General features: G+C 46.9%; 4 protein-coding genes; 2 read left to right on the top strand and 2 right to left on the bottom strand.

Moving 5' to 3' along the window:
• Positions 1-1,656: 1,656 nt before the first annotated feature.
• Positions 1,657-3,394, top strand: GSTUM_00000095001 (uncharacterized protein). XM_002835340.2 has 2 exons: positions 1,657-1,961; positions 2,018-3,394. Exons 1-2 carry the CDS (start codon positions 1,795-1,797, stop codon positions 3,075-3,077), a joined length of 1,227 nt encoding a protein of 408 aa, XP_002835386.1. The 5' UTR covers positions 1,657-1,794; the 3' UTR covers positions 3,078-3,394.
• Positions 3,395-13,175: 9,781 nt separating this feature from the next.
• GSTUM_00000097001 (uncharacterized protein) lies at positions 13,176-15,308 on the bottom strand. XM_002835341.2 has 2 exons: positions 15,103-15,308; positions 13,176-15,018 (listed from the first exon to the last, which is right to left on the bottom strand). The coding sequence occupies exons 1-2, from the start codon at positions 15,125-15,127 to the stop codon at positions 13,652-13,654; spliced, it is 1,392 nt and encodes a 463-aa protein (XP_002835387.1). The 5' UTR covers positions 15,128-15,308; the 3' UTR covers positions 13,176-13,651.
• Positions 15,309-17,648: 2,340 nt separating this feature from the next.
• Positions 17,649-18,699, top strand: GSTUM_00000098001 (uncharacterized protein; the record flags this gene model as incomplete). XM_002835342.2 has 1 exon in its annotated part: positions 17,649-18,699. Exon 1 carries the CDS (start codon positions 18,499-18,501, stop codon positions 18,697-18,699), a length of 201 nt encoding a protein of 66 aa, XP_002835388.1. The 5' UTR covers positions 17,649-18,498.
• A 47,674-nt stretch (positions 18,700-66,373) lies between these two features.
• GSTUM_00000105001 (uncharacterized protein) lies at positions 66,374-70,428 on the bottom strand. XM_002835343.2 has 7 exons: positions 69,626-70,428; positions 68,896-69,057; positions 68,625-68,829; positions 68,382-68,492; positions 67,832-68,300; positions 67,551-67,717; positions 66,374-67,475 (listed from the first exon to the last, which is right to left on the bottom strand). The coding sequence occupies exons 2-7, from the start codon at positions 69,000-69,002 to the stop codon at positions 67,281-67,283; spliced, it is 1,254 nt and encodes a 417-aa protein (XP_002835389.1). The 5' UTR covers positions 69,003-69,057; positions 69,626-70,428; the 3' UTR covers positions 66,374-67,280.
• Positions 70,429-72,089: the final 1,661 nt, after the last annotated feature.

The raw sequence follows: 72,089 nt of genomic DNA on the forward strand, positions 1-72,089 counted from the left end.
TGTTAATCCGCATAATAATCTCTGTCTTGTACTAAGTACTCGTACTGTACGAAAACATATTCCTAAGTGTTTGTACGAGTACGGTACCGTACTCGTAACGCTCCACTGGCGCAAAACCGGATACACCAGAAAATGGGGTATCACACCTAAACATGTAAAGTGTGATCTAGGTCAGCAGTCATGCTCGGGTACTCGAGTGTCCTTGGATGATTGGCCAGATGTCGCGCCCGCATAATATGGTGGCTGAAGGTGAGAGGGTGAGTTCGTCAACCCCTTACCGGTATCCCTTGTTACTCGGAAGTGTGCCCAAGAGAGGTGAGGTTAAGAAAATAACGAGATCTGGAGGGTATCCTCCCCTAACCGGAAACAAGTGACCAGGAGAGCTCAAACTGTGTGATCTTTAGCGCCGATTTCTTGGGCCCCGCAGTGGGGCTCAGGGATTCACACCACGACTCGCCGATCGTGGATGCCGAACCCTCGATTAACTCAGCTGTCAGAGGAGCCACAGGAGGTAGGAGTATTGCGGGCTTGGGCTGCGGCTTGCGTGGAGGAATGAATCTCAATGGTGTGTGAGTTGACAATTCTTTGGGGTTTGGTGTAGTAAATTGTACTAATACGGGTAAAGTGCATCGTGGAATTGGGAGCAAAATACTATACACAATGTGTGATAGCAACAGTCGGCTTCGATGATCAAGGACGGCACTGTATGCAGGATCTGTGCACTTTCCCGCAGGCTTGGTATCTTTCCTGCAGGCTTGGTATCTTTCCTGCAGGCTTGGTATCATAACAGGGTGGGACAAGTTGTGATCACCCCTGTTCACATAATTGTACTTGTACAAGTACGAGTACATTCATTTGATATGCAACAGAGACATGGCCAGGCTGATACAAGTACGAGTAACTTTTTGCACTACGCAATCTCCTGCGAGTGCAGTAGTGAAAAGTTCTATCCTAGCTTCGCCTGCAGTGCTTAATGGCGATTAATCCGTAAGCACCGCATGATTGGCCAAACTGCCATGGATACCCTTTCGAGCAAATCCAAAATTGCAATGCGTTCGCTGCGTTACAATTTTGGAGTTCCCCCCCAAAAAAAAAGTTAGTAGGTTTAGTTAGCTACGCGTCGGAACTGGTCATTTATTGGGGCCTTCACGGGTTATCTCTTGCCTTCGAGGGATGGTACTTGTGCTCTTACAATACTCTAGTACTATACTGTACCAGTGCTCATAGTCCTCAACGGGGCCATGAAGAACAGGGATCAGCAATAGCTATCTTATGGTTACACAGTAATACCGGTCCGCTACCCTACCCTATCATACTCGATCACCGGTACCGTGCGGTACTTTTGACGGCTTTTACTTTTTGTTTTCTTCCAAACGCCCCTACTCCTACTGGTATTGGAGTAATTTACCAACCCAGGATTACATTTTTTAGAAGGTAGGCAAGAAGAGCCTCACACCAACTGCAGGCCTTCAATTTGTGTGGCCCGATTTGGCAAATAATTGTACCCACACTTTTTTATGATTGGTGGGTTGCTCATGGTGCGAACAAGGGTGGGGGGACCGGAAGAAACCTGGACCAGATCACTAAATTATTTCTGCCTGCAAAAACCTTTTTCAGTTGGCCTCCCTCCAAGGAGCGCCAAGCTCCTGACCCCCTCTGCATTCTCCAGGAGGGATCACACTAAAACGACACACTCCGATTCAGTTCCATCGCCTCTCGGAGTTTATTTAGTCTCTGTACGATCGATATAACTCATACCTTCGACTCCATCATTTACAACGCCCCTCCTCAAACATGCGCGTCAAGGATACCGGTTCAAGTGGACAACCTAAAGTTTGCGATACGACCGAGATTCACCCGGGTTTTGTGGTTTTTGCTTCCTCCACCTTGCCGGATGTCCGACAGCTGAGGCCACGGCCTTATGTAGTGCTTTTTCGCAAACAGAAATATATTATAAGTTTGTGAGTAACCCCCTGAGAAGATGTATTGCCCGCAGTCTGTTGATACATTTATACAGGCCATTCACCTCGCCCAGGTTATGTCGGTCGTTTGGCGATGCTCGTCGCTATTGCGAGAGGGAACCGGATACCTACTACCCAATAGCACCCAACGAAAATGGCGGTATTTATGAGCCGATAAGTGTTGTGTTGGGGTCTTTTTCAGGATACATTGATCTCTTATGCCCAACAACCCTTGGGAAGCATACAATCGAGTGGGGTAGGAATATGGGCAGGATATCGGGCGAGGATCTCACCAAAGTCATTCGTGCTCACAAACGACTTGCGTGGGGCGTAGAGGATGTTCCCCACAAACCAAGGATCGCCCCGCCTTTGGCGGACATTTCTTCCGCAATGCCCTTGTCACAATCTGAGCCGGGTTCGACCCAGGGTGTGGATAGCGACCGCCAAAGCCCGCGGCGCCGCCACTTCCCTACCAAAGCTAGACCCCGTAATCGTGGCTCCCCAGACGACGAAAGTGACGGGAAGGGCGGGGGGGACAATCAGGACTCCAGAGGCCTCACGCGAGGCCGGCGGGAAGCCTGTCCCCAAGATAGCACCGTGAGACATAAACGAAGGTGGCAGGATAGTGGTCAAAAATCATTGAAGAGAACACGCCATCTGAGTCCCAGTCCAGTAGATACCATCCGAGGCGCAGAGTGCCGTACTGGAAGGGGATATTTAGATTGTTATACGAAACTGGAAGGGGCATCAGAAGAAGTATCTACACTATCCCCCACAAGCGCCAAGTCATGGGTCTGGTCAGGCACCTCGAGCGAGTCGGAAGAAACCTCGGAGGCAACGAGAGAGGGGGGGATAGGCCAGGAATGTATAGCAGGCCCGAATATGACTTCCCCATGGGCTCCCCCCTTCGACGGCCAAGCATTTCTTCCCCACTGCAGTCAGTCATCACGATGTCTACCATCACCCTTGAGTACTAGACGCCCGTTCGACGCCTCGACCTTTGTAACCATTGATGCCGCCTCCCCAGGAGCCCGAACTTCCCCACCAAATCCTGACGTTGACGGGCGCCATGAGTTTTCCCATCGCTATTCCGTCCAGCCTTACCGTCGCTTCTAGTAGTGCAGCCATGCCTACCGAGCACAGCGTTGTGACGAAGACTTGACTGGGCCAAAGGGGGGTTGCTTTTTCCCCATGAGTACAGAACCTGGAGTTCGGCTTGGAACCACGGGCTCATAGACATGTTGGTTTGGCGGGCGAAAAAACCATTTTCTCCAGCACTCCCGCAATTGTCTGGTGTAGGTGGGGATAGGTGGGCAGTGGTATTGAGGGCGGTGGAGGGATATGCCCTGAATTCGGCTTGGACCAAGTTCTTTATTGTTTTTTGCCGCCTACGCTGCTCCATAATCCCAATATATTGGAATTTTCTCCATAAATTTTTATACTCCGTGAACCCCTCCAAGCGTCTGAGGGTTGATTTTAATCAACGCCGTATTAGCTCGCCAAATTGAGCAACACATGCAGGGCTCTAATCTCCGTTTTGAGACAAGCTCGTAGGACACCTGATGCTACCAATTTTTATTTTTTATTTTCAACATTGTACAGTAGAGAAGCAGGAAGATTTATTCAATTGCGGTTGAGAAGTCCTAAGCTCCCGCTGCGAACCAGGCATCGGGATAACCCAAAAACTGGGGGGGGCAAAATTTTGGAGAAAGTCCGGGTAACAACCTGTGAAAGTGAGTTAGAATCAGTGACAGCAGAGCCTGCTGGACAAAGACTTGTGTTACTGGGCCCCAAATAATGCCCATACTCGTAATTTTCTGACGTTTGTGGTCACAAACGTCAGAAAATTACGATTACGAGTACCGTCGCATGCACAGAAAAATTAAGGGTCCTCAAAGTAGGACAACGGTGGTCTTTCAATTTGGGCTGGGAGCTGATTGGTTAAGAGCTCCCAAGTCGACCGAGAAACAGTAACCACTATTTCTATTTTTTAGGCTTGGTTAGGAGAATGGCTCTGTGACCAGGAATCCTAGAGTATTATGGCAACCGTTGTCTGCGCATCTGAGCGCGCATGCCGGTACTAGATTCGGCCTCTCACCATTCTAGTTCATTATGGCTACTAATCCTTGGCGATCTAGCCGGTCTCATGAAAAGCACAGAAAGCTTTCGATGCGGAGATGGTCATTCAATCTTAGGACTACACCGAGCAAGCGGTAAAAACCTTTCCGAACCGAGAAGAAGGGACGACATGCTTTTTGCAGAACCTCCGCCCCCCCTCAAAGGTTTTTTTCGCACTTATCATTCGCAACCATTGTGGTGGGCCCTCGAATGCGACACCGAATTTATATGTGACAGCATTTGTTGCCGTTGATATGCGGTTATGTAGTCTAGCACTTGCTCGGAAGCCTCATGGGAAATATGACAGGTGCGTCAGCCAACGACGAATTATCTTTTTAGAATATGAGCCTGTGGCAATTAAAACCTGACTCTCGTACATTGGGGGTGGGAAAAAGTATGGCGAAGTCTTGGCTGCCAAGTGGTGCGGTACTCCGTTAGCCACATTCGCCAGACTTTTCTCGACCCCCTTCGTACAAGCACCTAGTCGAGTATATAATTCCTTTTGTTTTGATGTGTGGGCTGAGGTCTGAGTTTTCAGTGTCCTCTCTCCCCACGCTTCGTCGAGAAAGAGAATTCAATAATCAAAGACATGATTACCCTTCTACCAGTACCAGTACCCGAGTACGGTATTCCAGATCCTACGACACAAGTCTCGCACCGAAACTGGGCTGGTGGCGAACAGAATCAACTATGATATCATAAACCCTAACCTTGGCGATTTCTTTCCTTTCCCACCAAATACCGCCACCCAGTTTCGTCGCGGGTATGATACGGCGAAGTCTTGACCGGCACTGACGGCGTCGGGTGAGAACCAACCCCCCCCCCAACCAACCAACCTCTCCAGATCAACAGCCACAACCCTTAAGCTCAAGAGCTTCTGTAAAAAAAAGTGTTTTTCATTAATTTTCACGATCGTTGGGTGGAATAAGTACCAAAAAGAAATTTGCACTGCAGTGATGCTGGGGCGATTCGGAGTTTTGTTGATTGTGCACTCGTGCAAATGTGAGCTGTCGGGTTAAGACGGCTAGAGGTGGTAACATTATCCAGTAATATATACCCGCCAGATCACCCAATGAGGTATTCTGTTCATCGGCTTTTGATGCCAAAGGACTAATATAACCCAGAGAGGAAAGGGATTGTCAGCTGAATTAACACAAGTGTCGATTTCATGTGTCTGTCACTATGGCACCATATGGTGATTCATTTCCGGCGTTTAGGAACACAGTTGCTATTGCATACTGATAGGGGAAAAAGAAAAAATGACCAGGCGAGGATATGTGTACCGGTACTACTCGTATAGGTAGCATAAGTTACTCGAGTACTCGTACCGTAGACCCGGTCACGTCCGTTCCGTCAGAAATCAGGGAGCACCCCACCGTAAGCTGTCTCTCCCTCAAAAGGCTAGCTATCGTATGCAGCCAAGACCCTTTCGAGTTTTGGGGTCGTCGAAGATCGGAGAAATAGGACAGGCCTTTGATGGCCGCCCTGAAGATGCCACCCATCCCGGACACTTTATGGATTGGGTGGACCTACCGGGGGGAAGAAACAGAAAATACCATCCCACTGGTGGAAGCTCCGCATTGGCGGCCTTTACTACATTAAATTTACGAGTTTGCCCACGCAGCTGCTCCTCGGGGCGGCCAGGCCCGCCTACGGATGGCCGGCAGGTTATACGAGTATACTACGGTGCAGGCCGGTCAGGCCAGATCAAAGTGAGAAACCGACCTGGGTTCTGTACGAGTATTGTAGGCCAGGTTGTTGGACAGCCTGGCAAGGGCCGGCAGGCAGGGTTTTGGCATATGCCGTCTGATTGGTAAACATCCCGTAAGTGGTGGCAGACATCTTCGGGTGCATGCTAACATCTGGAGATAGGGTATCCCTAGACCACATGACTACAGATACCCGAAGATGCTTGAAGATATATATACTAACATCTGTGCAATATCTAGAGATATCTTCCTCTGGGTTCTTGCCCCCGGGACGCACGAGATGGGAAGGGGAAAGCCCTCTCGATACGTACCATGCATTTCGCATCAAGCCTTTCGGATATCATACCATCTGCCAGGAAATATACCATTCAAAAAGGGAAAGTCTTCACCAAGAATTACTTCACCTTTTCACCCATCGCAGGATGGGGAAAAAATAAAAATAAAAGAAAGTAAACCGAAAACAGGAAAGACCAATCAAATCGACTGCTAAATTTTTAAATCTTTTTCACAGTCAGAAAGGATTTGTGTGTTGGCCCACCCTTGTCTAAAAGTGGGTCTGTTTCGCGCGATAAATTGCGCCAAAAATTCCATGAAGGTTGCTAAAACTTTCACACTAGGTCCCAGTCCATCTTCGAGGCTTCGAATTATTCTTAGTTTTTATTTTTTTGTGATTTTCTTAAATTTATTTTTGAATTATTTGAGGAATAGAGAGACTGTGGGTATTTTGTGCTTCGCCGTTATGCGAAACCCTACGGATGGTATGCGCGGGAATGCACGGTACCGAAAAGGTTTACCCGAAATGGGAATCAAGAGGAAATTCTGATAGCTTCCTGTCTGCCATTTGGGCGGTGATCCCGAGCGGCCAGCCCGGACCCATGGGTCAGTCCGGTCGAAATTCTCAGTGGCAGCCCAACCGCGGGGTCGAATCTCGCGGCAGCCCGTGCCAAAGCTACTAGATGCTCGGACAATCCAAAAAAAAAAAACCCAACTTTGAGCTGCCTGCATGCTTTTCCATAACGTGGAACAAGAGAGCAAGAGCAACATGCTCCTGGTTCTGCGGATTTCGCTCAAGACAAATCTATGGCATTTACCAAACAACTAAATTACCACGATACCAACATCTACCCAACCCTTATTACCGTCCTCAATATCATTCTCCACACAACTCTCTGACCACCCCGGGTGAATACATATATTAACCGAATGATTTTGTCACAATCAATTTATCCTCCCGAGTAACAAAATCTTTTTTTAGCGATGGAACACAAGTGATCACCGGAAACCCCGGGCCGGAATTGACTTTGGTTTCGAAAAACCGCTTTTCCGCAGTCCCACCGTACAGTGCCCAAAGCCGGACGGACTGACTGACCAGTTGGGTCCACTGTAAATAAATTCCAGCCAAGCATCAAGAGTAACGCAAATGCTGTGGGGTTTCCTATCACTCGATGTAGACAAACCACTCACACACCAAACCAGAAAACATTATTTAGTTATCGTGTCGTGCTACCGTATTCCCCCTATCGCATCAGTACCAGCGCAAACTTAAAGTACTCGATGATCTCCCTTACAGCCTCTCCTGCCGCCCCGAGCACTCCTCGCCCCCAACGATTCCGGACGGCGAGCTGTTTCTCTTCTTCTTCTCCATCCTGATTTCCCGGGCTGGACACCTCTATCCAGGCGACACTATAAGTGCGAACACGGATCTCTACAAAGTTGTTCACAGAGCGGTCACTTAACTCCCAGGGGCATAAGCGGTGAGCGGTGAAGATGGCATATCACCCATATAGGTACGGGGGCTGTTGGCGCATATGCTCGTGTTCCGTTCAATCCATGCGGATATATACACATGCCATAAAAGCTCCCCAACGTTATAGCAATCGTGCCACCCGAAGAGAAATCCCAGGCCGGGAATGGCCGCTTGCCAACACTGGATTTAACCTCCTATAGTTTCAATTTTTTTTCACGTAATTTTCGTCTCTTGCGGTGGCGGGGTAGGTGTGTTTCCATACTGGTAATCAAGTCCATCATATAATCTCACTCGGTGCACTACCACCCACATACCCTGCTAGATACCGTCATCCAGCTTATCCTAAGTATCATACCAAAGGGATTTCTATGCCACCTACGAGACAGTACACATGCACAGGGCAGGTGCGTATCCCACCGAGAGCGTCAAACAAGTACTCTTATATTCCCAGAGCATTGCCCTCCCCTCCCCATCCGCCCGCCGAGCCTCACAGCTCGACATGAATATCTCCGGACCTAAGAGCGGGATCTAACTAACGGTGGGAAGGTGCTGGATGCCCCTCACAAGATAATACTATTTCACACCCTTCCCACAAATGTTCACCCGATTTGTATAAGTGTGCTTACGCTATGGCAGCCTAGATATCTCCTCGAATACACCACTCACACACCCCCTCTGGCAGTCAGTCCCACCGGGTCGACCAAATTCTTGGGAAAAAAAGGGAAAGAGGAATACGTAGGGTGAGGGGCACGATAACTTTGCTAGCTCTGGGTTCCTGACTGGGGTGGGTTTATTAGTTTCCACGGGGGACCTTGCTATCATATCAGCTGCCTAGGCTCCTCCGTGTCCTTGCCGCATAGAGCTAGAACTCGTGATTGCCGGTGGATACTTGTATGCTTGTTTTGGTCCGTAGGGTAATGGTAACGAGCGATTCAAAGAGTTCAAGGATGGGTTGGTATTTTTTGTTCAAATACTGCATCACATCATATCATTAGGGATCATAATGAATGACTTCCTCCAAATATCCCAGATTTCAGCTGGCTGCATTTAAAAAGGCATGTCTACACTAACGCACCGCTGTTGGAAATGATAGCTCACCTTTTCCCCCGCCCCGGGTTAGAAGAATATACTAGTTAAACATCCTTCCTAAATTTCTCGTTCTGCTCGATTGGCGCAACCCCCCCCCCCCCCCGGTGGTTCCTTAGTTACTGGTATCAAAAAAAAAAAAAAAAAAGAATTTTAAAAAGTACGTACGATATCAGTTTCTGCGCAAGATCTAGATATTATAAAAAACAAATGTTAATTTTGGTGACTCAAGGTGACCCCATTCTTGTATGATATATACGGTCTTGTGGTAGAAATTCTAGCTGCTTTTCTTCCCCTACTTTTTTTTCCCTTCTACTTATGATACCTTCTTAACAGCCCACCGCCGTCAAATTTTTTTTACTATGATACATACACATTTCGTAGTAAGGGAGGGGGGGGGTTTACCGGGGGGAACAAAAGTGCAAACCAAAATACTAATATCAGCTCATCAGCATATTACTATTTCGAGAACAGTAGAGGAGGTTTTTCGGGAAGGGTGATGGTCTCCAGCACCACACTTTTGAATGAATGAATAAATAAATAAATGCACGGGAACACAGGATTTCAGTATGGTATGGAAATTTTGTAAAGTGTGCTTGTCACAATCGCAATCACACAATGAGACTTCATACACCAGCTTATGGCATTACATCTCCCGGGTATCGGAGCCTCAAGGTGAGCCTGGAAGACCTTAAGAAGCGCATTTGACTTTCCGCGCCTTCCGCCCTTTGCTGTTCCGCGGACAGGGGCATGATACCGAAATATCGGTGGGATCGCTTCCACTTCTCACGATATTTAACGAGCAAATTGCCCGCTCTGAGCACGATAATGCCGGATACGCGGGGCGTCATATCCCCGCGCGAGCTGCGGGTAGGCATGCGCTTTCCAGCGATAACGGGAGTCACGAGCGAGCGCAGGTTCAGAGCGAGCCCCTGATGCGGCGTGACACAAGCAAACATCGAAACATAAAGACATATGATATATATTTTATCGGTGCATTTCGAGCACTTGACCGCTTTGCATTTTTTTCTCATTCTCTGGTTATATCAACCACTTGACCGTGATACGGTAGTAACCCACGTGGCTACGGGTACTTTATCGGTGTGAGGAAAGATGCACGGGGGGAAGTGATCTCCCAGCCCGCCGCCATATTCTGTAGGATACTCGTATCACGGATGACAGAAAAGTATGGTGGAGTGGGGACCGGAGTGGAGTGTCCGTAACCCAAAAGAGATTACACGTTAGGAAGGACCGCTTCCTTCCCCGCGAAGCCATGTTTTCTTCACGTGAATACTAAGGTATCATACAACTACAAATTCCTTACATGTACAGTACTGTACTGTATGATACTTTCCTCTGCTCCCAACTGGTGGTGAAACAGAACGTCACTCGGTCATGCTTCGATCCCTGCTCTGCGCTGCCGTCGCCAAGGGTAGCCCCAGCTGGCTTTCGATTTTTGGGACCAGACTATAAGCTGGCTGACAGGGTTTTCGGCCACCCCTAGTTTTCGGCCACCATCAACCACATATTCTCATACTTCCCCACAAGCACATCTCTCCTGACTATCACACCAACACAATGAATAGTCGTGAAACTGCCATTGAACAAGCACTCAGAGCGATAGAAAATGGTGATTCTAAAAGGAAAGTAGCAAAAGACTTTGGAATTCCACGGTCTACCTTAAATAGCCGACGTACAGGTACCTCAAATCCATGTTCTGGTCACACATATCAGCTGCACTTTTTGCTGGAATAAGAGGAGAAATTATCAGATTGGATAATAGAACAGGAAGCTCGCGGCTATGCTCCCTCACATAAACGGCTTCGGGAAATAGCTATCCTGATTCTCAGGGCATCTGGAGAGATGGAGCCTCTTGGTAAACGATGGGTTCCCAACTTCCTCAAGCGTAATCCCTGTATCAGCATCCTATTGGGCAAGCCAATTGAGTCGTCTCATATCCATAGTACCCAGCCAAAGCAAATTCAGAAGTTCTTCGAGAACTTCAGTGTAATATACTGTCAGAAAAACATTCAACAAGAGGAGGTATGGAATACGGACAAACATGGGATTGGTCTTAGTATTTGAAACAACTTGAGAGTACTGGGAGCGAGTGGAAAACGACAAACATATATCCAATCACCTGAAAACCATGAGTGGGTCTCTATACTTGAATGTATTAGTACCTCAGGTAACTCCATCCATCCTCTTGTCATCTTCAAAGATAAAGCCATTCAGACATCATGGTTTACAGATCATGATATTCCAGATTAGCTAATTGCCATCTCGTCTAAAGGCTAGACTGCAAACTGTATTGCTCTCCACTGATTAAAGGAAATATTTCTTCCCAAAACAGCTCAGACTGATTCTACAAGGAGGGAAATGCCAAGTCTTCTCATGCTAGATAGACATAGTAGCCATGTTCATATTGAGTTTATGTAGGAATGTAAACAAAATAATGTGTCTCTTCTCTTTCTTCCTGCTCATTCAAGCCATGTTCTCCAGCTTCTCAACCTGAGAACATTCTCTACACTTAAGTTATGTTAACAAGGAGAGATTATGGATCTTGCTTTGTTGGATGATGCAGCACCTGTAACATGTTTGCATGGTAAATTTCACATTATCAGTAATAGGTATGATAGTTGGCAGGTGGCCTGCTCTACTGTAACCGGTATGGGTACTTGGTTATTGGTTTTGTTTTATGTTTTGTTTTAAGTATCGCTTTGATACTTAAGGAGTTTTACCAAAGTGTATTGATTGATACCTTTGATTAGTTTCGTTCATGCTAGACATGAACAGATTTGTGTATTTAAAAGACCGCCTGTTTCTACGATAGAAAAGGCAGACTTCGACCGACAGTATTTCAATATACTTGGTTGAACGGTTACTTCTTTGTTTCCCAGTACGCCCTCGAAGCCTCCTTTAGTTCTCAGCTCTCGCCTCCTCTCTGGAAGAGCAGGCCACCTGCCAACTATCGTACTTAGTACCGATAACGTGATTAGCACCCTGCGAACACGTTACATCTACCATGGAAGAGGCAAGAGCTGAGAATTAAAGAAGGCTTCAAGAGTGTACTGAGAAATAAAGAGGTAACCGTTCAACCAAGTATATTGAAATACTTTCTGTCAAAGCCTGCTGTTTCTAACATGGAATCAGGGGGTCTTTAAATACACAAATATGTTCATGTCTCGCATGAACGAAACTATTCAAAGGTATCAAATGATACACTTTGGTAAAACAACTTAAGTATTAAAGTGATACTTAAAACAAAACATTAAACAAAACTAAGTAAAACAAAACTAAGTATCAAACAATACTTAAATCAAATCAAGTATCAAAGTGATACTTAAAACAAAACATAAAACAAAACTATTAACTTAGTACCTGTACCGGTTACAGCATTGGTCAAAAAGCATCACTTTGTCCAATGTTATCAGAAAGCACGAGCAGAGACCTTTACCCTTCATCTACTGAGATCAGGATGGTCTGCAACCGGCCTCTATCCTGGGAACCCTTCCAAAGCCCTCAATTCCTCACAAATCCATATTACAACTGAACCTCCACTACCTACTACACCAAAGCGTACCAGATAGGAGTTTAATGAGTATAATACGATATTTCCTACTCCCAAGCATCCCCGGGACCTTCATTCATCAATAGGGAAGCTTGGCGATATGAGTCGGGACCAGCAGATTGTATTGCAAAAGGCTAGTAGGACAATTGGCAAGCTAGCGACTGAGAAAGCTTTGGTTCAAGCCAGTAACCATCGGCTCTTGGTACAGCTAGAGGAACTGCAGAGTAAAAAAATGAAAAGAAAGGTGGCTACGGACCCAAATACTCTTTTCGCCAATGCAGAAGCTATTAAGAATACGATGGATGAGGCATCCAGGGCTGAGCGGGCTTTGATAAAGAAACGTCCAGCACTGGAGGCAGAAGTGCCGCAAACTTCCTGGCCACTTCAGAAAGCGAAAATGGAGTCCTGTATGTTTGAGTGGCAAATGTAAATATGTTCAATTTTATAAGATTTATTCTGTTTTCAATTTTTATTGCTCCTGTAGACTTAGTTTAAAAGTTGGGAGTTCATGATACCGGGCCCGTTGTGATGGCCGAAAACTATGGGTGGCCGAAAACCCTGTCAGCCAGCTTACTGCTTTTGAGGAGTGCTGTCGTATCATGATACCAGCAGCGTGGGCTCCTCGAGGTCTCCGGGAACCTGGAAACGATTTCCTCTTTTCGTGTTCGTGGATAGATATTCGGAGATCTCCCTCACCCAGCTCCCTGCCAATGCGGATATCTGATAGAACGCTTTTTCTTTTCCATTTTCTACAGAGCCAGAGATGTCTGCTGATTCCCGCTCAAGCTCTCTCTCCCTACTGCAGGGCTGTCTAAACTGGGGTGCCGAGATCAGATCAGGTGGGTTATCGGATGATCGGATCATATGTGCGTTACATCACACGGCATTGCTCTGGCGCTGTACAATACTTGTACTAGTACAGTACTGCACTGTGCCGTGTATGTACTCGAGAATGTGCCCTCGATGGTATTTCTGCTTGGCTATGATGAATGATAATTGTTTATTTACTACATTCGTTCCTTCAAATAATTTCGGTCTCTCAAATACCGATCATCTTGACTGGCTTTTCACGACACACCATTGCCAAGAGTACCCAGCCACCCAACCAGAATACAAAACCCACGATACAGCATGCGGTATAACAGGCAATTTGTGTTGGCGATGCAGAAGAAAATGAAAATAAAACAGGAAGCAAACCACGCAACACTAGAATTTTTAAAAAGCGCAAAAACAAACCGAGGGGGAAAATAAAAAAAAAGTATGATATAAGAAAAGGGAGAGAAAAGGGGCAGATGAGGCTAATAAAAAAGCAACGCAGGGTAAATGGGGAAATCAGAAATGCGCCCGGTCGTATTATGAGTATTCACATCGCTACTTGTGCATACCATCCGAGACGGGACGGGGGGGGGAAGGAGCGTACAAGTAACCCTTCCCCAGCGCTCGCTCTCGTCCCAAACGATCAAAACATGGTGGATCCCTTCTTGCTCAACTTCCCCCCTCTCACTTTGACTCCCCCGGCCCCATTCGCTCTGTCCCCTGTATCCCCACTACGCCCGCCACCACCAAACCTCAGTCCCAAAAAGCTCTTTCGAGAGCTAACCTTCTTGCCTTCTTGAATGGGCTTCAGTCCACCTCCACCTCCAACAATTGGCGGTCTCCCACCCCCCCAACCTCCGACGACAGGCGGCCGCTGCCGCTGCTGCTGCATAACGGCCGCGTTCTCCCGCTCGTACAGCGTCCTAAGTCTCTGCGTCTCCTTCTCAACCTCCATTTCTTGCCGCTGCCGTTCACGCGCTTCCTCCTCGGCAAGCATGCGGAGCGTTGCTTCCTCCTCTTTCTTTAGCTGTGCTGCGCGGCGCGCTGCTTCCTCGGCTTTGTGGGATTGGTAGTCCCGCTGTTGCGGAGGGGGGGCATGCTGTGGGTACGAAGTTCTGTGACTTTGCGGATATGTTGGACGGGGAGGATGTTGCGTAGTTGGCGTCACGGCCGCCGGTGGGGGGATGCTCGAAGTGCTGGAAGTTCTCCTCCTCTCACCATTCGCGCTGGCTACGGCTGTCGCTGTCGAGGGGGACGAATTCGAAGTAGGGGTGAGGTTGAACATCACGCTCGTCGGGAAAAACCACATATCACCGATCGCCATAGCACTGAGCACCAGCGCCACCTCCAACCCCTTCAGGTCCTCCACCTCGACCCTCTTGAGATTGCTCTGGTAGATGGTGATGTCCCCCATGCCCTTCTTATCCCCCAGTCCCTCAAACGTGGCAATGGGAATGTCGGGCTCGTTCGCGCCGGCCTTCTTCGGCCCGTTGCCGAGGTTCGCGGGGGACACTAGACTGCACCTTAGCATACTCTTGGATAGCACACCGCCCTCTTTGCGCCATCGGAAGGTGGCACGGGGTAGATGCGATAGGGCATTCCGGTGCGCCGCGCTAGCAGCGTCCAATCTCGAAGCGGTGGGGGGCAGGAACGAAGTCTTTGGCAGTGAGAACTCCCAGAAGTTGCCGCGGAGGGTGGAATGGTTGTGCGTGACGGTGATGGTGGAGTCCGGGTTATACAGTTGCAGTGTGAATTCCTTGGGTAGGAGGACCTTTGGCAGTGGTGGGGGTGTCCCCGGTGAACTCGGCAGCAGCTGGATGATCTCGGGCGTTGCGATGACGGTTGCGTACAGGATGTCGGGGACGAATGCGTCGTGGAGGGTGGTGGAGTATGTTGCATCGGTGTCCGGTGCCCGGGTTTTTATGTATGAGGCGGTTGGTGGAGAGCCGTTCACGGTGAATGTTAGGGTTGTGATGTGGGGCTCCCTAGCTTTGGGGGTCAGGTGGAAGACTTGGGAGGATCTTGATCAGTATGATAAGGAGGCAACACACCCAACGGCAAGCGAGCGAGCAAGAAGAAGGGTGGATCACTCACTCGGAAGACCATCGTCAATAGGCATCTTGCTACTACGCTATCAAACTTTTGGAAAGCAGCAACAGGGGGAGAGTGAGGAGAGTAAGGACAGATGTGCAGGTGTTGGGTGTTCAAGCGTAGTTTAAGCTTCAAAAGCTCATGTACAGTACTGTACTCTACTCACTTGCCCACTAACTCAGAGACTCGCGGTAGAATTGGGTTTCAATAGGAAGAAGGAAGAAGGGAGAAAGGAAGAGAAAGGCCAATCCGACCAAGCACTGCCCTCCCCTCTGTGTAAGCCTCAGAAAAACGGGACTACGCAAGAGCCCCAGCGCTAACCCGTCTCAAAAAAGCACATTCGGATAGCGGTACTCGTATGATACCAGGGTTAGTTTGGTGGGCATTTTCAACGGGTGAGTCGCTTCCGACACGCATCTACCGGTAAGCCTACTGACTGTCAGGAGAAGTGATTCCGTGAACGCTTCGCGCTTTTTGTATTTGCCAGAAGGGTTTTATCTACGACGGTGTTCACGGATTAACTCTCCCACCCGAGCACAACTGGGATTTTGGTCAGACCCCTGTTGATTGTCTTTCGTGCCTGACGATGAGCTCGCAATTACCCGGTCAACAGAAAACCACCAGATCCTGGGAAGTGTGTGATTAGTAATCGGATGGATTCTGTGTTAAATAAATGAAAGATATGAATAGGGTGACGAGTGAGTATCGGAATCCGGGGATTGGGTCTACGCATCCGCGTAGCAGAAGTGAGGCTTACGAAACTGCCGACTGACGGTGAAGCGGAGCCCAAGTAATCAATCACCGGCGGAAAAGGCGAAATGAGATCCCATTCACCATATTCCTCGAGAGTCACGTGCTGTGTTGTGCGAACGCAGTGATTGACTACCCGGTACGAAGTAGAGGCGCAGAGGATGTGATACCGGTACAGGCATCATATCATATCATAATTTATATTGTCCGCACCCATGCTGTAGCCTCACCCCTATCGGTAACACAGTGGAAGGCTTGCGCAATCTACCTGTACGAGTAATTCATGAACGAGTCGGGCCTCCAGTACGAAGTGACGGGAGCGGACGCGGGGGGGTTGCGGAGAATCAGCCTTGGAGCACGAGTACTGTATCGTACCGCTATTCTCCTCATACGTACCGGTACTCGAGTACGTAATCACCCCCATCGGAGGGAGGGATAACTTTACCGCCAACAACTCCCCTCAAACGTCCGGCGAGATTCCCACTTTTTAAGATGCCCGCACCCCACATAATGTTACCACCGTATGGTTCATATATATCATACAATACTGGGTGAAGTGCTTACCTCCTCGAACACCCGCCAGATCCCTTACTCACCCCTTCTTGGTCGTAAACAACCCGGCCGGAAACACAAAATACGAGACGAACAAAATCCTGCTCCACGGATTGGTCCGTCACCAACCTATTTATGCGGTCCCTGTCACCCCAACTGAAAGCCGCCGAAACACTTCAATATTGCTGGCTAGTAAAAATAACTGAACGCGCCTACCGTACTCGAGTGGATACTGGGCCGTTGGCAAGGGGGCCGAAACTGTTATTGTTTTCTGTTGCTGCTTGGCGTGTTCGCTTATTATTCTTGCTGACTAAAACATTAACAAGGACGCTTTCGACCCAGGATATGCGGTACCCACGCATGCCCACCCAACTCCTCGACGCGGAAACCATGATATTGCGCCCAATAAGCGCACACACCTCCTCCCTTATCACGATGGCGCCTTCCAAGGCTATCCAGAAATCCTGACACGGGTTAGGCTTACGATGCGGTTGGGAAATGCCAAGGTCCAGTTACCCCGGGGACGCGTGGATGCAAAGGTTCTTTCATGGCTGGGTAATGACGGTATGATACATCCTATTACCGGTCCAAAGTTCCTAGGGCGGTGCAGATGGTAACTTGGGTCTGTTCTACAATCGAGATGGTATGATATAGGTGTTTGTGGTTTCCGGGAGTGAACCTGGAAGGTGTTGTCCCGCATTGGCCGATTCACTGTTTGGGTGAGAACTCCCTGGCAGCAGGTATACTGGTACTTGAAGATAAAAAAGTGTCCTGGGTGACCCTATAGGTACCCGGAGCATTCCAGCCAGATATCCGAAAGCGTACGGCCAGAGTGCCAGTTCGTCGGACAGATCGTCGCCTAGAGTATGGCGGTGGACCCCGGTCCATTAGCAATTGGTAATTCCTACTAGACATGTCTGCGCCTCTCTAGTCCCCCCCGCTACGCGCAGTATAGGTAGCTGGTCAATCCGGCTATTTAAGGCGCCTACGGGGTACCGGGGATGGGCAGATTGGACGCTTGAGTTCGATGGTTGTTGGACCAATTTGTTTTTCCGGATAGCGTAAGATAGTCTAGTTAGTGAAGGTGAACAACGTCAGGCTGTAGTAAGTATGCGAAATGTAGTGCGTAGCCCGTGAATTTCCGACATCGCTGCACTGAAGCTTTGATTCTGGGAATCTCCATTTGAATCGGCGGCTCAAGTGCTGAATTGAACAGAATTGATGGGGGTTACTCTGGCTCGGGACGAGTGATGTTTAACCAGGCAACCACGATACAAAGAAATTGTATTGCGCTTACAACCTGTGGATTGATCAATACTCGTAGTTCCCATCCCTGACCGCTTTAGTCCCCTTGTGGTCACCACAATGCGGAGGCCTTTCTATCTAGTGTTCGCATACTACGGTACTATAAGTCATATGATAGTATTGTGCTGTGCTCGGGGAAGCCATTGACAAGATACTGGGTTACGGGTGACAGCTGTGGGGTATAATACTCGAGTATCATACCGGAAAAATAAATCTCGCATCGTAAAGTCTGACAACCGGTAACGCCATGTTTTGCTATAGTAATTCAAGCCACCGGGGCACAGGTAAATTATAATTAAGCTTCTTAATGACAAGCAGATTTTAGATCACCAACTGGCAGAGATTAGAAGACGGTTGCTGCGGAAAAAAGACTTGAATATAAGGTTTTGATAGCGTACGAGGAGGGGTGTGTGCAGGAGGAGTCAAGTTAGATGCTCCATGTTCTTATCCCTAATGCCGGGGGTGGATGGGGTTTCGCTTTCCTCCCATCTACCGTACGCCATGTATGGACACCTTTTGCGTCTCTGGTGGAACCTAAAGTCGTTTTTACGCCAGCCCGGATAACGGAGTGTTATATGTTTACGGTGAGTTGCCGTCATGCACTGTATCGTATTGGGTCGTATCGTGCTCTATAGAGACTAGCCGTTCGAGTCCTAAGCTTAGAAGAATGAGGATCGGAGAAGGGGTTGTAAGATGGAGGAGTGGGGATGACAAGGTTGACAGCGGAGATAATAGCGCGCGAGTGAGGCGGTGTGTGCTGATAGGGAGGAGCAGATTAAGCTCTTTTTTTGCATGTACGAGTACGGCAGTGTACTGATCGTAATTTTTGTTTATGCTAGGGGTAAACTATTAAGAGGTACGATGTCCGATATTGAAATTTGTTTTAGGGTTCAGCGGACATTTACTTTAGTCCTTCGATATACCGTTATTAGGGTGGTAGTAAGATTTGTATACCGAGTTATCCTGGGATCCGATAAGGTCACTCATCACTAATATTTCTTAGTGAGGCGTGGTATTTCTTGCTACTCGAGTACCGATGCCAGAAGGATGAGCAGGGGGATATTGTCGTATTATAAATTTGGGGGGATTGGTTGGACGGTCCTGAGGAAGCAGCGAGGTTCCACGAACGACCCCTCTTTTCTTGAGCCCTTAGGAATTTCATCATTCGGCTAACTCCACCATCCATTCATCATCTACCATACCGGTATCCCGAGAAGCAAAGATCAGAAACACGACTATTGTCAACCCTACTGTTGCCGGTGACCGATCAGATATCCTTGCTTGGCTATCTCCACTAGATCCGAGGTTACGGCATCATGAAATTCGAGACCGCCGAGTGGAAAATGTAGGGGAATGGCTCCTAGAAACCGGGGGATTTATAAACTGGTGTGCCGGTAGTGGAGGAGATGAATCCGATAAGGGATAAGGGAGCTTTGTTTTGCTACGGAGATCCGGGGGTCAGCAAGACTTTTATTAGGTAAGAGGGACGAATCGCTGGTGAGAGGAAATGAGCAAGTGCTGACAAACTGCAATGTTAGTTCATTGGTGATAGACAGCTTGTGTGCTCAGGCGGGGGGACGGGATGCCACGGTCGCTCGTTGTTATTTTGATTTCGCTGCTGAAAAGGCGCAGACCCCGACGAGCATGCTGGGAACCTTGCTGAGACAGCTGGTTTTTGGGCTGGAGGAGACCCCGGAGGAGATATCGCGAGCATACCGGGGCCGGAAAAATTCCATTGGTGGACAGGGACCACAGTTTTCCGACATTGTGAAGATGATACAGGCTACGTCATCGAAAAAGCCCACATTCATATGCATTGACGCTCTGGATGAATGTGCGGCAGGATACCGAGTCAAGCTTCTTGACTCTCTAAACAAAATTCTCGAAAGGTCTCCGGGCACTCGAGTATTCATAACAGGGAGGCCACACATCCGACCGGAGGTTGGGAGGTGTCTGGCTGAGAGGACAACGAGTGTGCGCATAAGTCCGAAGAGAGATGATGTTATCAAATATCTTCACGTTAGGATGCACGAGGACACAACGCCAGAGGCAATGGACAGTAGTCTGGAGGCAGACATCTTGGAGAAGATCCCTGAAGATGTTTCAGAAATGTAGGTAGATGCAACACTGGGGAATCCACCTCGAGTTATCCACTGATATATGCATATATAGATTCCTGCTAGTCTCGTTAAATATCGATGCGATCTTGAACATATCTCCACTAAAATCCTCTTACAAGCACAGAAGCGGTATTCAATCTTTTGTAATTTCGGTATATCTTCTCTGTTCACTGGCCTGCACTGTGCATCAGTCTTCGGTCTTGTTGAACTTGTAGCCGGCTTGATAGAGGTTGAAGGTTGTGATATCAACCAAAAAGATTGTGTGGGCAATGCACCCCTCATGTGGGCTGCTCGCAATGGGCATGAGGGAGTTGTGAAAATACTGCTCGAACGGGAAGACGTGAACCCTGAATTACTAGATCGGTTCCAACAAACACCACTCTGTTGTGCTGCTGAGAATGGGCATGCGGGAGTGGTAAAAACACTATTCGAACGGGGCGACGTCGACCCCAACAAACCAGATAAGTACGGCCAGACACCGCTCTCGCGGGTTGCTTGGAATGGGCACGAGGGGGTAGTGAGAATACTACTTGAACAGGACGGCGCCAACCCCGACAAACCTGGTGAATTTGGTCAAACACCACTCTGTAAAGCTGCTTCCGATGGGCACGAGGGGCTGGTGAAAATGCTACTCGAACGGGACGACGTCAACCCCAATAAACAAGATAAAAATGGCGAAACACCGCTCCACGCCGCTACCTCTATGGGATACGAGGGAGCAGTAAGAATGCTACTTAATCGGGACGATATCAACCCCAACCAACCAGATAACTCCGGTCAAACACCACTCATGTTGGCTTTTCGGCGTCGTTACGAAGGGATTGTTGCGCTGCTGCTGCCCCGGTCTGGGTTGGTATGACTTGAAATTTCAATCACGCTTACGGGTATAGATGTTTCTTGGTTGTAATTCCTCTTAGCACGCTTGTTGGTTTTTTCCTTCCTATGACATAATCCTCGTTCTCCCCTTTCCCACCTCTGAAGCGTAGGCATGAGCATTGCTTAGATATAGAGACAAAATATAAGCACTAGGTTAGTTGTTGATAAAAGTGTTGAAACGTACTATGGCTGGGCCTAGTGTTTCGATGACCTCAACGGCAACCTTCGGTGTTTGGGAAACATGTATCGGTTTGACCTTGTGTAGTGCAGACACAGATTGTTTAGGGATGAAATAGACGGGAGCAGATACTCGATATCTACATTGGATTCATGTTAGTAGTGTTTGATGATTAGGGAGTGTGGCGGATTTCTTTCCTGTGTGTGATGTTTTGAGTATTTATCTCTTTCAGTCTCATTCTTACACCTCAATAAAAGTGAATATACCGGTAACTCGAACTTTGCCCTATATACTTCACAAAAAGGTACGATTGTTGATTGTGACAGTTTACATCATGAGCATGGTTTAGCGGAGATTGTGTTTATATGCCCCTACCTCTCTGGTGTGAGCTTACAGGTGAGGTTAATAAGCCGTCCGCAGTTTTAAGCTTGCTCATACCTGAAACCCGATCTAGTAAGCTCTTTTTAAACTATGAGGTTAACTCCAGCTCTACTCGTGCGAGAGCGAGACTATTTAAACTCGAAAACCTCTCTTTATTTCCAAACTCTTCGCGCATAGTCTTGGATGCTAACCACCCGCATGACTCACGGTTTCGGGCCTAATGCTCGACGTATTAGTATTTCCTCCAGTTCAACTACGCATAGCCTGGTCTCTAGAGTACCGGTATTCTGTGAGGGTTGCCGTTGCAATCTCCACGCCATTTTGTCACTAGGGAGTGGCCGAAATTCTGGACATCCCCTCCCTGCATCCCAAGGTATAACGAGTTTTGATAGTTTGTGTGGCACCCCATTGACTTGCCAAGAACGATGGAGCTGCCTACATTCAAGTTGCTTTGCGATATGAGCCTACGAGCTAGTTAGGATGGTTTTTTCCCCCCCCCCCCCCCGGTGTAAAGATGTGGTGGAGGGGGAGAGGAGGTGGAAACTTTATTGATAAAAGTGGGAGAAGTGCTGCTTTATATTCGGACTATCATAACAAACATGTCAAGAGGCATCACACATTCACCACAGCTCAGGGTAATGCCTACCGACACACCTGCTCTCCACAGTAGGGCGGTTGCCCATACCTAATAACACACAATACCCCGACCACTATAACCTTTTTTCTCCTACGAGCGATTCGTGGGTCGGGCCTCCCGAACGCATATTAAGCCGTGTGGTGAAAACTTTACCATGCCATAGTGCCTTATAATCCGAACAATGCGATACTTTTCCTTTATTAAAAACTCATATTGTGCCTAAGCTACGGGCTGGAAACAGCATCTCGCGCGATGAAGTTTGATGCCGCCTTGGAATCTTTTGCCAGCAGGGCTCAAGGTGCAGAATCAGTCGACAGGTAAATTCTCATTCGAACAAGATGTTAGATGGCCGACCTGCAGAGATTAGAGGATGGTTGGACAGGAGGATTCAAGATGAGGCTTTCGTAGTATATGAGTAGGATTGCGTGTAAGGGGTCGCTACCGAGGAGGGGCCAAGTTGGATGCGCGATATTCCCATCAGCAATCCCGGGGGTTAATTGTGTATTAAATTTTTAATAATATTATTAGATTGGGCTTTGTTTTCCTCCTTTGTGTGTCCTGTGCAAAGCCCGACTCCTTCTCATATTTGTCAATTCCAGTTGGTTTTTTTCTGCAACAGCTCGTCAAATGACGTCCGGGGGGTTCATCCCAGGTTCTCACTCAGTGCCGTATTATCATACGTATTGCATTGTCTTGTGTGGTGCGCACTATGGACTTACCGTTTGGTGTTCGAGATGTGACCGTTTTTGCTCCCAGAGGTAGCAACTTGATTCATTAATTCCATTGTGGAAGGAGACATGAGCGATAGGTATATACATCAATTCCGCCACTTCATGCCTTCTGTGGGGAGATAGCCTCCACGCACACATGTATATCCACCGCGGGGAGTAGGATGAAGACAATACACTGTCATTTCTCAAACTTTCGGACCTTAAACCTAGAAGAGTGATAATCTGTGACGACGTTATAAAGCAAGCTGGAAAAGAGTGGTGATAGCTGTGTTGCCTGCTTGGGGATGGTAGCGCTCAGGCATGGAAGTGTGCACGAACGGAGTAAAACATAAATTTTTTTTTTACACGCACCGTATCGTCGGGCTCGTGTATGGACACACCCGGTCAATTACGACCAGAGAACGCGGCCTCAATGTGAGAGGCACCGAGTGGATCCCTATTATGTACGATATTTAAGCCGGGTGGTTTGTACTGTATCCTCAGAAGAACAACGCCCCACTCACCACCTTACACAAGAGGACTCCCACAGAATTATACTTATTGTTAGAAAAAGTGATTGTGCGTCCAACACAAAAGGTCCTTATTTTCTCTCATAGGTTACCCTCCTGTATTTGCCTCCGGTTCCTGTTGCTCTTCCACACGTTCTTCATAGCGAGTAATACGTCCGACTCTTATCATAGCGTCGTTTACATTGGATCGCGAATCATCCCAGGAGTTGGTACAAGGCTATTAGTCAGCATTTACAACAACTCTTGAGTTATTATTTCTTGGGGTTAGCTCGTGAATGGGATTCGGCTTTGACCAGATTAGTAATCAGCAATTACAAATACCGGTATGGATAGGGTACAGTACAAGTATATTATGAGAAATGCAACAACCGATCGTGACACCACGATTGGCGGTCCTCATGAGTATTAAAAAGCACGGCGCATAGCTCGACTGAACCTGGTGCGAGGTTTCGAGAAGATCATCTAAGCCCGAATCGGCATCAAGAAGAAATACTAGTATGCCGTGGTGCTTCTAGTTAGGTTATATGTATGTTTCGGGATGGATTCATTCAGAAGGGTTGGGGCACCGCACTGTATGATACAACTAGTCTACGAGTACAGTATGATAATAGTACTCGCGATTTTATACATGCCAAGTTGGCTGGCTCCAATGCAGGCGCGCTAGCCGAGAGGGGTTTTCACTCATGGCAGAGCTACACCAATCCAGGTCTACACAATCTTCAGCCGAAACAAAAAAAAAAAAAGAATCAATACGCAGTGTAGGATTTGTACTGGACCACAGAATAGTGGTTACGAGTAAAAAAGGGTCATCTCCAGATATCGTACGGGTACGGGGGGCACAAGGTGTTGTTGCACAAGTTTGGGGAAATTAATCGGGCGTATCCACCAGGTTCCACAAGAAACCCCGCCTTTCTTCAGCCCCAAACAATTCCAATATTCGACTTACTCCATCACCTATCCATCATCTACAATACCGGTATCCTAAGCAACTAAGATCAGAAAATGTCCCAATTATTCAGTCATAATCTCAACTCTTTGAACACCACTAATTTCAACTTTAGTGTTGCCGATGACCGATCTAATATCCTGGCTTGGCTATCCCCACTAGATCCTAGGTTACGGCATCAAGATATCCGAAACCGCCGGGTCGAAAATGTGGGGGAATGGCTTTTACAAACGAATAAATTTAGAACTTGGTATGCCGGTAGTGGGGGAGATGAATCCGATAAGGCGGTTTTGTTTTGCTACGGGGATCCGGGGGCTGGTAAAACTTATATCAGGTAACAAGGACAAGGACCGAGGAATGGATGGACAAGGGCAAGTGCTGACAAGCCCGATGTTAGCTCATTGGTGATAGACAGTTTATGCGATCAGGCCAGAGGACAGAATGTCGCCGTTGCGTGCTTTTATTTCGACTTCGCCGCCCAAAAGGAGCAGCAATTGACGAGTATGCTGGGTGCCCTACTCAAGCAGATCGTGAGCGGACTGGAAGAGATACCGGTGGATATAGCGCGAGACTATGAGGACCAGAAGAAGGTCCTGGGTGGACGGGGGCCGCTACTTTCCGATATTGTAAAGATGCTGCAGACCACCTCTTCGGAAAAGCGTACATTCATATGCGTTGATGCTCTGGATGAATGTGTGGCAGGAGATCGCGTCAAGTTTCTCGATTCGCTCAACAAAATTCTCCAGAAGTCGCCTGGCACTCGAATATTCGTGACTGGGAGAGCCCACATTCGGGCCGAGATCGGGAAGCGCCTTTATGGAAGGGTAGTGACTATACACATCACTCCCAAGAGAGATGATGTCGTTAGCTATCTTCATACTAGGCTAGGTGAGGACACAACCCCAGATGCGATGGACAGTAGTCTGGAGGCAGACATCTTGAAGAAGATCCCCGAAGATATTTCAGAAATGTACGTAGGAGCAACACCACCGGGGAATCTACCTCGAGTTATCTACTGACAGATACATATCTAGATTCCTGCTAGTCTCTTTAAATATCGATGCGATCTTGCAGGAGACCACCATCCATCGCAGGCGACAAAAGCTCAATGCAATGACGGATGGGTTAGGATTGGGGGATGCGTATGGTGCAACACTGAATCGGATAAATGGACAGGGCGGGGAGAAAGCAAAGCTTGGAATGGCGGCCTTGATGTGGATATCTTACTCGGAGCGACCCTTGAAGGCGGATGAATTGTGTCACGCCTTGGCAATCGAAATAGGGTCGGCTAATCTCAATACCGACAATGTCCCTTCAATAGGGACATTGCTGACTTGCTGCCAAGGACTGGCTGCCGTGGACAAGGAAGCTTCCACTGTCCGGCTAATCCACTTTACCCTTCAAGAGTACCTCCGAGCTCATCCAGAGATTTTTGGTACAGCTCACTCGACAATGGCAGAGATCTGCTTAAGTTACCTGAACTTTCAGCAGGTCAAGGCTCTTTCGACTAATCCCTCTCCCAACCTCCGAGGTACACCTTTTCTGGAATATTCATCTCTGTACTGGGGAACTCACGCAAAACGAGAGCTTTCGGATTGCGCGAAATTGCTTGCGCTGAAGCTATTTGGCGACTACGGTAACCACATATCTACTAAAATCCTCTTGAAAGCACAGAAACCGTATTCGGACGTTTATAACTTCGGCATATCTTCTCAATTCACAGGTCTCCACTGCGCGTCCGTCTTTGGGATTGCTGAACTTGTGGCCGGTTTGATAGGTGTGGAAGGTTATGATATCAACCAAAAAGATTGTGTGGGCAATACACCTCTCATGTGGGCTGCGCGCAATGGTCACGCGGGAGTGGTTAAAACACTACTCGGGATGGGCAGTGTCAGCCCCAACGGACTAGATACGCACTGCCAAACACCACTCGGCTGTGCTGCTATGAATGGGCATGAAGGAGTGGTCAAAATACTACTTGGGCGGGGCGACATCAATCCCGATGCACCAGATGATTATGGCCAAACACCACTCTTTTTTGCTGCTTGCAATGGGTACGTGGGGGTGGTGAAAATACTACTCGAACGGGACGACGTCAACCCCGACAAACCAGATAACTACGGCCGAACACCACTCTGTCGTGCTGCTAGGTACGGACAAGATGGAGTGGTAAAATCACTACTCGAACGGAGCGATGTCGACCCTAATCACCCAGATAACTACGGCCAAACGCCACTTTATTGTGCCTCCCGGGCTGGACATGAGGGAGTGGTGGAAATACTGCTCGAACGGGACGGCGTCAATCCCGAAATACCAAATGATCGTGGACAAACACCACTTTATTGTGCGGCTGAGTATAGGCAAGAGGGGGTGGTGAAAATACTACTTGAACGCGATGATGTCAATCCCAACACACCAGATAACGATGGACAAACCCCACTATGGCGGGCTGCTCAGAGTGGACATGAGGGAGTGGTGAAAATACTGCTCGCACGGGACGGTATAGACCCCGACAAACCGGATAACTACGGCCAAACGCCACTCTGGTGGGCTGCTTGGAGTGGACACGATAGAGTAGTGAAAATACTCCTCGAAAGGGACGACGTCAACCCCAATCAACCAGATAACTACGGCCAAACACCACTCTGGTCAGCCTCTCAGCGCCGTCATGCGGGGGTGGTAGCGCTGTTGGAGTCCCGGGTTCTGCCTGTATGACTTGAAATCTTTATTATATTTAATTTATAGAGGTTTCTTGGTTGTAATTCCTCTTTGCAGACTTTTTGTTCATTTATTAATTTTTTCCCTATTCCTTCTTTTCTCCTCCTTTTCCCTCCTCTGAAGCCTGGTCGTGAGCGTTGTTTAGATGTGGAGAAAAAATATAAAGTGTCAGCGTTTCTGATACTACTAAAAAGCGTCGTAGCCACCACCAGATGTCTGACCATAATTAGTTTCTGCCGTAGACACGGTTTAGCGGGGATTGCGCTTATATGCCACTGGCCTCGAGGTATGAGCTTGAGGGTGTGATTGGAATGCCGCCAACAATTTTTAGTCTTTCTCGTGCCGGAAAATCATTATTATGTAAGCAGTCTTCTAGCGATAGAATTAACTCCCATTCCACTACTCGTAGTAGGTCTACTCCCTGGCTTTACACTCGACAAAAGCTACTCGAAGGCGATCGCTGATTATTGCTGACTAAAACACTACAAAAACAATCCCAACCCAGAAGGCAGACTGCCCTCGCGTAATGAAATGGAATACTATACCTACAGGTGCTCCCCGATGCGGAAGCAATGATATTATGCCCAACGAGTGCGCATATTTTCTCCCTTGTCGTGATGGTTGGTGTCGGAAATGGCAACAGCTAAATCCGATTTTTCTTGAGTGCTGAGAAAAGGAATATTCGGTCCGGAAAAAGGAATGTGAAAAGGTCGAAATCGGTAGGTTCAAAAGAAAAGGAAACTAAGAAAGTGGGAAAGAGAATCGATTCGCGAAATTCGTATCAATCGGTCCTTGCACTCTGAAGGAAAGTCTTATCACTTGGTGTACTTCACTTGCACACTAAGACTTATTCGGTTCGATTCGAGTTTCGTGGAGTTCGATGTTCGTTCCTTTCGGTTGCTATTGGAGACAGGTGGAGAAAATCTCCCTACATAATATTATCATACAGAAAGAAAACCTTTCCTTTCCTCCTTCAAACATACCCTATCACTATTGCTCTGAGTCCATCAAAACCCCAATCAAACTACATCCCTCTCTAAATCAAACTAAAACCAACTGGCAGGACTTCAAGATCCACAAACCAGATTTTGAGCCTTAGAGTGCCGTCGGACCCCCTGCACCTGGGGCGATAACAACGGTTTGTCTACCTCGGCGAGAAGGGTGACGAGGTTAAAACCTGAAGAGAGACGGTGTCAATAGAAAGAGATTTCAGGATGAACCTTCGTCGTTTCCCCAACGAGGTCAATCGGGTGAGAACAATCAAAGCCTAAACCCTCAAGGGAGAGATTGGTTGGCAATCCTCACTTCCTGTTAACATGTGGTTGTGCATTTATCCTTCCCTCACGAACGTGGCCCCGAGCCGCCTTAAATACAAAAATTTCTTCTGGGACATCATGGAATTTGTGGTGTATGGTTCTTGGACGAGAGCCATCATCCGTGGGCTCTAGTCCCTCCCAAAACAGAGCAAAACGGTTGGAATCCGGGGACGTGGAAATCGCAATTCGCGTCACCACCTCTTCACAAACAGAAATAAAATATATATCAATAGATAGCTGGAGACCTAGTGGTTCTGAAATTCGTATTTCTATAAAAAATTTGTTTGTTCTGTGGGCAGATTATATTAATTGGTAAGAATGATTCCAAAGTTGGACTTAAGCGCCAAGAATTTTTATGGTGCTTATGCGGGGGGGATCCCTGTTTCGAGTATCGCGGATTTCGCGTCGCCACAGGGCAGGCGGTGTTACACCGCGCACTTTAAGATCTAGATCTCACTCTTGGAATACTTAAAAGTACTATTTTATGAAGAATTCACTTACTTCCACAGCAGATCGTTGAATTCTAATGCTGTGAAAAGGGTGTAAAAGTGCCCCTCAACGATGACTTGTCACCTCATTTTGATAACCAGCACACAATGGTTACAAATACCCATGTCGCTATTACGAGTCCATTCGCACCCCCGACAATACCGTTGAGGAGTGCCAGGTTTTGGGTTACTTTGGGAGGCTTGGACAGAAAAGGTGCTTTCATGGCTGGGTCTTTGATGGCTGGGTAATACATCGTGTTATTACCGGTCCGAAGTCTCCGGAACAGTGCAGATAATAACTTGGATATATTTCGTGATCGAGATATTATGATACAGGCGGGTTTCATTCAACAAGATCTTTCTGAGGGTTTCGTCTCTTAATAAGGACAATAATGGTGGATAACCGACCGCGCAACGGTAGATAAAAGACTAAGTGGATATTTGGGGAACTGTGGCGGTGTGTGGACAAAAATCAGAGTTAAGGTAAACAACCTCGGCCGTCGATGCTTTCTCTAAACTAACGGTAAAGACAGCTGTATAAGTAAAGCATAATCAACATGATCCTTCCATCAACCACCACACCTATATTTATGCCTCCACAAATGCCCCCATTCCTCCCCACAATTCCGTGATAACCAAGGAAAGACATGCTCGGAGAATCTAGGCTCAATCTCTGAAGCCCCGCACTGATATATTGAACTTCTGAACTCTGTCAGACTCCCGAAAATTCCAATATCTACTCCGATCAATCAACATCTATCTAGAACCTTCAACATCGTCATCGATCAATCGTGTCTTGGAGGTATCATAGGTATGGTCGCGCACCCGCGCAGCGTTTGTGCTTTCTGAGAGTCGGCCCGGAAGGTAGCGCCCCGCATTAGTTAATGCACCGTTTGGGCCAGGACTCACTGGCAGTAGGTGTGACCAGTAATAAAAGGTGTCCTGGGCAACCTATCGGCATTATCCCTGGAGGATTCCAGCGAAACGTCCGAAGCCAAGAATCCAGAGTGCCAGTTCGCTAAAAAGGCCGCCGCGTGGAGTGTGCCGGTAGGAGCGAAAAGCCATTATCTATCGGTAACTTCCACCGAACATATCTGCGGCGCCCTAGTCCCCCGCGGGTACTTGCAGCATAGATAAACGGTCAATTCAGGAATGTAAGGCACCTACATTTCCAGTACGCCTGCCCGAGCACCTCTCGGAGACCACCGCCCCCCTTGCCATGACATCGTGGATGGGCAGATTGGACGCTTGGGTTCGGCATTAGCGGGGTATAAGTTGTAACATAGGTATCATGTGTTTTACTTATTTTTCTGGATAGCGTAAGATAGTCTAGCTGGTGAAGGTAAGCAACGGTACTCGAGTAGGCTGCAGGATGTATGGGAAAAATAAGCGCTCAGTCCGTGAACTTTCGAAATCGCCGCACCGAAGCTTTGATTCTGGGAATTCTCTGGTTAACTAAAAGCTGAAGTGCTGGATTGAAGAGAATTGATGAAAGTTCTCTGGCTCGGGACCAGTGGTGCGTAGCGGGGGGGGGGGTTATGCGGAGGTGAGGTATCACGCTTACAATAGTCAAAGTTTTATTTTTTGCATGTACGAAACAGAGCTAATCATAATTAAGCTTAGATCCCGAATTATACTGGAATCTGATAGAAGGTTATTCATCATACAGGTAGCACAGAGGAAAGGGTAGTGTTTCTTGCCACTTGATGCCAGAAGCACAAGAATGGGCAAAAATGTGGGGGGAATTGATTAGATTGTCCTGAGGTAGCAGCGAGGTTGCACAAAGAACCCCGCTATTCTTCAGCCCCCGGGAATTCTAGTATTCAACTAACTCCACCATCGATCCACCGCTTACAATACCGGTATCCTGAGCAGAAAAGATCGGAAAATGTCCTCAGTATTGAGTAATAATCTCAACTCTTTTAACACGACCATTATCAACCCTACTGCTCTCGGTGACCGATCAGATATCCTAGCCTGGTTATCCCCACTAGATCCCAGGTTACGACATCAGGATATTCGAGACCGCCGCGTCGAAAATGTAGGGGAATGGCTCCTGAGAACCGATGAATTTTAGAAGCTGGTATGCGGGGAGTGGAGGAGATGGATCTGATGAGGCAGTTTTGTTTTGTTATGGAGATCCGGGGGTGGGGAAGACTTTTATTAGGTAAGAAGGAGGAATCGCTGGTGAAAGGAAATAAGCAGGTGCTGACTAGCTACAATGCTAGTTCATTGGTGATGGGCAGCTTGTGTGACCAGGCAGGAGGACGGAATGCTACGGTTGCAGGTTTTTATTATGACTTCGCCGTCCAAAAGGACCAGACCCTCACGAGAATGCTGGGACCCGTGCTGAAACAGCTGATTTCCGGGCTGGAGGAGATCCCAGAGGAGATATCGCAAGAATACCGAAGCCAAAAAAAATTCCCTCGGTGGACGGGGACCACAGCTGTCTGAGATTGTGAAGATGATCCAGGCCACCTCATCGAAAAAGCCTACGTTCATATGCATTGACGCTCTAGATGAATGTGCGGCAGGATATAGAGTCAAGCTTCTTGACTTGCTAAACAAAATTCTCGAAAGATCCCCAGGCACTCGAGTATTCATGACGGGGAGGCCATACATCCGATCAGAGATCGGGAGGTGTCTCGCTTGGAGGACAACGAGTTTGCGCATAAGTCCGAAGAGAGATGATGGCATTACATATCTTCACACCAGAATGCACGAGGACACAACGCCGGAGGCAATGGACAGTAGTTTGGAGGCAGACATCTTGAAGAAGATCCCTGAAGATGTTTCAGAAATGTAGGTAGATGCAACACTGGGGAATCCACCTCGAGTTATCCACTGACCGATGCATATATAAATTCCTGCTAGTCTCGTTAAATATCGATGCAATCTTGCAAGAGACCACCATCTACCGCAGGCGACAGAAGCTAGGTGCGATGACTGACGGCTTGGGGCTGGGGGATGCGTATGGTGCTTTAATAAATCGGATAAAGGGGCAGGGTGGGGAGAAAGCAAGGCTTGGAATGGCGGCCTTGATGTGGATATCTCACTCGGAGAGGCCCTTGAAGGCAGATGAATTATGTCACGCCCTGGCAGTCGAAATAGGGTCGGCTAATCTCAATACCGATAATGTTCCTTCAATAGGGACATTGTTGACCTGTTGTCAAGGACTTGTTGCCGTAGGTAAGGAAACTTCCACTGTGCGGTTAATCCACTTTACCCTTCAAGAGTACCTCCAGGCTCATCCCCAGCTTTTTGGTACAGCTCACTCGACAATGGCGGAAACCTGCTTAAGTTATCTGAATTCCAAGCAGGTCGAGGCTCTTTCTATGAATCTCTCTCCCGACTTCACAGCTACACCCTTTCTCGAATATTCATCTCTCTATTGGGGAGCGCACGCGAAAAGGGATCTTTCAGATTGCGCAAAATTGCTCGCGCTGAAGCTATTTGACGACTGCAGTAACCACATATCTACTAAAATCCTCTTAAAAGCGGAAAGGGCGTACCCGTGTGGCGTTAGTTTTGGTGAACTTCCTCCATTCACGAGTCTGCATTGTGCATTTGTCTTCGGGATTGTTCAGCTTGTAGCTGATTTAATCAAGGTGGAAGGTTGTGATATCAACCAAAAAGATTGCGTCGGTAATACACCTCTCATGTGGGCTTCTCGCAATGGGCACGAGGGGGTGGTAAGAATACTGCTGGAAATGGACGATATCAATCTCGAGGGGCCAGATGATTACGGCCGAACACCACTCTGGTGGGTTGTCCAAAATGGGCACGAGGGAGCGCTGAAAATACTGCTTGAACGGGACGACGTTAACCCCGACAAACCAAATACTCACGGCCGAACACCGTTCTGGTGTGCTGCTGAGGATGGGCAAGAAGGAGTGGTGAAATACTACTCGAGCAGGACGACGTCAACCCAGATCTATCAGATAACTACAGCCGGACACTACTCTGATGTGCTTCCCAGAATGGGCACGATGGAGTGGTGAAAATACTACTTGAACGGGGCGACGTTGACTCCGACAAATCAGATATGTTCGGCCGAACACCGCCCGGGTGTGCTGCTGATAATGGGTACGAAGGAGTGGTGAAAATACTACTCGAATGGGATGACGTCAGCCCCGACAAACCAGATTATAAGGGCCGAACACCGCTCTAGGGGGCTGCTCAGAATGGGCATGAGGGAGTAGTTAAAACACTACTCTCACGCGACGACATCAATCCCAACACACCAGATAACCGCGGTCAAACACCACTCTTTCAGGCTGTGCTGGGCGGGAATGAGGGGGTGGTGAAAATGCTACTTGACCGGGATGACGTCAACCCCGACCAGCTAGATAGTGCCGGCCGAACACTACTCTGGTGGGCTACTCGGAGGGGATATGAAGGAGTCATGAAATTACTACTTGAACGGGGCAATGTCAACCCCAACCAACCAGGTAAAGACGGCTGATCACCACCCTGGCAAGCTCCCCAGTGAACCCGGGGGCTGCAGTGTGGTGCTCTACAGGTATGACTTGAAATTTCTATCATATTATCTACTTCTACCAATGTTCCTGGTTGCAATTCTTGTTTGCACACTTTCTTCTCCCCTCTGAAGTGAATTTGCGAGCGTTGCTTAGGGATAGAGGAAAACATAAATAAAATGGGGGCATTTCTAATACTCACGAAATGAGATGTAAAGGCTCGCTCTAAGAAAGGTGTCACCGTGGTTCGTTCTCGCTGTGAACACTGTTTAATGAAAATCACGCATACATGCCTCCTCCTTCTGGGTTGTGAGCTTGAGGGTAAAACCTGGGAGCTCTTCCTGCTTTTTAGTCTTCCTCATAGAGGAAAATCAACTAATGATACTATAATAAAGAGTCCTTAATCTTGAAATTTACTCCCCCGCTACTAGCACGAGAACAGCACCAGTTAAACTTGAAAAAATCTCTGTGTAGCCAAACCCTTTGCGCATCCTCTTAGATGATAATTGCCGACATGGCCTACGTTTTTGGAGAGCAATACTCTACGCACTAACGTTTCCTCCAGCCCACCCACGCTCAGCTTGTCAGCGGTATAAGTTTGCGTAGTGGACTGAGTGTAGATAAAGGATGATCAGTTCTGAAAAGAAAGTATGATAGTATGATAGTTGTTTCTCTAAGGTTCACTCTCCATCTAACATATCCGGAAAGGCAGAACTAGTTATAGAAACGATGGGAGGCGGTGTGCCGACGAATTCTGTCGCCAAGGTCGACAGTACAGTACGGGGAATGGTTTCTGGCGGCGTAAGACTTGATGCTGGGTGATGACGTCCTGATCTTTTGCTGTGGGAATTTGTGTTTCGCGAAATGCTGACAGATTAAGCCTTATTACAATAGGATTTTGCATGGACAACATGCAGAGATTAGAGGACGGTTAGGAAAAAGAGTTAAATATGAGACTGGCAGTATGTGAAGAGGATTATGTGTAGAAGGGCGCTGTTGGGAAGGAGCTAAGCTGGACTCACAATGTTCCTATCGGAAATACTGGGGGTTAATTGTGTGTGAGAGCACTGATTGGATTTTTCTTTCTCTCCCCTATACGCCCTGCCCCGTTTTACATCTGTTAAGATATAATGTGCTTTTTTAACACCGGACCTGCTATAAAGTTATGTAGTAGGTGTACTGTAGATTATAGTGCTGTATTGTATCGTCTTAGGATATGTCCTTCTACTCCCCGGCGCCTCCGCAATTAGCTGGGTTGGAACCCATGATTGCCGAAGTACATTTTCGTGTCGACCCCGGTTCATAATTAATTTTAGTACCAATGAATGATTAGAAAAATCAAAGCTGAAACCTCACAATGCAAAATGAGCTCTCTGAGGTCGAATAGATATCTAGTTCGAGTCCCGCATCCCAGTGGTACCACAGATGACTTCTTGAGGGCATTCAGAACAAATATCCAAAATTTCAGTTTCCTATACCCCCGCAATAACACACTACCATCGAAACCGGTTAAAGCTCCTTTCCCTCACTCCCGGCCTGACGGAGTATCTCATCGACCACAACAACCACATCATGAATTTACCGATCACCAAACACATATATTTCCCGGTTTACGAAGGTAATAGGTAAAAGTGCAAGAAAAGTGCGGAGAGATTTTTGCACACAATGGAAATTATGAAAGTAATTCCGCTCGTCTGTCAAGCAGAGGCAATCCAAATTTATGATATTCCAGTTGCGTTAGGGGGAGGTTTGTTCCGCTACTATCGCTGCCTCCTTTATTTTTCCCATCCACGAAAAAAAAACTACAGAAGTGAGACCCACTTCGCACGGGTAAATGAGAGTCTGACAGGTGTCTGAGTGGTCGGACTACTGTTGGCGTTGAATATTTCTGCTTTTTGTCGCTGGGTTTAGTGACGACGTACATGAACTCTCACACATTTTAGATCACGGCTCCAATTCGCACCCTCACCTCTCCTGATATGGCAGGGCTTCTGTCCCGAGTTTTAGGAGCCACACTATATCCTTCTTCCTCTGCATATACATTGGTATTTTGGCTCATCATAGCTATGGAAGCATCATCCAGGAATAGATTTATGATATAATTCAGTTCAGCGATGTCGGGTGTTATAACGGAGAGCGGTGGGGTGTTTACTATACTGCATAGTAGGATTGCAGACATTAGAGAACCGAGATAAGGAAGGTCCGGAAGGTTGGAAAGCTCAAATTGTGCTTCAATATTGCTCGATAAGGTGGATTAAAGTTGTTGGGGGTATCCACACGAGTACGTACATACATAAATACCAGTACTGTACACGCAAGATCAATGCACTAGCACTGAAAACTCCCCTTTATATTTTCCTCCTTTCCCATACTTTACCTTTGATCTCTTCTCACTGCACCGAACGATTGATGAACCCCTCCTTTCCTCATAACATCACCCTCTTATTTCTTAAGCACTTTTTCACTTGATTCTACGCAACCCCCAGTCTAATCATTTCATGTCTTCAACGAAAGAGCTTAGGCATGTAACGAGTGATCTTTTGTGATCGCCATTCTGACATTGACTCCGCATAAAAGGCTTCTTGGGTGCAGAAATGGAGTATTAGAATCGCCAGGTGGCTCCTCGAAGTAGGAGGGATAAGGATTTCTTGGTCACGGGTATCGCGATCTCAGCTTGGTTCTCTGGGAGCTCAGGATTCACCCACTTTCGCTAGGATTTTTCCAGATCTTATTGCCGGTTGTGAGACTATTTGGTCTCCTTGGTAATGACATAAGCAAGGAACAAAAGAGAAAGCGTGAGACGAACTCGAGTTTGCTGATTAAGATTAGGAGGGCGTGACCATATAGAAGGCCAACCTTGGCCACATTCCTCTCTGTGGAAAAAAGATCAGCCGAACTCTTGGAATGCCGCCTTCACGATACCGGTATACTTGCACGATTGGTTAATTGAGTGATATATCCGGCCACCAATCACAGCCGGCTCCCCTCACGTACTGTATCCTTAACTCCCTGTGCAGGAGCTGCACTTGTCAACTCCAATAAGGGACAAAAAGCACGGCGGGTAGCTTCGGGGACCCTTCCGGGGGCCGTGGGGAACTAGGCTGCGATTCTCAAGGTTATCTGTTATATATCGGTACGCTTTTAGGTTGAATTGTTGATAAGCCTAGATATAGTACTTGCACTTTTACATATTTATATGACATTTTGATTCCATTGTTGGTCGCTATTCGTGGGTTACACTAGAAGAAGCAAAGGGCAAAATGACGAGGCAAGGCTGGATTTCCCCTACTCCATAGCAGAGTCCTCGCGAGTAAAGAGTACTTGTGCAAGTCCAGCAGGGGAAGGCAGGGTGTCATTGCAACAAATTTTGCGAAGTTTATCACTGGTCGAACTGAACCCACAGAGCACAAAATACCCATCTTCTGTTCAGCCCACAGCCCATTATCCACCCATCATCTACAATACGGTATCCTAAGCAGCGAGTATCAAAAAATGTCCCAACCGTTCAGTAATAACCTCGGCTCTTTTAACACAACTAATATCTGTTGGATTCTTGGTCCCCGTCACATGAGTTTTTCTCTTTTTTTTTATTTCTTCAAACACTTGGTAGTCTCCTTGCTTGTTTCATTATTGCGAAGTTAGGAGATCAGGATATCCTCAAGCTATTTGTTTCATTCATTCCTTTGAAACTCTCTACCCCTTACTGGTAAAAAACTCTCTTTCTTTAGCGGGAGAAAATATTTCACTCCCTTACTTGGGAATGAAAATTTTCACCCACACGGACTTGATATTGGAGGAAACAGATCCTATTAAGAAGGACCTGGTCATGTAGTTAGAAAAGAGGAGTGAACTGGGCAATCAATCTTCTGCTATCGCGAATATCCCAAGAACTTGAATCTCACTCTATCTATCACCTTATACAATTCCTCCGCTCTTATCAGTCTCTTATTTTTCACAATATCAACTTTAATGCTGTGGATGACAGACCTAATATCCTCGTCTAGTTATCCCTACTAGACCCCAAGGTACGACAGCAGGATATTCGGGACCGCCGAGTCAAAAATATAGGCCAGTGGCTCCTACGAACAGATGAATGCAGAAGCTGGAACGCCGGTAGTGGGGGACGTGAATCTGATAAGGCAGTTTTACTTTGCTACGGAGACCCGGGGGTGGACAAGACTTTCATCGGGTAAGAACAGACCGCAGGATAAAAGGGACGGGACATGTGATGGAAATCTGCGATGTTAGCTTATTGGTAAATAGCTTGTGTGATCGGACCGGAAGAGAAAATGCCACCGTCGCATATATTTATTTCGATTTTGCCGCCTAGAAGGAGCAGGCACTCGGGAGCACACCGAGGGCAGTGGCGAAGCAACTAGTCTGCGGACTGGAGGAGACCCTGGAGGATATATATCATGAGCAGACGAGGGCCAAAAAAATTCCATCAGTGGACGGGGGCCACAGTTTTCCGACATTGTGAAGATGACTCGGGCTAGCTCTTCCGAATAACGCACACTCATATATTGACGCTCTCGATGAATGTACAGTAGAATATGGGGTCAAATTCTTGACTCGATACACCAAATTCTCAAGAAGTCTCCGGACGCGCGAGTATTCGTGACGGGGAGGCCCACATCCGACCCACTAGGCTGCATGAGGAACGACCCCTGATGCGATGGACAGTGGTCTTGAGGCAGACATCCTAAAGAAAATTCCTGAAGATATTTCAGAAATGAGCTTAGAAGAAACAGCACCAAGAAAACCACCTCAGCTTACGCGCTGACAGTTACATATCTGGATTCCCGCTCGTCTCATTGAATGTAGATGCGATCATACAGGAGACCACCACTCATCGTAGGCGACAAAAGCTCAGTGCAGTTACCGATGGCCTGGGCTTGGGGGATGCCTATGATGCAACACTGAACCGGATAAGGGGACAAGGCAGAGAGAAGGCAAGGCTTGACATGGACTCTTTGATGTGGATATCTCACTCGGAGCGACTCTTGAATGCGGATGAACTGTGTCACACACTGGCAGTCGAAATAGGGTCGGAGAATCTCAATACCGACAATGTTCCCTCAATTAGGACATTTCCGACCTGCTGTCAAGGGCTTGTTGCCATAGACGAAGCTTCCGCAGTCCGGTTAATGCACTTCACCCTCCAAGAGTACCTCCTAGCACAACCCGAGCTTTTTGGCGCAGCCCACTCGACAATAGCAGAAAGCTACTTAAGCTACCTAAATTCCCAGCAGGTGAATGCTTTGTCCACCAGTCCCTCCTTCGACCTCCAAGACACACCCTATGTTGAGTATTGTTCTCTATATTCGGGAATGCGCACAAAAAAGCAACTTTTAGATTGCGCGAAACAGCTTTCGCTACAGCAATCTGACAACTACGGTGGTCGCAAATCCATTGAAATCCTCTTAAAAGCAGAGAAATCATACTCATACGGTGTTAACTGTGATGAATTTTCCCAATTTACTAGTCTACACTGTTCGTCCGTCTTCGGGATTGTTGAGCTTGTAGCTAGCTTGATAGAGGTGGAAGGTTTTGATACCAACCAAAAAGATTGTGTGGTTAATACACCTCTCGTGTGGGACACCAGGAGGTAGTAGAGACAATGCTTGGATGGGACGGCATCAACCCTGACAAACCAAATAGCTACGACGAAACACTGCTTTATTGCGCTGCCCGCCGTAGGCACGAGGGAGTAGTGGAAATGCTACCCAACAAGAATGGCGTCAGCTACGACGGAGTAGATACACCACTCCGTAATGCTGCTCGGAGTGGGCGCCAGGAAGTTGTGAAGATGTTACTCGAACGGGACGACGTCAACCCCGACAAACCAGATACCTATGGCCGAACACTACCCTGGTGGGCTGCTCGGACCGGGTTAGAGGGGGCGGTGAAAATACTTCTCGGACGGGGCAAAATCAACGCCGACACGCCCGATAGCGATGGTCGAACACCACTTTGATGGGCTGCTCGCAATGGACACGAGGGAGTTGTGAAAATACTACTTGAACGGGACGACGTCAACCCCAACCAACCAGATAAGGACGGCCAAAAACCACTCTAGCGTGCTTCTCAATGCCACCATGCGGGTGTGGTTGCTCTGCTGCAGTGCCGAGTTCTCCCTGTGTAACTTGAAATTTTTATCATATTTACATTCATACATGTTTCCTAGTCGTAATTCCTCTTTCCAAATTTGCCGTTTATTTTTATCTCTCACAATCCTGTTTCTCCTTTTCTCCCCTCCCAAGCGTAGACGATGAGAGTTGTCCAGATATGGGGAAACAATATAAATCACAAGCATTTCTGACACCCGTGGGAAGCGATGTAAACTCCAGCCGTTAACGAAGGTGTGAAGGTATGATTGTGATTGGAACCCTCCGTGGGCATTGTTTGGCAAGGTGTTGAAACGTACTCGCGCGGCCGAGTTGAAGCCGGGCACCCCCTTTTGGAAATGATTGACAACTGGATACTATACCTATTTCAGACCCACTTGTTAGGTCATAAATCCGGTACGGATAGAGTTTCAACTGCAGTACAAAATGACCATATACACAACCTCACTGCCGGTATCGTTGGAGCAATCATAGGTGACAACTTGAAGGAGGTTTATGTTCTGCCTAAAAGAGCATTCAAAGACCCACATAACTATGCGAATCACACTCCCATGATAACAAAGGAAAGACATGTCTGGAGAACCCCCTGTTAATCTCTAAACCTTCACACCAACCCATTAAACCTCTGAACCCTCCACCAGACTTCCGAAACCTCCACAATCTATCTCAATCAACAAACATCAATCGAGAACATTCGACACGTTTTACCGGTACATCTGTTGTGTACTGTACATGGGAACTTCCCGGAGATAGCCACTCTCCACCCTGTATCCCATCAAACATATCCGTTGAAATTGTTGTTTCCGTGGTGAATGATAACTCTTTGAAGTTTTTCGTGAAAGGCCTGACACTTGTTGTCAATAACCTCCTGTGGCAACTCATCCCAAGTAGATATTAGAATATCCTTCGCTCCATTTACGGCTTGCCGACTTGCTCCAACGAAGTTCCATGTAGATATCTCATCTTTTTGGTAACTCCAAATAGATTCAATCTGATTTAAATCTGGTGACTTTGAGGGCCAATTGAGGGTGACAATACCAAGAGCTTTTATTTCTTCCTCATCGACACGTAGTGCGGTTTGATGGCTGGGGGTGTTATCTTCAACGAGATAGAGTTGTAGAATTCCCCGTCTTTTCCTTAAGGATAACATCCATGGATAGAGCTTGGGACGTAATACTCTCTCCCGGTATGAGATCCAATTAATTCCACCTTTGCTGGTGAAATCTATGGGAGATTCACGGAACATCTGGTCGGGGCGTTCCCGTTTCCGTTTGTGCCGTCCGGAGCGACCTTCGGTTTGGTTTAGTTCGTCGATGTTGCTATTGAAAGAGGTAAGCTTTTCATACTGCCAGGTGCCTGGGATGTGTGCTTGCTGTTGATTAACATCTTGTCGTTCACGCCGTATTCGATTATCTTCGTTGACAATTTGTCGGTAGTTTTGTCTTTCCTCTTTGGTATCTGGCTCCCAAACATGGTGTGGGCCCTTTGTGCCCAGAATAATTGCACCCCAAAGCATAACCCGGATGGGCTGCTTTTCACTATCCTTGTCGTGAATCGCATATTCATTCACATCAACTCCGCGGTATATTGCAACATTTCGCTGCCGTCTCAGTTTGTTGAATTCCACCCACATTTCATCGGTAAAAACAATCGTATTAACTGCTATTTGCAGGGCCTATGAGCAAAAGCCAGCCGGGCTTCTATATGCTCAGCAGTTAGGCTTGGCTTGTGAGCGGTCTTGCGACGAAAAATGTTGTGTTGGCTATGAAAGATTTGCTCTAGGCTAGGGCGGGCAGCAGGAATTCCAGGCTTGTGGGCGATCTCAGGAAATGTGCGCTGCCAGTGTTCTTCACCTTGCTGACTTAGATCTATTAGGGCAATTGACTCTGCGGACCCTTTGGGATATTTCTCAGGGTTTCCACCCCCATGAAAGCTTTCCAAACAACCTAATACATCATCGAAGTCCTCTGGATCTGCTGCTCGTGCCTTTTCTATGGTTAGTTGATTCTTATAACATCTTCTCACTTCTTGAACTATTTTAATACCGTTGCTTTTCTTAAAATATCCTCCACTGTAGACCTTTTAAGTTCAAGTTTTGCCACAACTTTGCGTGGGGACATGTTTGCATGCCAATTCAGTGTAAGTATAGCAGCTCTCTTGAGAAGAGAAACTCTTGGAGCACTTCCTGCTCCCCCGAAATGTGTCGCTGGCATGATATGAAGTTATTTGGAGGACTCTTTCAAACACTGGGACTACTTAGCAATATTATCGGTACCTATGTGGTGCAGAGCCTGCCATGTTCTACGGTATATCAGAATTACATCACTGATCTTGGCACTTCGCTATCTACTTCCAAGATAAGGTGCCCGGCTTCAACTCGGCCGCGCGAGTATAGCTTAAGCCATTTATTCATTGTTGTTTCACTTCTATACTTTTCTCTTATTGTTTTATACTAGTGTTTCACTATCATCGTCTGATGCGCTTCTGTTACCACACTACTACTATCATGTATCATGTGGAGGAAAAGTTTTTCTAGTTGCATTTCATATTTTACGCGTATTGTAGGATAAAAGCTGGATCTTTTCCCTACTTGTTTTGTCAAGCAGTCAGTCTTCGCCTGTCTTCTATCTCTTGCATTTTTATCTTGTCCCTCTAGTCTCAATTCAATATTGCCTTCGTTCCGGCCATAAAAAACTAAGACAAGGATCGTGCTCATATGCCACTGCCTCCCGAGCATGAGTTTAATGGTACGGATGGGAAGCCATCCACACATTTTAGTCTTGCTCATACACGAAAATCAATCCGCGAAATTAACCTCCATTCTCCTACTCGCACGAGTACTACTTACCGTTCAAAATCGAACCCCTCTCTATGCATCCAAGCCCCTCGTACATGGTCTTGGATGCTTATTACTTACTTGGCTTACGACCTCTGAGTAGTACTCGGAGCACTAATATTTCCTCCAACCCACCCACGCTCATTTCAGTCTCCAGAATGTGCCATTATACAAAGTTTGTTTCTCCAAAAGGGTTCCAAGTTTGCTGTTGCACTCTCTAATTGTTTTAGTCACTAGTGCGCGTTTCCAAAACCCTCGATATCCCCCACCTAGGTCCCGCAGTGCACAACGAGTTTTCCGGGTTTTATGCGGTATCCCACAAAACATCCCAAGAGTGATTGAACGGCCCGCTGTACTGCAGGTTATCGACTTCCGAGCGAGTTGGGAGGTATATCTCACACTTAGCCACCCATTGCCCACTTCAACTCTCCTTCTCCTTCTCAGAGCATTCTATCCGATGCTCAGGCTGGGCACCACAAACACATATAATATCCCTAGCCTGGTGAGGGAAAATTTGCTATGTTCTGGTTCGTTAGTGTTTGAATAGTGCCGCAGGTTCCCGCATTGCAAACAATTGATTCAGTGCCCTAATCACAGCTGTGAAGGTACAATACCGGAAAAATGCATCTCACACCATAGGTTTTAATGCGGAGTAATGGTGTCTGACGCTTTTGCTATCGAAGCCCGTGCTCCGGAAAGGGATAGCAAACGAAGTTCCCCTATATCAAAATTTGGTGGTGGCCAATCTGAGACCAGAGGATGGTTGAGGATAGCTAGTACGAGTAGAATATGAGCAGGACTATGTGCAGGAGGGCGCTACCAGGGAGGAGCCAAGCAGGATGCACGGTGTGTTAGTTGCGTATATGGAAACCTAAAGTGGGGTTTCTTTTACTCCCCCCTTACGCCATGCATGGAGCCTCCTTGACTCTTGCACCTCATTCGACATCTGCTCGTTTTCCCTATCCGATGGACTATAATGCAATTCACGTGGCACAAACAGCGAATTCATAACCCCAAAATTTCCGTGAAAATGAGCCTTAGATTTTAAAGAAAAACGGACTCCATATCTCTAGACACTATGAAGTACTAAAACTCACGGAGGCTTTATCCATGAAATGGCTGTTGAGTTGACAATATACTGTATTCTTGCTGCGCCTTTTTCTTCCCTTCTCCGTGGATCCCGCTATCCTCCATAAAAACTCAAAATTCAAAAACCAATCCCATCATTGCATTACAACCACCGGTCCGAAAAAGAATCTACAAAGGCACCATTTATTCACCCTTAAATGGGGAAGAAAATTTTATCATCTAGGTGGCGGAGTGGTGAGTCACGAGCTGGCATGTTTCTCTTACAGGTTGCCATGCTCCAAAGCCCTGTTTTCGCTGGTATCCTCAGTGATGCTATAATTTTCTGAGAACAGAACTCACATGCTATTTTATCGTGAAGTATACTGGTAGTCTCAAATTCTCAATTCCGATTACATGAAAATCTAGTATTTTATCCCTTTCGTAGGAACTCTAGTTCTCAAATCTGGAACTAAAGTGATTGGATGTCGAGCTGCATCAAAAATGATTCAAACGGAAAATATTATGCACCCATGGTGGTGCGTGCGTGCCCTGTTATGGCCCGTGGGATATCAGCCAGGGGGCAATTGGGTCTGGTAGGTTTACGCTAAGTTATAGTACTGGATTGTCTCGTGTTATATCATACAAAGAGTCATCACACGTGTGTACCACAGGGGCAAAAGTTAATCCACATGGAAATGAATGGTAAAGTGACACAAGATAATCATTTCCTAAATTAAGTGGAGGATGGTGTCATAAACTCCCAACCTTATCGGAGAAATAGTAACCAAAAATTATATAATTATACTGTAGTAGATCATATGCCGGGACTTTTCATACCCATTTTTATTTTTTCATAACATCTCAACCTATTCCACACATTTTTAGACCACACTGTTGTGCCCCGGGTAACCCTTGGCGCAAGAAAATCACACCCCCCGGCCGTTTCAGGATGCCGCAGAAATTATGATACAAGTATCATACTGCCACGATAAACCTCTCTGAACCCTAACCCTAGAAGAGTGACAGCCTGTGATGGCCTTTTAAAAAACAAGAGATGTATTGAGAACTTAGTTCGCCCGTTCGGGGATGACAGCGCCTAATTATAGCAATGTGTGTGAGCAGACTAAATCAGATGTAACTTGGGCGGGAGGTTTTTTTTGCACATGCCGTACTAATTTGATCATAGTTTCGTTTACCATACGTTTTGAGGGACAATCTAATTACCCGAGTGCTAAGAAGGTCGTCCACCCCAATTTCCCGGAGAACTACCCCCATGGGAGCCCACGGATCCCTAACTATCCTCAGCTCTAAGATGAGGCTATCCAGCGCGATCAACGACCCCTGGATTACCACCAAGGCCAGCCATCGAGCAGTATTCGGTTTTTTTCGCAATCCCACTCCTGCGTTGTTGGAGATATGGGGTAGAGAGGTGTAGCAACCTGTGACACTCGTGCTCCGCGAGCCTAGTGCGAGGTTGCGGGAAGGGATTTCCAGTCTATATCGACATCACGGGGGACTATGCTATGATACTTTGAGTTTGGTGATGTGTTTTTTTTCCATTGATTCATTTATAAGTCATGATTCGCTTGTATATGTGCAAAGTTGACCCGTCCACTACAGGCGCTCTACCAAGTGTTCGCTTACGGTAGAGCTACACCAATCATGGTCTATACTAGTAAAAACGGGAAAGCGAAAAAAATAACTACACAGTGGAGGATAACGTACACGATAGGTAGGTAGGAGGGCCATTTACAGAATTTTGACCAGCATATATCTCAGCCACCTAGCCTCCAGGGGGATAAAGTTGAAAAATTAACAAAGAGCACAATATATATGGTTACGGACCCTTATGAATAACCTTTTAACTAAATGATTGCAGCCTATGGTTCCCACCTGAGTGTCACATAAACCTTGTGCCAAGAATTGCTCAATATATTGTGGTATCTACAACTCATTCTCTTGTGGTCCGGGGGTTGTCTTGAAAGCGAGGAAGGCTTGATGTTCTGGGTCTCCAATTGCCTCTTCAGTTGTGGTAGGGGTGAGATGGGATATAATCCAAAAACGAGTTATCCACTGCATGGAGGGGAGGTGGAGCAAAGTCAGTTCAGGAGACCGAACTACGAGGACAATATTTTTATCACTCGAAATCAAAGTTCTCAATATACTCGAGTACGGGAGAATAACCCACAGGGTATTCAGCTTGTGTGGTGCAGAAGTTGTTAAGCAGCGGTAAATTTTGTGGTGTCCTCGGATGGGGATTCACTTAGCTTGGTCTGTTTTATCCCTCCCTTTCTCAGTATGGTCGTGGAATACAGTAATTGAGAGGATCGATTGTGCTATAAGTGGAGATTTTTGGTGGTTTCAGGTGGCGAGCTTCAAGCCCTTCCGAGCAAAAATAGTGTCGCCTCCAGCTAACTTACCGGTACGAGTACTGTTGGACGCGTGAGCGGACTAGTGGTGGCCGGCGTAAACATTGGCAATCATGTTGTCATTTACTCGTCATGGATTCGTTGGAATTCTTGGCGGAATTTTAATGTCAATAAAGTTCGAGGGGTGGCCGGACCCGCAGAGGGGGAAAGGGAGGCCATCTGGACTAAGAGCGAGCGCTGGACACATATTTTTCCCTCGAATTTTCCCTTCCCCTCCAGCATCTCCCCCAGAGACAAATTACGGAGTAGATAATTCTACCCGAAACCCACCTACGCACCATACCGCTGGGACCAACCCATACAGCCAGAATCATTGCTCCCTCTAGTTCAATAAATTTATTGACCTGAAACCACCGAACCAGTGTCCGGCCTTTTAGGGTAACCCCGCCATTTGTCATCGAGGCTCCTTGGGATATCAAGGACACAGGTAGTGGCACGAGGAAACCGCTGTGCCAAAAGCCCATCAAGGAACACCTGACCAGGAGAAGTTCAGATAGCACCGTACTGTAGGCACAAGGCTAGTGCTCTTGCCACAAACTTGGGAAGATTGATCGAACAGCCAAGTGTCCACGGGGTTCCACAAGAAACTCTGCCTTTCATCACGCCATAGGGATTCCACGACTAGACTGACTCCGTCGCCCCTTCATCATCCACGATACCGGTATCTTAAGTAGTAACGATTGGAAAATGCCCCCATTATCCCGCGATAATCTCAACACGACTAACGTCAACCCTACTGTCGCTGATGACAGAGCAAATATCCTAGCCTGGTTGTCCCCACTAAACCCTAGGTTACGACATCAGGATATTCGAGGCCGTCGAGTCGAAAACGTGGGGGAATGGCTCTTACAAACCAACGAATTTAGAAGCTGGTACGCCGGGAGTGGAGGATATAAATGCGGTAACGCAGTTTTGTTTTGCTATGGAGATCCGGGGGTGGGCAAGACATTTATTAGGTAAGGACGAACCGTAGGTGAAAAGAAATAGGCAATTGCTAACGAACCGCAATTTTAGCTCATTAGCGATAGATACCCTGGGCGATCGGGCTGGAGGGCAAAATTCCACTGTTGCATGCTATTATTTTGACTTCGCAGCTCAAAAAGAGCAGACACTCGCGAGCGTGCTAGGAGCCTTGGCGAAACAACTAGTTTGCGGGTTGGAGGGAATCCCGGAGGAGATATCGCTAGCACACCAAGACCAAAAAGATTCCATTGATGGAGAGGGACCACAGGTTTTCGACCTTGTGAGGATGATGCAGACTACGTCTTCGAAAAAGCCCACGTTTATATGCATCGACGGTTTGGATGAATGTGCGGCAGAACATCGAGTCAAACTTCTCGACTCGCTAAACAAAGTTCTTGAAAAGTCTCCGGGTAGTCGAATTTTCGTGACTGGGAGACCACACATCCTACCAGAGATCGGGAGGTGTCTTTCTGGGAGGGTGACGAGCGTGCGCATAAGCCCGAAGAGAGGGGATATCATTAGATATACTCATGCTAGGCTTGGGGCGGACACAACCCCAGATGCGATGGACAGTAGTCTGAAGGCAGATGTCCTGGAGAAAATTCCTGATGTTTCAGATATGTAGGTAGGAGCAGAAACACCAGGGAAGAACTTCAAGTCATCCACTGACAGATACATATCTAGATTCCTACTCGTCTCGTTGAATATCGATGCAATATTGCAGGAGACCACGATCTGTCGCAGGCGACAAAAACTCCGTGCAATGACTGATGGGTTGGGGTTGAGTGATGCTTATGGTGCAACGCTGAGCCGGATAAAGGAACAGGGTGGGGAGAGAGCAAGGCTTGGAATGGATGCCTTGATGTGGGTATCTCACTCGGAGAGGCCCTCGGAGGCGAATGAACTGTGTCACGCCCTTGCAGTCGAAATAGGGTCGGAGAATCTCAATACCGACAACGTTCCGTCCATAGGGACATTGCTAACCTACTGTCAAGGACTTGTTACGGTAGAAAAGGAGGCTTCTACGGTCCGGCTAATCCACTTTACCCTTCAAGAGTACCTCCGAGCTCATCCCGAGCTTTTTGGTACAGCTCACTCGACAATGGCCGAAACCTGCTTAAGTTATCTTAATTCCCGGGAGGTCAAAGCTCTTTCAACCAGTTTCCCTGCCGATCTCCGAGGCACACCTTTTCTCGAGTATTCTTCTCTGTATTGGGGAACACACGGAAAAAGGGAGTTTTCGGATTGCGCAAAATTTCTCGCATTGAAGCTATTTAGCAATTATAATAATCATATATCCACTAAAATTCTCTTGAAAGCACAAGAGGAGTATTCACACCTTCTTGAGTTCGAAGAATCTTCCCTATTCACTGGTCTACACTGTGCATCCCTCTTCGGTATTGTTGATCTTGTAGCTGGTCTGATAGAAATGGAAGGTTGTGATATCAACCAACGAGACTGTGTGGGTAATACATCTCTCACGTGGGCTGCTTTGAATGGGCACAACAGAGTGGTGAAAATACTACTCGAGCGGGACGACGTCCACCCCGGAGAACGAGATGAGTACGGCCAAACACCACTCTGTTGCGCTGCTTATGGTGGGCACGTGGGAGCGCTGAGGATATTGCTCGGACGGGATGGCACCAGCCCAGACAAAGCGGATTATGTCGGCCGATCACCACTCTGGTGGGCTTCTCGGAAAGGATACGAGGGAGTGGTGAAAATCTTACTCGAACGGGACGACGTCAGTGCCGAAAAACGAGACAACTACGGCCAATCACCACTTTCTTGTGCTGCTAGGTGTGGTCATGAGGGAGTGGTGAAAATATACTTACTCGACCAGGACGGCATCAACCCCGACAAACCAGATACGCACGGTCGAACACCACTCTGGTGGGCTGCTAGGTACGGGCACGAGGAAGCGGTGAAAATATTACTGGGGCGAGGTGACGTCAGCCCGAACAAACGAGATAGCCGCGGTCGAATACCACTCTGTCGCGCTGCAAAGTATGGCCACGAGGGTGTGGTGAAAATACTACTCGAACGGAACGACGTCAACCCCAATACACCAGATTACGATGGGCAGACGCCACTCTGTAATGCCGCTGGGAATGGGCACAATGCAGTTGTAGAAACACTGCTAGGACTAGGTGATATCAGCCCCAACACACCAGATCGGGATCCAGATCGCGATGGTCGAACACCACTCTGTCTTGCTGCCATGAATGGGCACGAGGGAGCGGTGAAAATACTGCTCGGACGGGACGACGTCAGCCCTGACAAACCAGACAACCACTGCCAAACACCACTCTGGTGGGCTGCTCAGAATAGGCACGAGGGAGTAGTGAAAATGCTACTTGAACAGGAAGACGTCAACCCTAACAAACCAGATGTGTTCGGCCGGACACCACTTTATTGTGCTGCTGAGTGCGGGCACGAGGGAGTGGTGAAACTACTACTCGAACACGACGAGATCAACCCCGACAAACCGAACAACAGTGGTCAAACACCACTTTATTGTGCTTCATTATCCGGGTACGAGGCAGTTATGGAAATACTACTCTCACGAGACGACGTCAATCCCGAAAAGCAAGATAACGTCGGCCAAACACCACTTCACTGTGGTGCTAGGTATAGTCATGAGGAGGTAGTGAAAGTACTACTCGCAAGGGATGATGTCAATCCTGACGAAGCAGATATGCTCGGCCGGACACCACTTTATTGCGCTGCTGAGTATGGGCACGAGGGAGTGGTGGAATTGCTTCTCAAACGGGACGACGTGAACCCCGAAAAGCCAGATAACTACGGGCGAACACCCCTCTGTTGTGCTGCAAGGTATGGACGCCACGGAGTAGTGAAAATATTACTCAAAAGGGACGACGTCAGCCCCAACATACCAGATAACGACGGCAGAACTCCACTCCACTCCGCTGTTGAGTATGGGGATGAGGGAGTGGTGAAAACTTTACTCGCACGGGACGACATCAGCCCTGAAGAACCTGATAACTACGGCCGAACCCCACTCTGGTGGGCCGCTGAGAAAGGGCACCAGGGAGTAGTGAAAATACTACTTGAGCGGGGCGACGTCAATCCCAGCTAACCAGATAACGACGGCCGAACACCACTCTGGTCGGCCTCTCAGCGCCCTCATGCGAATGTGGTGTCGCTGCTGCAGCCCCGGGCCTCGCCGGTATGACTTGAAATTCCCACTACACCCACCCTTATATGTTTCCCGGTGGCAATCCCTCTTCACACACCTGTCGTTTATTCACTTATTTTCCATAATCCACTCCCCCCTTCTCTCTCTCCTTAAGTTTATACATGAGTGCTGTTTAGATAGAGAAAATAAATCACGCGGAAGTATCCCTCACGCTCGTGAAAAGCAACGCAAAGCTTGGCTCCTTTCAAAGGTATGATTGTGATTACTCTCCACGATAGAAACTGGTTAACCAAGATTATGCTTATATGCCACTTCCCCCCAGGTGTGTGCTTGGAGGCGAGGTTGGAAGGCCTCCACACCCCCCCAGTCTTGCTCATAAAAGAAAATTAAGCCATTAAGAGTCTTTTAGCTGTGACATTAACTCCCGTTCTACTAGTACTCCTGATATTTAACCTCGAAAACGCTTTATGTTGCCACACCCTTCCAGAATCGTCTTAGATGCAAATCACCTGAATAGCTCACAATTTTGGAGAGCAGTACACAGCGGAGGCTAGTATATCTCTCGAGTTCTCCCACAGCCAGCTTTAGCTCCTGAATACGCTGCCATGCTTGTTTTTCCGCACGGCCCTAGCTTTTGTTGCTGTAGACTACCGTGTGACACTACCTACTTCTTTTGGTCATTAGGGCTCAGACAAGCTGCTCGACACCACTACCGATTCCCGTATGATAGGGGAATAACAACCCTTTCGAGTTTATGCGGTATCTCACTCCGACTTGTCAAGAGCGATCGAGCGGCCCACAGCGTCGTGCAAGATCGGCTCCCCAGACATATGGGAGGATACTCCAATCCCGCCTTAGTCTGTCTTTGCCCACCAGTTGTTTTCCGCCCTAGGGCACTTTGTCCGATCCCTAAGCTGGCATCGCGAGTAGATTTAATATCCCCAGCCATCAACCCGAATGGCAAAGCTTTGCCACGTCCGCGCTCACTAGTGTTTATATGATACCGAAAAATAGCTTCTAGCATCGTAAAACATGATGGCGGGTAGCGGTGCCCTAGTCGTTTTCCATAAGTGAGAGTTTATATTGCTGAAAGTAAGGAAATATTAGGTTTCATGCACCAGCATTTTGGGTGACCAACCAACCTGCGAAGGTTGCAGGATCGCTAGGCAGAGGAATTAGGGATGAGATAAGACTTCCGCAGTCGATGAGGATTGTGTGCTGGAGGGCAACTACTCGAGGGAAGTCAAGTTGGATCCGTTAAGTTCCTATCGGACATTCCGGAGGTTGATTGTGTGCTTGCAAGGCTAAATTGGTATTTCTTCCAGTTGGAAATTACGTTATTCCTTTCCTATCCGGTGATGGGGCTTTTTTGGTCATGTGACACAGCCACATGACCGAGTATATATGCTATTGTATTCTAGTATCTTCTAGAGATTTCCTTGGTCTGAGGCAGTGCTTGTGTAATGATAAAGGGGTATATAAAGGGCAGGTTCAGCCCTGTTCATAGAAAGAGCACACAAGCTTAGATTAATCTTTAAGTCTTCAGATTTTATTGTGGTTATCATTGTTACTTCGTTATCACAACAGTTAGTACAATAGATACAAATATTTTCACTTCCCCCACCCTGATGCTCTGTTTAAAGCCTCTTTCCCTCTCACAACTCTGTCAACTCTAGTGCCCCCTTTTCCCTTTCACTAGACAGGCGAGCGGCGCCCGGTAGGTTCACACTTAGTTCTCGTACCATAGGTCACTCGAGTGCTGTATTGTATATTTTGTTGACACGTATGGCGTGACTATATTATGGTGCACTCTATCCTACAATCATGCCGTTCGAGCCTTAAACCAGGAAGAGTGACAGTGTGTGACGGCCTTATAAGACACCAGAGGATGAAGTGGTACAAGTACTTATACCCCTCCAAAGTTACCGAATAGTTAATTTGAGTGAACCCCAACAGTAATTCCTGTCCTGTACGAAACGCCCCTCCGTGCCTTGTAATAACTGGGTGGCCCGCTGTGAGATGATCACGCTCAAGTGTAGCGGTGTGTATGAGCCGTGAAACGAAGTTAAGAGTTCTTCTTTTGCGCAACGTATCATACTTCTCATAGTAGTCTCCCTTATTCCTAGGGCAAAACATACTAAGAGAGTGGTCCATATTTCAATCCCATTCAGGGTAGTTTACTGGAAATGTACTCTAGTGTCTCGGTTGCTTAATTTATCTGTAATAAACTAACGACTCCCGAATGACTACTTAGGTTAGGGAATGCACGCAAAAAGAGAGCTTTCGAATTGCGCGAAATTTCTTGCGCTGAAATTATTTGGCGACTACGGTAACCACATATCGACTACAATCCTCCTGAAAGCGCAGGAGCCATATTCGCACTTTCTTCATTTGGATAAAATCTCCCTATTCACTGGTCTGCACTGTGCATCCGTCTTCGGGATTGTTGAGCTTGTAGCTAGTTTGATGGAGGTGGGTGGTTGCGATATCAACCAAAAGGATTCTGTGGGTAATACACCTCTCATGTGGGCTGCTCGCAATGGGCACGAGGCAGTGGTAAAAGCAGTACTTGAGCGGGATGACGTCAACCCAGCAGAACCAGATATGTTTTGCCAAACACCACTCTGTTGTGCTGCTTGGAGTGAGCACGCGGGGGTGGTGAAAATACTGCTCAAACGGGACGACGTCAACCCCAACAAACACGATAACTACAGCCAAACACCGCTCGTTTTTGCTGCTCGGAGTGAGCAAGAGGGAGTGGTGAAAATTCTGCTCGGACAAGACAGCGTCGACCCCGACAAACCCGATAGATATGGCCGAACACCGCTCTGGAGTGCTGCCCGGAATGGGCACGAGGGAGTGGTGAAAATGCTCCTCGAACGGGACGATGTCACTCCCGACAAACCAGATAAGGATGGCCAAACACCGTTCTGGAGCGCTGCTTGGAATGGGCACGAGGGAGCGGTTAAAATTCTGCTTGAAAGGGACGATGTCAACGCCGGCAAACCCAATAACTATGGCCGAACGCCACTTCGGTGCGCTGCTGAGAATGGGCACGAGGAAGTGACGAAAATGCTCTTCGAACGGGACGAAGTCCACCCAACTAACTAGATAACACCGGCCACACACCACTCTGGCGGGATTCTCAGCACCTCATGCTGGGGTGGCGCTACTACGGCCCCGGGCTCTGCTAGTGTGGCTTGAAATTTCCACCATACCCACTTCTACACATGTTCCCTGGTTACAATTCCTCTTTGCACACCTGATGTTCAGTTTTCTTTTCATGATTCCCCCCCTCCTCTCTAAATTGTAGACATAAGCCTTGATTATAATATTATATAGAAAATCAAATAAAGTGCAACCATTTCCGACACAATTAAAAAAAGCGACCTAAAACCCAGCCGATAGCAAAAGCACGATTGTGATTGGTTTCCTCCTTGAACATGGTTTAGCGATCATGCTTATATGCCACTTCCCTCCAGGTGTGAGCTTAAGCTATATTCAAACCACTAGCATATTATTTCGGAGAGCCGTACCCAGCGAATGCCATTAAATTTTATTTCTTCAGTCCTCCCATACCCAGCTTTGCCTCCAGAGTGCGCTGCCAAGTTTATCCCTCTCCGAACGGGCCCAACCTTTGTTGTACTCTCTGCTTCTTTTTCTCGATAGCCCTCAGGTAAGATACTCGATATCCCTACCCCCCTCACCCCCATTCATAGGTGTATAACCACTCCTTTGAGTTTATGCCATACCCAGCTCCAACTCGTCAAGAGCGATCGAGCGACCGACACCACCCTGCAAGATCCACTCCGCTACGAGCAGAAAGGGATACTCCATACCCCCCTTTGTGCCTTTGTTCACCACAATTCCTTTCCTTCCCAGGACACCCTGTAGGATACCTATGCTGGCATTGCGAATAGATAGGATCCTCAGCCCGCTGGGCAGAGATTTGGCATGTCCTCCGATATTAGAGCCCAAATAATACCATACGCTTCGGTATTTCAAATAACTCTTCCGGTGCCGAAATTACAGCTGTAGGGCACATGGCCGGAAAACGGTTTCCTGCACTATAAAACCTGACGCCGGGTCAGGGTGTCCCCATTCCTTTTTCCAAAAGAGCCCACGTTCGTCGAAAGCTCTTACAGATTGAATTCTATAACAATATGATTTTGGGCAACCGGTCTGCGTGGGTTAGAGGGTGGCTAGACAGAAGAATTTTGGGTGAGAATTTAGTAGCGTTCGGGGAGGATTGTGCGCAGGAGGGGCTCCACTCCGGGGGGTCAATTTTGATCCGTAATCCTATCGGACGTGCCGGGGGTTGGTTGTGTATTTGAAAACCTAAATTAGGATCTCTTTCCCTCTCGTATAGCTGTGCCCAAAACCTCCCCCCCCTACACCCCCGTCAATTCTATGATTGTCTTTTCTTCTACACTAGTCCTGCTGACGGCGCCACGTATCATAGGCTCACGCTAAGTTCTCGCAGCGCACCGCATTGTGTAAATCAACGAGTTTACGCCGTATCCCACGCCAACTTGTCAAGAGCGGCCGGCTCAAAGCGCCATGTAAGATCCACTCCCCAGCGAGCCGGGAGGGATATACTCCATACCCCACCACGTTGGTCGACCTTTGCCCGCCATAATTTTCTTCCGCCCTTGGGTACCTGTCCGGTGCCTAGGACTGCATTGCGAACAGATGTAATATCCTCAGCCGGGTAGGCAGATCTTTGCCATGTCCTGGGCATATATCGTATGATAGTTTACCCCCCACTCTACATTGCTTTAGTAAGTTAGGTTTTGTGGTTTAGTATTACTGTAAGACCCGTAGTGGAAGGTGGACAAAAAAGGAAATAGTGAAATCTACCGACACTAACTGTCACTCATGTTATCTCTGGATTTGGTCAGCTACTCCAATCAGGTGTGGGGGGTATGCTAGGTTAGGCTTGTCGTAAAGGCGGACGGTGGCCGGGAACAAAAGTGAAATCTATGGGAACATCAACTATCGATCATGCAAACCTCAGATTTGGTTTGCCTTTGCTTTTTTTTTAACTTTAATTTTACCGGAATACAGGATCGCCAGCGCCCCTCAAGTACCCCATTTTGTCTTTACACCCATTTTATCTTTCACCCATTCATGATGCTCTGTGGCACCTTGAGCATTGTACTCGTATCGAAATGTGGTATGGCACACGTTATTCACACAGACTCGCTGTTCGAGTCCTAAACGCAGAGGAGCGACCGTGCATGACGGCCTTATAAACCAACCGAGGAAAGAGTGGTTTTCTATTTTTTCGTAGGTACCGTATGATACTTATCGCAGTATTCAATCTATGTTTGGAATCCAGTGTCCAGTATAAATTACGTACAGTACAATACCAAGAGAGTCAGCCATACCGCAACTTCTTTCTCAGTGGCTCGTCGGAGATTTACTTACTCCATTTGGTAAAATCTTGGATCCCGAATTGCTGCTTACGGTAAACGGTGCGAACGGTAGACTATTTGGTTTTGCCAAAATCACTCCTCGATGATTAGAAATACTGTATGGGGCCCAAGGTACTATGAAAAATTAAGTAGCCCGTCATGGCACCACACTTCGCTAAGTTGTATCCCTTCGTGCGTTTTCAAGCACCACGCTAGGCAAAGCCTTTAGCTATATTGGAGCTAGCACACACCATCAGCTCCTCCCAGGAAATTCCGGGAATTAGGCAGAGACTTGCAACCACCATCAGGTTGACTGAGAGATGGGTGGATTATTTACTATGTAAACATCAAGCACTTCACATATGTTTCTGTTCAAATTAAAATATATGTTGATACTAACAAGAGAAATAATAGGAAGTATGCCACAGGTCAGATCCCGTACGCTGAGTTGAATCCCTACCACCACGAGCATCAAACCCGAAACCCGATTTCCCAACTCACCCTTCCAATTCACCTGCCTATTCACCCTCCAACCTGGTTTCCCAATCCAGTTTGAGGCCTACATTTCAATCTCACTCTCCTACACATCAAGTACCTCACAGAGGAGAGGGGGACATTTGGGAAGCTCTCTTCATAAGCTAGCTGAAGTTTCATTTAAAAAGCTCCCGCAGTCTCTATGGATGAGAAGGAGAATGTATTGAATGCATGGAATCCTTCAGGCAAACATGCACTACCATTAAATCTTGATAATTCAGAGGAGAAGATAGAGGTTGAAAAATATGATTCAGGTACTGAATCTGAGGAGGGTGAGGAGCTAGATGACATACCGGCAGATGAGCAGATTGAAAATACTTTATACTATTCTAGTTTATAGTGTTCTTTATACTGATAAAAGCTATTCTAATAGATCTTCCACAGATGATTCAATATGGAAATATTTTACTTCCAGAAGTACCACAGTTTCAGTCATTCCAGCACCTCACTCCCCGCCATGATCGAATTGTCTACCTCCCTGATAATCTTTATCATACTTCAACTGAAAATAAAAATACTGCTCAACCATCTCCACTCCAGTTTTTTTAGCTATTTTTTACTGATACTGAGTTTGAAGTCTTAGCTCAAAATACAAATTTATATGCTGAACAGAAGGGTACTAGAAGACATGGTAGGTTATAGAGGCCAACTTGTGCTGCAGAGCCGAAGATATTTTGTGGTATATTAATCTATATGTGTTAGGCGGAGACAACCCGATAGACTTCAGAGTTGTCTAGGCCAATCGAGATTCATTTTTATAGACGGAGATTGTCTAGGAAGGCTCGGACTTCACTCGTTTCGTTTATGACTACTAAGAGCGAAGTAAAGTAAGGTAAAGTAAAGTAAAATCGTAAGAACAATATTATATTGTTAAGGTCTCTTCTCCATTGCTTGATGATGTCTAAAGCTTGGGAGGCACTTCAATATTTATATTCCGTGTCTGAGTGTTCACGGGCTACATCTAACTAACATACAACCATGTACCTTTTTCCAATATAACTCGCAACGTCGGGTTTTCTTCCAAGGTGTGAACACCTGGAGACCCTGAAAATCATCACACCCTCTTTGATAATTATAATATGACTATTTGGAAATCATGCTGTTTCCAATAGTAATTATCCAATGGTGAGAGTCTTTTTAGACAATTGGCCTAATTCTCAAGTCGAACTGTGTTGGCTCCAATCGTCTCCCTGCAGGAAGCCTTTCCATAGGGTTGGTAGATAATCCCTCGGTCGGTAACCCTTGGTTACCGTGGGTAATAGGATTCTGGTTACTGTCACCGGTTTGTGAGTCACCCCCTCGGTTGCAGTATGTACCTGAACCTAGTTGTAACACTCCTCGAACTCCATTGGGTTCGATGGTAGTATTCTCAGGAGTTCCAGACTCTTCTGGTTATCGTAGGGTGGATGTGAATGTATTGGTCTTTCATTAAGATCCTTTACTATTCATTATCATCTCTTTGCGCGAAAACGTCCCGTTACTTGCAGCCTATGCCAAAGATATTTCGTTCTTGAAGCCTAGTAACTTTCTGGGTAGTTGACAGATTCACTCCGTTATACTTCCCAGACCTAGCCGAAGGTCCCCTCTTATATGTCCTGCGAACAGAATCCGGTCAGACGGACAGCGGTGACGTATACGGTGTTATTTTAACACCTTCGATTCTGTGGTATAATACTCACAGGACGCAACTTAGATTGATATGTATGATGATGCGCGGGCCCCGTAAGGGGGCCGGAGCGGGGTGTTGGAGACCTGAGATTTCGATTTCGGGAGAGGTTACCCTACCTAGGGTGGTTCCTAGGTATCGGATCTCGGTATTCCTAATAATATGAGTATTCACCGAGGAACCAGTATTCATTTCTATTGGACAAAAAATCACGAGTTTCCACTTCATGAAATTGTTCACCATATGACTCTCGTTCACTTTGAACAATTAAAAGGAATCTTTCATGTTTCTCCTCCACAAGCATCTCCTCTCCCCTCTTCTAAGTGGTGGTATAAACTTCAACCTCTGGTATATAACCTTCAGTGCCAGTTTTAGCATCACAGTCTACCTACTACTGAGGTATCAATCAACAAAATGATGGTTTACTTTACCGGAAAATCAAATCATACAACTATGATAAAGGGTAAGCCAATCCCTCTGAGATATATAATTTTAGCATTATGTGAATGTGGCTATACATTTAGTTTCATGTTTACTTCAAACTCCAAATTCTTTTCCGATGTGCTATCTCTTTACCATAGAAGAGAGCAGTTATTACCAATGTCTCAGGCTGTTTTTCAACTTGCTACAACTCTCCCCACACAACAGTTCTATTTTATGCTTAATTGTGATAACTATTTTAGCAACATCCTCCTCTTCACGGTACTTAGGGAATATCAAATTAGTGCTTATAGTACAGTCTGAACCAATTCTGCTCATTATTCTAAATTGTTTAAACTTGATAAACAGGATACTAGTTTACCATGGAATACTGTATCTGGTATTGTCTGTGGAGATGATCTAGCTTTAGTATGACAGGATAAGACATTAGTTCACTTTTTAAGTATTACCCATGAAGCTACTCCAGGGCCAGAAAACTATACCTATCGAAATAGGCGAAGACCTCTGTCACGAATGTGGCTTGGCATGAAAAAGGTTTTCACATGACGTATAATTATGAGTCATACATATGTTATTGTTTTACGTATATGACTAATTCAGGTCATATGATTTGTTCTGTTATAGTTTGGTAGGTTTCGCACATAACTCGAGAATGAGTCATGAGACATACGCCTGACAAGTATGCCTTGCAAGTGTGCCTTGCAGTTATGCCTTGCAGTTATGCCTTGCAGTTATGCCTTGCAGTTATGCCTTGCAGTTATGCCTTGTACATGTGATTTATGTTTAGCACGTGACCTAGTTATGATGTCATGGGTTTTGCACATGTGACTCATTTGAGTCATATGACTTGTTTATTGCATTATGATTAGTGTATGAGTTTTCACACATAACTTCGCTACGAGGTCATGGGTTTTGAACATGTGACTACTTTGGTCATATGACTAGTTTGTTATGATTTGTTTTCGTACATGTGACCACTTTGGATCACATAACTACAGGTGGGAAGAACACTATATAAGGAGGCCGGTACGGCCAAGGAGGATAGGTTCTTCACACTTTGTTCTAACTACTTTTCCTACTTATTACTATAACAAATATAAAATACCTTTACATTCTTTATCATTATCACCATTTTTATTATTATTATGCCAAAGAGAACTCTTCACGAAGGAGAGTTAGAGAAAGCTTATGATAGGTGTTGCCGATAGAAGATAGAGGTCTTATACTATCAGTAACATAGGCATAGGCCTAGAGCTATCGTAAGATTAAGAAGTAGAAGAAGAGAAGTATCATTTCCCATCGCCAAGAACTAAAACATCTGAAGGGGGATTGTTATAACCTCACATTACTGATACTAATCCGAAACTGATTAAGCAAGTTTGGGGAGCCAATCTACTACGATGCTTACTTCTTCCTCGGTTTTTAGTAGACTACAATTACTTTATGGGTGGAGTCAATATTGCCCATCAGCGGAGGAGTTATTACAGTACTCAACTTCGGGTATGCAGAAATTGGTTTCTAATTTTCTTTTACCTGCTGGATACTGCTAACATTAACTCCTATTTAATTGCCCAGGAATCTATACCTAATTCTCCATAAAATGCAACATTCTTACAACATCATGGTCATTACCATACCTGCCTAGCCTGGAACTTAGTCTTATCTGGCTTTCAATCCATCTATCCTACCTTTGCACAAAATCTACACACCCAAACCAATCCTCCCGCTTCTGGTCAAAATTGTCCCAGTAGTATTCCACAAGGAAACACAGTGCAGGCTCAGCAAGCTGGTTATGTAGGTAAAAGTTATCTCCTCTCTCCTGCTTGCTTTGCTCCTACTACCCATTCCCTTCAGCAATCAACCCAGTATTCCTCTCCCAAGCACTCCTCTCCCTTTTGTCTCTTCTGTTGCTATTTGTCGAAGTCTCCTACACGTGCATCTATTTTCAATAATCAGTTCAAAGGACCTGAGGGAAAGGTGTGACAGACATCTTTTGAATGTAGTTACTGTAAAGTTCCTCTTTGCCATGGGTTTTGCTTTGATCTCTATCACCAATACAAAGAATAAAATCTATCTGTATGGTCAAACCTTGTATTTTAGGTACGTTCAGGTTCCCCTCCATTAGCCTTCAAATCCTCACAATGGTTGCAACCATTCTTCCTCGATGGCATAGGACTCCCCTTAGCGCCCTTACTAAAATCACTAAAAGTGTGTGAAAACCGGGATGAACGAAGGGATGAGTACTGCACTGGGCGATCCCGTTGAGTATGAAAAGCACGGCGCATAGCTTTCGCAAACCTGGCGCGGGGTTACTGGAAGCGTTTTCCGGCCTAAATCCACATGACCAAGAACTATTATATAATGCTTTAAGTTAGGTTATATGTGTTTTCAAGTTGATTTATTGATAAGGTTCAATGTACCGGTACAGCGCTTGCATTTTGATTTATATGCAAAATTGGCGGATTCCACTGCAAGCGTACTCGAGTACAAGTACAGTACAGTACAAGGGCGCAGATTCATGGAAGAGCTAAACCAGTCTAGGTATAAACCAGCGAAGACGGGAAACAAAATCACGACGCAGTGCGGCATTTTTCGTGAACCACAGGACAGCAATTGCGGGTGAAATTTTTTTTATCCCCACCTACCGACAAGGTAGGGACAAGCGGGGTGCTATTGCAACACTCGGGGTATTGATCGGGCGGCCAAGCGGGACCCAAGAGGTCCTACTATACAATAAACACCGCTTTTCTCCAACTCCTAGGAATTCCTTTACCGGTATTCGACTAGCCCCATCATCTACGACACAGCCATCCTGAGGAGCAAAGATCAGAAGATGTCCCAATTATTCAGCCATAACCTCGGGCGTTTTAACACAACGGCTAATATCCACTTTACTGCTGCCGATGACCGATCAAATATCCTAGCCTGGCTATCCCCACTAGATCCCAGGTTGCGGCATCAGGATATTCGAGACCCCCGAGTCGAAATGTAGGGGAATGGCTCCTAAAAACAGATGAATTCAGAAACTGGCATGACGATAGTGGTGGAGATAAATCCGATAGCCCGTTTTTTTTGCTACGGGGACCCGGGAATGGGCAAGACTTTCATAAGGTAAGGACTAATTGCGAGGTGAAAGAAAAAGGACAAGAGCTGACAAGCCGCGATGTTAGTTCATTGGTGATAGATAGCCTTTGTGATCAGACCGGAACACAAAATGCCACTGTTGGATGTCTTCACTTCGACTTTGCAACCCAGAAGGAGCAGACCCTCACTGCTATGCTCGGAGCTGTGCTGAAACAGCTGATTTGTGGGCTAGATGAGATTCCGAAGGAGATATCACGAGCATACCAAGACCAAAGGAATTCCATTGGTGGACGGGGACCACAGTTTTCCGAAATTGTGAGGATGGTGCAGACTACCGCTTCTAAAAAACGCACATTCATATGCAATGACGCTCTGGATGAATGCGCGGCAGTCTATCGGATCAAGCTTCTTGGCTCGCTAAACAAAATTCTGGAAAGGTCTCCGGGCGCCCGAGTATTTATGACAGGAAGGACGCACATCCGACCGGAGATCGGGAGGTGTCTTGATAGGAGGGTAACGAGTGTATGCATAAGTCCGAAGAGAGATGATATCATTAGATTTCTTCACACCATGCTACATGAGGATATAACCCCTGATGCGATGGACAGTAGTCTAGGGGCAGACATTTTGAAGAAAATTCCTGAAGATGTTTCAAAAATCTAGGTAGAAGCGACAAGCGCCGGGAAGCTACCTCAAGTTATCCACTAACGGATACATATCTAGATTCCTGCTAGTCTTACTGGCAGAGCGAATTTGGGCAATTAAGGAGACATTCAACTGCGATACTAATTCCCATTCCACTGGCACTCCCAGTATTCACCGAAAAATGCCCCATGCTGCTAACCCCTTCCCGCACGATCTTGCATGCAAATTGCCTGCATAGCGTATGGTTTTACAGAGCAGTACTCAGCCTATTCTAGTATATTTCTCCAGCCCTTCCATAGCAACCTTGGTCTCATAAATAAATATGCTTCCAAGCTTGCTTCTCCGAACTGGCCCAACCCTTGTGCACTGTACTGCGCTCCCTGCTTCTTTTGTTAGCAAGAGCTCCGATCAAAACCACTCCGATATTCCTTTCCACATCCGTAGACGCATAAGGGATCTTTCCGCTGTATCCGAGGTAACCCACTCCAATCTGTGAAGAGTGATAGAGTGGCTCATAGCATTCCACAAGATCCACTCCCCCGCGATGTGGGAGGGATACTTCAATCCCCGGTACATCTCTACCCACCGCAATTCCCCTATTCCATCCCAAGGCACCCCGTCCAATTCCCATACTGTCATCGCGAACAGATATAATGTCCTCAGCAAGGAGGGAAGAGCCCTGCCATATCCTCGGACATTAGTGTTGGATACTACCCTTCCCTTCAATATTGTAATAAAAACCCTTCCCATGCGTAAATTACAGCTTTAGCGCGCAATACCGGGAAACAGTTTCTGGCGCTTTAAATTTTAATCCCTGGTATTGGTGTCATTGTTTTGCCATAAGAGTTCGTCTTCCAGAAATTCCTCACAGATTGAGTTTTTTACGGCAGGGTTTCAGATAGCCAACCTACAGGGCATAGAGAATTGTTAGGTAAAAGAGTTTGCGATGAGGATCTGGTAGTATATGGGGAGGATTGGGTATAGGAGGGTCCTGTTAGGGAGAACCCGAGCCGAATTCATGTTATCCGTATCAACAATTCCGGGGTTCACCCCGCATTTAGAAACCTCAATTGTGTACCATAAGCCCCCCCCCCTTCTTACATCCTCTCTCAGAAATTATCCGTTTTTTATACTGGCCCCGCTATAGGCGTCTAGTGTGTTGTTATTCTTACTTGAAGTTGTACTTCTCGCTTAATTGAAGCTCTACCGGGGGGCTATCGGGTCCTATTCATCCTACATGAGAGCGCGTTACAATCACCCATGACATGCGCTTCGCGCAAGAGAAAGAGAAAAATCAACGACAACGATACTACACAGCGTAGTAGTAAAGAGAAAGGAAACGCGAGCGACGAAAAAAAACAAGTACTAAGATAGAGTTCCCGACGGAACTCTACTGCAGTCAACCATGTAATGAGCTCAACTAGTGATGAACTCGTATCAAAAACTTTCTGTCGTAGTCAATGACAAAACCGATGCATATTTGGAAGTCATATTACAACATAGTGGGTTTTCAGTAAGTTGCAGTATCCTCTCGTATGGTATTCTCTGCAGCAGAACTGTTTTTGTTGAAACTGGCAGTTAAGTACCAGTAGCTAGAAACTACGGTGGTGTGCGTACCTCTCATATGAGGACGCGTAGGAAGTGAAAAGTTTTCACCTCCCTATTTCATTTCTTTTCTTTCCTTTCTTTCCCTCTTAAGAAGTCATCCAACTCCACTCCACACCTCTTGAATGAAACTCTCCTCACTCCTCTTTCTCTATTGTTCACACACATACAATACAAGGTTCCCTCATTACCATCAGAGCCAACTCTATCCACTGGGTAAAACCCACCTTTCAGTCATTACTGTTGCAACTACAACCGGTTTTATCCTGTCTGTCTTCCTCAATTTCCAACAGTTTTACCATATTCAAGTACGAGTGATAACACATGTCTCTTCCTCAGACCCAACGCCCTCTAGAAACCAACCTACTTATGATAGCTTTTTATTAACCCTCAATCATCAACCATCGCCCAGATTCTTATTCCCTCTCCACAGAACTCACTAAAACCCTTGTCTCATTTCCGCTTCCGGTCTTCAAGTTGCCCAATGGCACTTGAACCAGCACTGCAAAACCACTCAAACCTGACTTAATACCGGAGGGACAATTAAAAAATGCTTGTCTCGTGGCTCAGTTGAGGCTTTTGGGAGTTTTGTTGCTCGAAAACTCCGGATCAGTTGATACCACGCTCGACTAGTTCTGCGTCCAAAAGCGTTGGAGTGGACAATATGAGGGTCGAGAAAAGAGAAAAGTATGAACAGTTGACCTATCGCACGAGATGTAAGATGGTAGTGTTATATTGAGACCCAACATTATTCCGGTCCTACGGGAGTTCTTGTGGCGGTTTCGGTGCTTCTATCATATGAATGGATCACTCACCAATTTGAGTATTCGTACCCCATCGCGTCGACGCTGTGCACGAAGGGAAAAAGAAGAAGAAAACAGCACGTACAACCTCGTTATGTTATCACAAAGTTCTTTCTGTGTTGCAAGCCCCCAGTTAGTTTCCGTCACCCACTCTACCAGGGTAAAAAGACAACCCCCCTTACAAGTGAATGGAAAGGTATGGGATTAAACAATTGCTACTAAATGCTTTGTCCACACACATATCCATTAAAACTGGCTAAAGCGCTGCCCAGCACACCATTTTTTATGGCATAGATTTTGGGGGGGGTGTCTCAAGTGCATACAAAAATATTGCGATATTTCTTCACTTTCTAACAGAATTATATTTTAGAAAAAAATATGATATCATATCAATGACTAATAGTGAACCCCAAACGCCAATTCCCCGTACCGGTGTTCAAAGATGCCATTCCTTAAACACTACCCAGCTACGACCTCAACCCCTAGTTACCGCCATCAAAAATTCAAATACCGGTATAGAATGGCAACAGCCAAAATATCATATTTGGAAAAGAAAAATTCCCGAGAACCCCTCACAACTCTCAAAAACCCCAAAGCACCCCACCGAGATCAACCTAAAACCCGAGAAGTGCTATGAGCCTAAACTCTATCATACATCAAGTCCACCATTTTCCATCAACCACCGCTTTCGAATGTGATCCTTTGAACAGCATGGAGAGCTCGCAAGGTTTCCCGCAAAAGGCCCTTGGAGGCCTTGGGGATACTCGGCGGAGGCTTCCTAGAGCAGGAAGCGACCTAATTCCGCCGTGGGGTCTTTGCTGGATATGCGCGACATGGGTATCACAGACGAGGGTCATTCCTGCTATACGTTAGCCCTAATTATTTAAAATATCGATACCTGATGCTAAATAAAAACATTAAACCTAGAGTTTTTTTTTTTCCCCACTTTCGCTTTGGTTGAATTTTTCATCCCTTTGTACGATTTTATCCCCCCCCTTTTTTTTTTTTTTAAGCTCCCTGGGACATTCTGAGTGAATATGACAAGCGGGTTCAACGTCAACACACAAAAGCACAACACAGCACGATCCGAAAGCAAAACCTCCCTCAAGACCCGGAGGGTCTCCGCTTATCCCTGTGTGATGGGAATCCAGGAAGGACTCACCACTCTTCCCCACCCGCACATTCCTCCCTCGCGCCTCCTATGACAACCAAAGCGACACCAACAAGCGCTCTGTGTTGTAATATGACTTCCAAATACGCATCGGTTTCGTTATCGACTACGACAGGATGTTTTCGATATGAGCTCATCACTAGTTGAGCTCATTACGCGGTTGACTACGGCAGAGTTTCCTCACTCGCGTTTCCTTTCTATTTTACTACTACTACATTATGTAGTATCGTTGTCGTTGATTTCCTTTCTCTCTTCAATTAAGCAAGAAGTACACTGCGCATCACGACCTCTCGAGTGATCCCCCATGTCCAGGCCTCAATACCGTAACATCAACATGCAACCCAAAAAAAAAAAAAAAAAACAGAACCAAAAAACAGCGACATTTACAAGGCCTGTTAAAATAGAGATGTAAACCTATCTCGTCAGGGAGTGACTTCCCCTCCCCAAGAGCTCGAGCTACGGTACTTCTAAAGATGAGCAGAACCATATCATACAAACCCTCTCCACAAACCGGCCCGCAGCCAAGCGGGAATACCATATTCAAGACAGAAGAAAATCCTAAATCAGACAACTCCCCCTCCCCCCCTCCTCCCAGGGAAGGGGGGCGGACACTGAGTGGGAATGGAATCGATATGGGAAAACACTACTTTTCCCCTTTCCCCATCCGTGGTAGGCCATACACCAGCCGGGCAGTTGCCAAAGGTGTATTCACTATCGGGACGGGTTTGTCCGGTAACTCTTCGTAGTTTTTTTGGTTCCCTTCTTTCTTCCTCCTATTATGCAGTGATGCCCGGAGCAGCCCGGTAACTTAGTTACTAGGCGGGCGGGAAGAAAGTGCTAAATACGAGGGGAATGGAGGGTGAGGAATCCTAAAATGTTCTCGTCCCCAACGTCGTCACTGCAAAAATATGGATGGATGGATAGATGAATAGATAGCTTGAACCACTCTTGCATAATTAATATCATTCCAAGATAATCGAAACATCAATCAGCAGTAACTCTCGTATGATATGCCACACACCGCCAGCCACCCGGTAGCCCATCCATCCGTCTACCACCCACCCCACAGAACCAGAACCGCGGAGGCGATATATCGTATCATAATATCTTACATACACTTCCGCTCCCACACAACCCTAGGGGACACCCTGCCAAATATACACGCACAACGCACCAACATCCCCCCCCCAAAAAAAAAGTCTTCACAAAAGCACTTGAGCTTATGCTAAAACACTCCCACCATCAAAACCAAAACACCCAGTCGAAAATTGAACATCATTATTTTACAAACATCCCCGCCTTCCTTCCTTCCTTCCTTCCTTCCTTCCTTCCTTCCTCCTACAGATCCCACAACTAACCACCCCCATCATACTTCCGATACGCAGGACTTCCTAACCAAGTCTTGGACAAAAAAAACACTCCAAAATTACCCCCTCTCCCTGGGTCCAAATGCAGTGCCTATACTATACCCTCCGGGGGGGTTATACTCTATTTTTCTTGCCTCTGCGCTTGATTCTCCCAGAGTGCCCTTGGACAGTAGTAGTACTGGGGAGGGGATCCGTATTTCGTGCTGAGGTGCCAGGCTTAACTAGGTTGTCTAAGTGAATAGAGTTCATAAGAAATAAAGTTGGAAAAATCACTCTGGTCCATCCAGCACCCTATCCAACTACCATCTACCGCCAGGAGGATAGAAATCAATACACTGAGAGGTGGCAGAACTAAACTACCAACTACATCTTCATCAGACACTACCACTATCGTACCACCCCTAGCAACACACCCCAACACATGAGGTAAATCACCCACCGAGTGACGCCTCATGAAACCTCGCCTCCCATTTTCGTAACTACAATCGCTACATTAGCTTTCGAAATGCCCAAAGATACCAAACCAATGTCAACAAGAAACAGAAAAAAATCATTGCATCAATAAATTTACCACTCCATTTTCCATCCAGTTGCCGAACCTTGCTTCGTAAACTATTCAGTCACTCCCCAACCCAACCCAGCCAAGCCGCCCCGAATGGCAGAAAAGCAATAGAAATCAACAAATGAAACTTTTCCACAGTAAAAGTAACCATAAGGCAGTTATACAAGGACCAAAGAAACTAAACACACGCAACAGCCCACCCCCGACAGAAACCAGAAAAAGGGAAGGAAAAAAGAAAGAAAACAGCAAAAAAATATAGCAATGATAATATGTATCAGAATAGAAACCTTAGCCACGGACCAGACAAAAGAGAAAAACTACTGTAACAGTGGATCTCTATAGTGCTTTTGCATATTCGCCTTGCGATTGACACCCCACTCCTGCCTTCTACGCCCACGATTCTCAAGATCTCTAGAGCGCTTTTCCTGCTCCCGCACTTCGCGCTTCTTAGATAAGGAAACACCGAGCATTCCCTGGCCACCGTTCGCACGGGTAATAGCGTTTCTGCGGCGCTCTTCTCGAGTATCAACAATAACGCCACCCTCATCATCATCATCATCATCATCATCATCATCATCACCGGAGACTACTTCAGTACCGTCATCAGAGTGAGGGTATTGTGTGTCGGCAATGCGACGGACTTCGCGAGTTTGAAGAGGATGATCACGGAGATTTTGCCTGTAGTAGCGGGCTAGAGAACGATGACCGACGGAGCGTCCAGAGGGAAGATGCAACTCGTAGTCATCATGGTAGACTGCATGGGAATGAGCATGGGAGTGAGCATGAGAATGCCAGCCATCGGTCATGTGGTGTCTAGTTTCTGAGGGTTTCTTGTGGTGGTGGCCCTTGTGGTCGAGAGGGACAGCACAAAGGTCCTGGGAATCAAGTGAACTAGCACTGGAATCGGTTTCCCATCCTTCACCATCATCCGCTCCTTCCCAGCCTTCACCCTCTGGCTCACCTTCCTTCCGGATGAGAACAGGAGCCTTCAGCCCGCGCTTACAGGGCTCTTCGGTGGCCTCGTCGCCTGAGACATCACTATATGTGGAGGTGAAGTCATAGAACTGACCCAATTCGATTTGCTGTGATTCTGTTTCGAAGCCGAGCATGGTGTGGCCCTTATCCTTCATATGCGTTCTAATTCCTTCGAGACCTCCCTTGCTCTTATTACAGTATAGGCACTGATTCCCGAGGACGAGTTTTTGACCAAGATACCGGATCAAACCTTCCAGGTCAGCAAGGAAATTTCGCTCAGGAATAAATAGGCCATGCGCCTTAGTCATGTGCGATACATTAAGCAGTAGTGATGGAGACACGTATGTGCAAAATAAGCACGCCTCAATCGGCAACTGTGGTAAATCCTCTAATTTTTCTGCAGTAGCAGCCTTAGGCACATCGCCACTTGAGAGCGAGGTGACGGTATTAGTCCAAGATCCAGAGGACTCATTTCCAACCGCCTCGGCAACCTTCAAGGCCTGCACCATACCCGCGAACTCTGTGTCAGAAACCACCTTTTCCTGCTCCTTATTCTGCGACATCTCAACTGGCTCCCCAAGCGAAAATGTGCTACTAATAACACTACCGGTTTCGTCCTTCTCGCTGACTCGGGACCCCCCGTTGCCCCCACCTGCGCGGAGAGCGCTCAAGTCCAAGTTTGTGACGTTCTGCCGATGCCGCTGGGATCCCACGTGGTTCACGTAAGCGTTTTCAGAATAGTACGTCCTATTACATGCCTTACAGGTTCTCTCGAAAGAAGCACGCTCCCGTTCCAGTCTTGTGGAAGCCTGAGCTGTGAGGACCTTTTCGGCGAACGTTTCGGAGGAGAGCGGGGGAAGAGAAGCAACCTTCCGCTTCAAATTGTACTGGCTATGCCACGGTTTAGCTGATCAATACTCTCCCACATGAAACTCGCCACGAAAAGAGTATACATACTGCCAGTCGGTGTGATAATGAGTGCGCTGCTGGTCATGATTGCGAAAAGCGACCTGGCATGCATTACAGGTGTAAGGGTGCGTCTGCGATATAGGAGCACTCTGCATGCTTGGAGCCGTAGCCGGTAGAACGGACGTCATGACAACTTTTTTTTTTTTTATTCTTTGAGATGTGAGCGTTTTATGAACGTTTTCCAGAAGTGGTGGGGAGACGAGGGGTAAATATTCCGCTGGGGAGGGGGTAAATGCAGGGGTTTGCTCGCGGAGCTGCAGATGGAGAGTGTGACTATTCTTTTCGGATCGTCCGCCTTTAGCACACGATCAAGAGGAAGATTGATGGATAAGAGGAGGGAGGTGAGAAAGAGCGGTGTCGGTTTGTTTTAAAGGGTCGGGCAGAACAGAAGGGGGCAGTTTGAAAAAAGAAGGAAGGAGAAAACAACACGAGGGGCACGGAAAACTAATAGAGTACCGGTATTGTGGAAGCCAACAGCCAGTTTGCCCCCTTCGTGGAGCCGCGCTTTGAATTGGACAAATTCACACCAACGAATAATAACGCTTGGCCAACCGCCCCAGGCCAGTAACGGCATGCCGGTAGGCCAAGCGAGACGACAGGAGAAGAAGAAAAAAAAGGAAACAAGTTACATCTCGTCAACCACAAAATTATGCTAACAATGAATCGCGTCGAAAACTCAACAACAATCAATAAAGTAATGAGATTAAGAAAAACTTACCCAGGTTTCTAGATTCCACAGCGATTGTGACGGATACGATATCCCTGGTGCGAGTGTGTGGTGAGGGGAGGTGTGGTGTTGTAAGCAGCGTAACGGGTAGGATGGAAGGAAAGAAAGAAGGAAGAATTTGAGAACAGACGCAGCCTACACCAAACCGAAAGAAGAGACAAGCAAGGCTGAAAAAGAAAAGACAAGAAAAGTAGCAATCGGGACAACTGAAGCTTCTGTGAGAAGAGGCTCTTCGCTATTTATTAGGGTAAACGGACGGGGATATTCTCCGCTGTAACTTCACAAACGGTTGCCACCGCACTTCGCTACCGTACCGGCGAGTTCTGTCTGTAAAGGAGGGGGGGAAGGGTGCTCGTACAGTACCGGTACTGTACTGTACTTTGTAAAAATTGTATTTACGTCCTGTGACCCGGAATTATTATTTTCTTCTCAGTCTCCCCCCGACTTCAAGGTTAACGCTACTTTCCCCCGCCGAGCTGGCCAAGAACTCCCTCGAAAGAAAGAAATTTTGCTCCCGGGAGAACTCAAAGAGGAGGGTAAAAATTTAATGATAAATATAGCAAGAGTATCGAGAGAGGGAGAAATAGAAATGAAATAGAGAAAAGCCTTCAGACGCTAAATTATTCCGATGACGATGCTGACAAGGGTCACAACACCCGTGCGTTCGCTATCTTCGGCTCTGGGGAAAGTGAGAATCAGAGCCGATATGATATGTTGACTCTCGATGAGCTGAAAGAAAAGAGAAAAATGTTCCGGGAGCTAAAGGGGACCCAAGCGAAGTGAAACGAAGCAGCGGGGCGAGGAGAGTATGATGGGGAAGAGGAAAGGAGAAATGAAGGGAAAGAGATTTGTCCCTTTTATCATCCTTGATCTCTCGATACCTGACAATACCCACACAGCACGCAATGCAGAGGGAGGGGCCCAGAGTAGAAAATGCAGTCCTATCGTGCAGCGCTTGTTCTGCTTCGGAAGCAGCAGCAGCCCTGCATTGCTGCTGTCTTCTTCGTGGATGTGAGCCTAATTTCTGTATGAATTTGTACTTGTACTGTACTGTACGAGTACTGTACAGCACAATTAATTCCATTCCAAACTTCACTTAGACTAGTGTCTTACTCCTCTCCGTGAAACAAACTGCTATAACTTACCGTGCCGGCATTACAGAAGTCTAAAAAGTCAGCCTGTCAAACCATGAAGCTCGCCCCTTCACTATTCACCCACCTCGAATTATGATATCCTCTCGGAGCCCGCCGCCGACACCGCCGCCCCACTCGAGTGCAGTAAAGCGCTCGTGAGGACTCTCGACAGTAATCACGGTAAAACGGCATATCAATCCCTTGTCCAATACGAGTAGACCAAGCTTGCTTTCTCTTATTCCTTGTCTTCCCCCATCCCCTCCGCGCAATACGTTAAAGTCCATGCCTCAACATACTGTATAGTACTGTACAAGTACCATACTACCGTATATTACAAGTACAGCACGATCCTTTGTTGCAAAGGTACTATAAGGACAAGGACAGACAACACACAAGCTTATGATCAATCACTCGTGCTCATAGCGTTGCATAGGAAACGGCAGCACACATATCACAAACATTGCTCGATCCGAGGAGTGATGGTTAATTTAGCTGTTTAATACTCGTATGCACTGGTAGGGTTGGTTGCCGACAGGTTTCCTCCCATCACCTATGCAGGGAGAGATTCCTGGGGAATACGATGGTTTTAATCCTGGCCTCCTCTTCCTCGTCCGGGCTTAACATTTATGCCTGGTGTTCAGTGCATCCCAAACCTCCCACGGTACCGTACTTGTTGGCAACCCCAATTGTGGAGATAATGCCGCATCAAAATTCGCACCCATCCATTATTACGCTATGGCCCTCCATTCCATTATTGCTCCCGCTCCTTGTTCAACCCCGGCGAGCCTCTTCCGCGAAATCCCAACATCTTCCAATATAATTCCCTAGCGAGGCGAACCCCACGAAACACTGATCTCTCTACCCATCCCCTCTCGGAACATCCAATACAGAGGTTAGCCCCAGATTTTAGCAATACCGCATGTCCGGTGATATTCTTGTGTCCATCTATAAATACTAGTACTCGAATACTGCACACCAATGTGAGCCCTTTCGGGGTACCGTATCCATACTCGAGTATGCGGCCCCTTTTATTTTTCCCATGCATTGCGTTGGGCGAGATACCAGGCTTACACTACCGTTGTACAGTACACTGCCCCATCCGGGGAAGGAGACGACAAAAGGTAAACCGAGCAGGGTATCTCAGCCCAACCGGTATCAAATCCCGCATTCCACATGCCATTGATGCTCGGGCAAGGGAAGGGCATTTTGAGCCGGAATGGCTCCAAGCGCGGTTACCCATAGAGAGAAAGAGATAGAAAGAGAAGAGGCCGCATACATCAATCATAAATAATATCTCCAGCTAAGCTTTTTCCAGACCCAAC

The sequence above is a fragment of the Tuber melanosporum genome, assembly GCF_000151645.1.
Source record: "Tuber melanosporum whole genome shotgun sequence assembly, scaffold_104, strain Mel28".
Taxonomy (NCBI): Eukaryota; Fungi; Ascomycota; class Pezizomycetes; order Pezizales; family Tuberaceae; genus Tuber; species Tuber melanosporum.

What these genes read in the sequence shown, in the direction of transcription:
- GSTUM_00000095001 (XM_002835340.2), top strand. Translation starts at nt 1,795, where the DNA reads ATGCGCGTCAAGGATACCGGTTCAAGTGGACAACCTAAAGTTTGCGAT. An exon ending in CAGAAATATATTATAAGTTT is followed by an intron (nt 1,962 to 2,017) that starts GTGAGTAACCCC and finishes ACATTTATACAG; the next exon opens with GCCATTCACCTCGCCCAGGT.
- GSTUM_00000097001 (XM_002835341.2), bottom strand. Translation starts at nt 15,127, where the DNA reads ATGCCTATTGACGATGGTCTTCCGA. An exon ending in TATTGACGATGGTCTTCCGA is followed by an intron (nt 15,019 to 15,102) that starts GTGAGTGATCCA and finishes GATCCTCCCAAG; the next exon opens with TCTTCCACCTGACCCCCAAA.
- GSTUM_00000105001 (XM_002835343.2), bottom strand. Translation starts at nt 69,002, where the DNA reads ATGCAGAGTGCTCCTATATCGCAGACGCACCCTTACACCTGTAATGCA. An exon ending in CTGGATCTTGGACTAATACC is followed by an intron (nt 68,301 to 68,381) that starts GTCACCTCGCTC and finishes TTGCCGATTGAG; the next exon opens with GCGTGCTTATTTTGCACATA. An exon ending in CTGATGACGGTACTGAAGTA is followed by an intron (nt 67,476 to 67,550) that starts GTCTCCGGTGAT and finishes ACTCGAGAAGAG; the next exon opens with CGCCGCAGAAACGCTATTAC.